General features: G+C 43.0%; 1 protein-coding gene across 1 annotated transcript; it reads left to right on the plus strand.

The window, feature by feature from the left end:
- Positions 1 to 892: 892 nt before the first annotated feature.
- On the plus strand, positions 893 to 48,840 carry LOC126176848 (beta-1,3-glucan-binding protein 2-like). Its single transcript, XM_049924036.1, has 4 exons — positions 893 to 1,050; positions 33,407 to 33,634; positions 38,420 to 38,481; positions 48,451 to 48,840. The coding sequence occupies exons 1-4, from the start codon at positions 906 to 908 to the stop codon at positions 48,688 to 48,690; spliced, it is 675 nt and encodes a 224-aa protein (XP_049779993.1). The 5' UTR covers positions 893 to 905; the 3' UTR covers positions 48,691 to 48,840.
- Positions 48,841 to 72,089: the final 23,249 nt, after the last annotated feature.

Consider the following 72,089-nt stretch of genomic DNA (forward strand, 5'->3'; position numbering starts at 1 on the left):
GCCAGTCCACAGTGACGGGTAACCGAAAGGCACGCGTACACACACGCCGACTGGCGTGAAGTCTGGAACAGGATACGTTATTAATGCACTAAAGAAAAGTACGTAGCGTCTGTTTACTTAACTTTAATTCATCCTTGTGGTACATCGCTCTTGACTATACAAATGAGACTCTCTCCAGATATGGTTAATGGCGCCTTGCTAGGTCGTAGCCATGGTCTTAGCTGAAGGCTATTCTAACTGTCTCTCGGCAAATGAGAGAAAGGCTTCGTCAGTGTAGTCGCTAGCAACGTCGTCGTACAACTGGGGCGAGTGCTAGTACGTCTCTCTAGACCTGCCATGTGGTGGCGCTAGGTCTGCAATTACTGACAGTGGGGACACGCGGGTCCGACATGTACTAATGGACCGCGGCCGATTTAAAGCTACCACCTAGCAAGTGTGGTGTCTGGCGGTGACACCACACATTCATTTTTCCAATTGGACTTAAAGCTTTCCATTTCCAGAAATGTAACATTGTAGAACGGGAAATAAATTTTCATGGCGCTTCAAAGTGTGTATACATTTTTTTGACGCACCCTGTATGTATTCGTTTGTTTGTTGTGTTGGTGAATGTGGATGAGAGACGTGTTTCAGTAAAGCAATTTGCGTTTTTTTTTGTTTTTGTTTTTTTTTGTTGTATATTATTCTAGTCAGTAGTTCACAAGTTTGAATCAACAGCCTAATAGTCAGATAGTTTCCGCATTTGCACGGCGTATGCAATGTGTTTTTTGCAGGCGCTGGTGACGCAGAGTGTGGTGGCTGTAACCGCAGTGGGGCCCGCCTGCCGTGTTTACGCTGCCTGGAGGTGGGGGTCTGCAGATATAGGCGGCCGAGCAGCCGGCGCCACGGCAGTCAGCAGTGGGTGAGCCATGGCGCTGCTACGAGTTCTGGCGTCTGTGCTGGCGGCCGTCGCGCTGGGGCAGCGCGCCGCGCTTGCAGAGGGACCCGCCTACTCCGTGCCGGAGCCCCACATACAGGCGCTCAGGCCCAAGGGGGTCCGCTTCTCCATACCAGGTACACCACGCTACCTGCCAGACTCACTGCTATCGTGCTCTAGACCATTTACACTCTGAAATTTCAAGGGTACCAGTGATCAACTGTTTGGAGAAAAAGGTCCTCCACAACTTGTACATAAGAGTAGAAGGATGTGCAAGACAGACGTAGCTGGCAAGGGACGGAGACAGAATTGTAGGCTATCTGCCACATTGTTCAATTTGTATGCCGACCATGTAGTACATGAAACTAAAGACAAAGGTAGAAAGGAAATTAAAGTTCATGGAAACTTCAGGGGCGTAAGTTTCCGTCAGAAGATCGTACAGTCCAATCGTGCAAAATCGCCGTGAGCATTGAGGCAATGATCCCACCGATGCACCAGGTTGAAGCTATCCGTTTGGTCCTTTTGCACGAAGAAGTCCGTAACTGCCTGCTACACATCATCGTCCGACAGGTATGTCGAACTTTCACTGCCTTTTCTAAGGGACCGAAGGCATGAGAGATAAGGACTATTGAGCGAATATGGGGACGTGTATTATCAAGTCACGGTTGATTTTCGACAAACATGCTGACCCGTACACATTCTTCATTCTTCGATGGGTGTCTATCGGTATTTGTCCTTCGACAGCCAAGAAGAGGACAACAGCACGTTGGTCCTGTTTCGACACATTTGATAATAACCTCGCCACTCTACACGTTACCGCATTTACAGCACCCACGTCGAAAGACACAAATGCCGCACTAATCCCTCGAACACGTGTCAGCGCATTTCTACGCGCATCGGAGTCGCACTACGTTTAGCCATCGTATTCAGACGGAAACTTTTCGATCGCCCCTTATAATTAAAAACTTCGACTATAATTTCTTAGACTTTCCCAGCGATTCGTTGTTGTCTAGTAGAATAGGGTGTACTCCGGTGGTCCGCGTCTTCCCAACATGATATTTCGACGTCGTAACTCGGCATCTTCATCAGGTGTTTCTAGAGACTGACGAAGACGACGGGTCATGACGTCTAAATATCGTGTTCGGAGGTCGCAGACCACCGGCAGTACACCCGATTCTACGAGATGACAAAAACTCTGAGCTTTGTTGATGACATTGTAATCTGGGGACACACGGGGAAGGAGTTGGAACATCGGTTGAACGGAATGGACAGTGTCTTGAAGAGCGTTATAAGATGAGCACCAACAAAAGTTAAATGGAACGAATTAAATGAGGCGTTTCCGAGGGAATTGGATTAGAAAATGAGACACTAAAAGTAGTAGATAAGTTTTGCTAGTTTGGTAGCTAAATAGCTCACTTTGACAAAAGTAGAGAGGATATAAATGCAGACTTGCAACAGCAAGAAAAGTTTTTCTGAAAAAGAGAAATTTGTTAACATCTGAGCCTTTTTTGAAAACACGTGACTTGTGTGTAGCTTTATGTGGAAGTGAAATGTCAACGATGAACAGCAAAGACAATAGCTTTCGTAACATAGTGCTACAGATGAATGCTGAAGATGTGGTGGCTACATTGGAAAGCTAATGAAGAGGTACTGAATCTAATAGGAGAAACAGAAATTTACGGCAGAACTTAACTAAAAGAAGAGATTAGTGGACAGGAGACACCCTGTGGCAATATCGTAATGGCAGGATTCCGAGCGTGCGGAACAAGAAGGGCGGGGGAGAGGGGGCTGAGTAAATTTTTGAGGGAGATCAAGGCTTAACGATAGAGTCGAACTCAATGTAAGTTGCTATAGTTGCGGAGCGAAGGAGACACCTGCACAGCATCGGCTAGCATGAGCTGTGCGTCACACCAGTCCTCAGACTGAAGGCCAACTGGTTTATTAGAAAATAAATGCCGGAGGAGAAACTAGAAGGAAGAGGGAAGAGTACAGTTTAACGTGCCGCCGACATCGACGTGATTGGAGCAGAAGCTCGGAACGTTTATAGGATGGTTAAACAAATCGATCGTGCCCTTTCAGAAGAACCATCCCGGCATTTGCCTGAAGCGATTTAGGGAAATCATTGAAAACATAAACCGGGATGACCGGACGCGTATTTGAACCGGCGTCCTCTCGAAAGCGAGTCCAGTGTGCTGATCACTGCGACACCCCTATAGGTGTGGAGTTAAAGACGAGATAAATGTTGACTGGCAATAGCCACAAAAGTTTTTCCTGGAAATGTTAAATGTGTTATCATTGAATATAAATTTGTCAGGAAGTATTTTCTGAAAGTATTTCTGTTGAGTGTATCCTTATAAGAAAGCAGGCAGTGGACGATTACAGAAGTTTTTTTTTAAGGTGATGCTACAGAAGAATCCTGAAGATTTGATGAGTAGATCAGATAACTATTGAAGAGGAACAGAAACGAATCTAGGCGAAAGGTGCTTTGTGAAGCAACTTGAAAAAGCACGAGTAACGTTGTAGAACAGTTACTGTGCAATCAAGAATAGGTGATTTGTAATGGAGGAGAGTAAATAAAGATCTAGAATTGAATATATATACAGTTTCCAATCGATGAGGTAACAGCAGATAGGGATGATGTTACCTAGCAACCAGTCTTCGGACGAACACCACAACTACTTCAGTATTGTAATACTAGCTTCAGGCTTGGTTCCACTATGAGGTATGGTCAGATAAAAACGTAATGCTTTCCCCAGCCCAAAAGCAGTTTTAACATTGCAGTGTTTTATTAGGCATGGGGTGCTGCGTCTTTTTCTTTCTCCATCCAGGCCAGTTACAGAGGTACCCACAGTATAACGTGCACTCAGAACCTGGCATTTCTCACACTTGCAAATCAGTGCCAGAGATAGGAGAAGCGGTAAGCAACAGAAAAAATCCTAGTGTCAACTGGGAGTAGAATCCCCACACCACTGGGTATTTAGTCTGACACCTGACAGTTACCGAGCCCACATTTACCAATTTGCGACTTAACACTTTTTTTCCATCGAATGTTTCGCATCTGTAGCAGTGCCGCTTCATTTATTGGTAAACCACAAGATAACAATTCTTTCATTTAAAGTTTGAGACAAGACGAATGCCCTGGAAAGAACGCGAAATTCGTTGCGCCGTATACTGCTTGAAACTGTCCTGCCAGTAGCCTCCGTTCACACAGCTGTGCACAAATTCAAACTGAAGTCTTACAAGGTAACTACAGTGCTTCATCTGAACAGATAACGTCGTTCGACGTCAGTACTGCAAATGGCTATTGCAGTCTGAGCGTAATGTGGGAGCTGATCTTGAAATGCTCATTTTGTATGAGGTATGGCTGCATTTATCGAGGCGCGTGCAATCGCAGGCCAATAGATGTTGCAGTACCGAAAAACTTCAGCAGTTACATCAAGAGCATCTGCATGATCTGGCAACGGGAGTGTGGTGCGCAGTTAGTGCAACACAAGCTACTGGACTCATCTTCTTCCACCAAGTCGTAACTTCTGATAGGTTTGTGAACAATATATTGCAAGCTTTTTTCAGCGAACTAACTGCTAATAAAAAGACTTACAGTTATTTTCTGCAGGACAGTGCCATAGGCCACACCTCCAACGTGTCTATGATAGTATTACGAGGATAGTCCCTATAAATAGAATCAACATTTAGTATTGTCAAACTCGTATTGCCCCACGAACCCTTCCTTTAATTTCTAGTAATGGTCTTCCATATAATTCTTTCGTCACCTTTATCTGCCAACTTAAATTTTTATGTTCTTTTCTATACTGTGTTCCAAACGTACGCTTTCAGAAACATCTGAGTTCCGTACCAATATCAGATATCAGCAGAGCTTTCTTTGTCTGCACTTATTTGATTCTGATATATTCCTTGCTTCTTCTGTTGTTTATAATCTTTCTTTCTCGTTAGCAGAATTGTTTCACTTCTTCCATTACCATGTTGATCCCGACTTTGATGTTAAGCAAGTTATTCTCCTTCCAGCTACTCTTCACCATCTTCGTCTTTGTTTATCAGTAGTAATATTCTGCGCTAAATATTCTATCGGCATCTTACAACAGATCATCAAAGTATTTCTTAAATCTAACCAAACTAAAAAGATTCTTTGATAAAGTAATCCAAACGATGTTGAAAATTATGTTTCCATATTGATAAGCATTCAGAAAATGTGACACATATTGAAAATAGCTTCTTCGTTGTTAATCTATATCTGTGTAACATAAAAACGAATGCATGTTTGTATGTATGTTCTACCTCTCCTCCTAAACCACTGGATCGATTTCATCCAAATTAGGAACATATACTACTTATTGTCTGGAAAGAAATGGTAAAAACCACCGAAGTTCCATAGAGGCAGGGGTGGGAGTGAAAAGGGATGGTAGCCACTGACATCTAGATTGCTTCGCAGGTAGTAACAGAATGCGTTACAGAGGATATACATGCGGACGGGCATGGCTGGGATGAGAGAATGGGAGGATGAGATGCACAGAGAAAGAGAGAGAACGAGACGGATTGCTGGAGGGAATAGGGTATGGAATGAGAGGGGGTGTAGGAGATGGACCGACGGATAGGGGAGAGCAGGAGATGGACAGATGGCGGGAGGATGAGATAGAGAGAGGCGAAGGAGGAGATAGAGAGAGAGGGGGGAGGGGGGAGGAGGAGGTAGACAGAGAGAGGCGAGGAGAGATGGACAGAGAGAGGGGAAGAAGGTGGACAGAGAGAAAGAAAGAGAAGATGGATAGAGAGAAGGGGTAATGGACAGACGGAGAGGGGCGAACAGTGAGAGGATTATTAGAAGATGGAAGAGGGACAGGTTGGGAGGATGCAGATGGAAAAGGGGCAGATGTGAAGAGGCAGATGGACAGATGTGAGGAAGCAGATGGAAGAGGATCATATTGTGAGGAAGCAGAGAGAAGATGTACAAGGTGCGATGAAGCAGGTGGAAGAGGGGGGAGAGAAATGGCAGGGGCAAGCTAGGATAGGGGAGACATTTAAATTTTTCCTGATTATTTTTATGGAACAACAGCAAAGATCTACCATCATGTAGGCAGCCGGCGTGGCTACTGTCCTCTGTAAGTCTGTGTGTTGAGAGGCAGTTGGGTTGCAAAGACAATGACATATCAATCAGACCATCTCTGCAATGCCTGAAGCAGTCTTTCCCAAACTTGGTACACATATTGTAACCTCCCCACAAAAAATGTATGACAATTACTAAATATAAATGGAGCCAAGTGTTACCTCCCCGTGAAAATTTCTAAAGACAATACTAATGAAAACGTGTGCCAAATGTTGACTTCCAACAAAATTAACGCTAAAATGAACCTGATAAATTTTATAAGGGCAGCTGCGCTGTCCCTCGGCCCTGTGCGATTATAAAATGTGAACAAAAAAAACCAAAATTCTTACATCAGTAAACTCCCTCAATACCTGCTCTTGTTTTGCGGCACAGCTCCGTGCAATGCTGGCGTATATTTAATTCTGATTCTTGGAGGAAATGCATAGGAAAAATTCTTTAAATGGAAATGATTGCCTTTCTTTAGAAGATTTACTTTATAAAAAAATTATTATTGGGGGAATTCTTCAACAAATTAATTACAATTACCATACATTATTAGCTGAGCGCAATGCTGCTTCATTACCTTATTTAACAATATACCTCGTCCTGAATCGTGACCAGAGACCCATGTCGACCCCCGCCGACTCCTCACACGCTACTGCAGACAGAGAGCCACTTGCAACTGAACTACATGCTCTCGCGACTCGCTACGTACCACAACTGCGTCCAACTCGGAACTGAACTCTCGCGCGGTCAAGCGCAGACTAGCAACGATAAATAACTCTCTGGTCAGAGATTCTCTCATGGCTCGCCATCGCTGTACTGAATACACTGAACACATATGTGTTTCAATATCACTTGCAACCTGGAAAAAATTACTCTTACAGTTAGATATCCATGGCACCCCTGCGACTGAGGTAAAGGTGAAAAGGAGTGACATAAAGGCATAACTCAGGGGCGCCAGAAGCAATTTCAACCAACTTTAGTATATAAATGACTCCTTTATTTGTATATAAACAGTGTGGTAAAGATACCCCTATAGCCCCTAGGGGTGGGGATGGGAAGTGAGTGAAAATTGCTCTAAAGCAACCGGTTTTGGTATTTCTCTCCTCTATTTAGCTGACATAGAAAACTTTAGAAGTATGAAGTGCAATTTGTCTCTTACTTTTGCTGTTCAATGTGTCAATCAGGTTGCGAGAATGAGGCGAGCCAATACTTTTGTCAATGTGTTTTTGGACCAAAGATAATGCCACACAGCTGAATACCACAGATAAATTCAACATCCTCCCTGAGGTCGTATGTAAAACAGCAGAGATTGAGACATATATGTGTGAATTATATATATGACACACACTTAGTAGGTGAAGCAGCGGGTAAAAAGCCAATTGTCAATATAAACTGCACGATACCGGTACTGTTTGATCTGATGTACTTATGACGTCAATTATTTCATATTCCTTTCACCGCTGATCATTCCATACCATACGCCAAGGAAAGCAAGTTCACGTTTTAACCTTAGCAATACCAACGCAGCACCCCCAGAAAAAATTAAAGAGAAACAAAATTCGTTAATTGTTGTTACCTTTGAACAACATACTTTTTAAAGAGGTACTGATGTCTTAGTAGGGGCCAGAACATGAAAATATCTTTTAGCGCACCCTTAGCAACATCAACGCACTTTCCAAAATCAACGCTCTTTCAGTAACGTGTACTAGCAGAGGGTGGGGGAGGGGGGGGGGGGGCGACGCGAGTACCTTATCCCCACCCTGAAATCAAGTTTAAAATATGCAGATTTCGTTAACTCGTTGATTTTTGCTCACAACATGCTTTTTAGAGATATATTGATGTGTAAGTAAGATCTGAGCCGAAAATATTTCATACGACATTCATTGTGGAAAGTGATCGCTACTACTAGGACTTAAATTTGTGGTTAAGTTTAATTCAAAATTTAAGACATTCATGGAATCAGAAGAATTCACCAAAAATAATGATTTTTAAAAATTTTAAAATACAAACTAACTCGATTACAATATTTCCAAATGGTGGGCGTGAAGAACACTCCCCTCCCCCTTGGCAATGCGAGCGTTAATGCTGTTGCTTTATTCTTAACTGTGGGAAATGGAGTCTCGGAGTGCTTATAAACCTTCCGCAGTCTTGCCTTGAGAATGACAGGGTGTGCGCCAGTTGAAATATAGGCGTTTGTCGACGACGTGCCCGGCTTCATTTCCGTACATTGTGTCAACAGATGTAAAGTTTGTTTCTGAAATGCCACAGAGGGTGTTATAACGCCGTTAGTGTTTACAATGCAAGGCTTTCATAAATTAGTTGTGTAGTAATCATTAATTGTGAAAAGATTAAATAATTCATATCAGCGGCCACACGGGTAGGGGGAGCTGTGTGGCGTGGAGTCGGCGGTTTTTTAGGTTAGAGGGTCTCAGAAAAACACAAAAAGGGCTTCAGTCCCAAAGGGTGCAGGTTGAACACAGGAAATACGTAGATCTAAGAACAATCGGGGTAACAGTTGTAAACTGTCGTAGCTGTGTTGGAAAAGTATCATAGCTCCAAGCGCTAATACAAACTACTGATGCTCAAATGGTTATAGGCACTGAAAATGTGCTTAAGACGGAGATAAGTTCAACCGAAATTTTTGTGAAGGACCTAACAGTGTTCAGAAAGGATAGGCTACATACAGTTGGCGGTAGGGCGTTTGTTGCTGTGAGAAGTAGTTGATCTTGTAGCGAATTTGTAGTAGATAGTTCCTGTGAGTTAGTATGATTGGAAGTTATTCTAGCCAACTGGAATAAAATAATAGCTTGAGCCTTTTACCGACTTTCCAGTTCAGATGATTCAATTGCTGAAAGGCAATTCACACATCTACCGACTTAAAAAAATAATGGTTCAAATGGCTCTCAGCACTATGGGACTTAACATCTGAGGTCATCAGTGCCCTAGAACTTAGAACTACTTAAACCTAACTAACCTAAGGACATCACACACATCCATGCCCGAGGCAGGATTCGAACCTGCGACCGTAGCGGTCGCGCGATTCCAGACTGAAGCGCCTAGAACCACTCGGCCACACTGGCCGGCGCCGATTTCAATTTACCAAATTTTCAAATGTATGTGAATTCCTAAGGGACCAAACTGCTGAGCTGAAAATTATTTCAAGCAGTTAGTTCATGAACCCACACCAATAGTAAACTGTTGTGAAAACGCACGTGACCTCTGAGCAACCAATAATCGTGAGCTAATAACGAGCATCAAAACGAATACAGGGATTAGTGAACACAAGGTTTTCGTAGCGAGACTGCATATTGTAACTTACAAATTCTCCAAAAATAAATGAAAAATATATCTATTCAAAAAAGCAGATAAAAATTTGCTTAACACCTTCCTGAGAGACAATCTCTCCACTCAGTCCAAACTAACAATGTGAGTGTACACCAGATGCAGCTTGAGTTCAAAGAAATAGTATAGACAGCTATTGAGAGATTACACCAAATAAGTTAACAAACGACGAAGCTTATCCCCCATGACAGAGAAAATAGGTCAGAACACTGTTGCAGAAACAAAGAAAAAAGCTTCTCAAATTTAAGCGAATGCAAGACCCCCAATATAGGCAATCCTTCATATGAGCTCGAAATTTAGCACGAACTTCAATGCGAGATGCTTATAATAGTTTTCACAATGAAACTTTGTCTCGAAACCTGGCAGAAAATCCAACGAGATCCTGGTCGTATGTAAAATATGCTAGCTGCAAGGGGCAGTCAATGCCTTCTCTGCGCGACAGCAATGGAAATTCTATCGATCCCAATGCTGCTAAAGCAGAGTTACTAAATACAGCCGTCCGAAGTTCCTTCACCAAAGAAGACGAAGTAAATATTCCAGAATTCTAATCAAGAACAGCTGCCAACATGAGTAACTCGGAAGTAGGTATCCTTGGTGTACTGAGACAGCTTAAATCACTTAAGGAAGGTAGGTCTCCGGTATGGACTGTATACCAATTTTGTTCTTTACAGAGTATGCTCATGCACTACCTCTATGCTTTACAATTACACACAATCGCTCGCTCGACGAAAGAAAGGTTCAAATGGCTTTAAACACTATGGGACTTAACATCTGAGATCATCAGTCCCCTAGACTTAGAACTACTTAAACCTAAGTAACCTAAGAACATCACACATATCCATGCCCAATGCAGGACTCGAACCTGCAACTGTAGCAGCCGCGTGGTTCCTGACTGAAGTGTCTAGAACCGCTCGGCCACAGCGGCCGGCTCGACGAAAGATCCGTACCCAAACACTGGAAAGTTGCACAGGTCACACCGATATTCAAGAAAGGCAATAGGAGAAATCCACTAAATTACAGGACCATATCATTAACGTTGCTATGCAACACGATTCTGGAACATACAGTATACTGTGACCGCACATTACGAATTACGTCGACGAGAACTGTCTATTGACACACACTCAACACGGATTTAAAAAACATCGTTCTTGTGAAACACAATTAGCTCTTTACTCTCACGAAGTGTTGAGTGATATTGACAAGGGACTTCAAATTGATTCCGTATTTCTCGATTACCAGAAGGCTTTTGACACGGTATTTCCAAGCGGCTTGTAATCAGATTGCGTGCTTATGGAATAGCGTCTCAGTTATACGACCGGATTCGTGATTTCCTGTCAGAGAGTTCACAGAGTTGGCAGAAAGTCATCGAGTAATACAGAAGTGATATCTGGAGTTCCCCAGAGTAGTGTTATAGGCCTTCTGCTGTTCCTTATCTAGTCGTATACAAACTATTTAGAGAAGCAGTCTTAGGTTGTTTGCAGATGACACTGTCGTTTACCGCGAAGTAAAGCATCAGAAGATTAAAACAAATTGCAAAAGATTTCGAAAATGTATCTGTATGGTGGCAGTTGACCCTAAATAATGAAAAGCGAGAGGTCATCCACATGAGTGCTAGAAGGAATCCGTTAAACTTCGGTTACACGTTAAATCAGTCATATCAAAACGACATAAATTCAGCTAAATACTTAGGAACTACAACTGCGAACAGCTTAAAATTGTAAAGAACACATAGGAAATGTTGTGAGGAGGGCGAACTAAACACTGCCTTTTATTGGCAGAACACTTAGAGGATGCAACAGATCTACTAAAGATACTGCCTACACTACTTCAAAGAAGGGCAACACGTTTTTTATTATCGGGAAATAGGGTTGAGAGTGTCACGGACTTGACATAGGATTGGGGTGGACATCATTAAAACAAAGGCGTTTCTTGCTGCGGCGGGATCTTCTCACGAAATTTCAACCACCAGCTTTCTCCTCCGAATGCGAAAACATTGTTTTAACGCTGATCTGTGTGACTTGTAGAGTAGACTTGGCCACTGTTTCTATGTTTCGATACAGTGTATCGATACGTGGAACTGTTTCAGTGTTTCGGAACGGCTGTGGTTCACTGTTTCGAAACAGTGGTGTTTCATTCCGCTCCTGTTTCGGATAACCGCACCAGATTCGATCTCGAGCCAGACACAGAAACTGTATCGTTGTTTCAAAATAAGGCTTTTTCAGTCCACCTGCGCTTGGAACGGACTAATTGTATCGAAACAGTGATGTTTCATTCCGCTCTGTGTCGTACGAGATTCGGGCTCGGCACAGATACTGAAACACAACATAACACTTCATGAAACACTTTCAAGAGTGTCGAATTATTTTTGACAAGCAATAGAATGAAGCTTAAGATATCCGAAAATAAAGCTTCGTTTCTAGCTGACTGTCCTATTACGAAATGGCGTAACATCTGCTTTATAAACACTAACCAAACAATGAAACAATGCATACTATTCCCATTCAAAATAATAAATATGTGAAAATCATTCGATTAAATTACACTTTTTTTATAACATACGCTTCTCTTTTCATGTACAGTAATCGTATTAAGAAACGCAAGTAAGCCTACAACATTTTAAATAAAAAAAGGCTTAGAGTGACAGTTATTAGACATATACATAAATTTGATCTACGTATAGTTACAAGCAATCTGTTTGACATATCACTGATAGTGTAATGGTGAACGGGAAGGGCTGGGAAGCATGGTGACTTTATAGTAAAGGTTCGAAACACCTTGAAAGACAAAATTTTTTTCTGTTATATTTTGTTATTTATTCGAATTATTTGGCGTTATTTGTGAGTCTATAGTCACTGTGCCTATTATCCACAATGATTCCCTTTGTGTGCATGGAAATTAGCAGGATGGGTATATTACCCATACTAACGGAATGTGGGAATCCAAGTAGCATATCCGTTGTTTCTGCAGTTTGCTCCTACCTCCATTTCCGTTCGTGGTGGTTCTTCTGTCTTCAGTTATGGCTGTCCTCAGCCAATTGAAAAGTATGAAAGTCACACAATACGAAAGCAGCGCATTTGCTGCAGGAAATACGAAACTGTCAAGACGCCCAGGTGATAGTTTCATACGTTCTGCGAAATAATTAGCGCTCTCGCTCCTCATTTGTGTTTATATGTACATACTTATACAGTAGACATTCAAGATGATTAAATGTGTACGTTTATTAGATTACAAAACACAAACAGTTTCACTGTTTCGAAACAGTGTATCGAAACATTACATTGTACTGTTTCATTTGTTTCGAAACAACGTATCGAAACATTACATTGTACTGTTTCATTTGTTTCGAAACAGTTACGTGTTTCAGTTTGCCCATCTCTATTGTAGAGTATCCATGTAGATCAGATGTAGATGTAGATACAGTACTGAATGCAATGTTTCTTTACGTTCTATTCCCGCCTAACACTATTAGTTCCCGATGTTCCCACTAGGTGGCATGCGCGAAAGAGTTGTTCCAACATGAACAGACACCATGGAGTCGTATAACGGTACAGAGCGTGGCGAGTGTTGTTTATGGTTTCATAAATACAAATCCGCTTCAATTCAGGACAAAATGTCGCAAGCCACCACCTCAAAGGCAAACTGTTATTAGTTGGTACAATCGTTTGACAAAAACGGGCTGTGTATCACGTAGGATGCGAGGTCAGGGTCGGCTAGCAGTCTCTGATGAAGCAGTTGATCCAATTCAGCAGTCCTACATTCGTAGTCCGGATAAATCAACGAGACATGCCGGATAAGAATTGAATATCTCTAGAGTTGCAGTGGGGAAGATATTACAGAAACGCCTGTCACTCAAACCCTACAAAGTGGAGCTGTTGCAAGCTATAAGTGAAAGTGACAAAGAAAAACGAGCTGAGTTTGTGTAGAAATTATTAACAAAACGCGGACTGCAGATAATTTTCTTTGTGAAATTGTGTTCAGTAATGAACTACCTTCCATATCTGTGGTAAAGTGAATCTGCATAATATTTGGATATGGGGTGAGCAGGAACCACCTTACGCAATCGATCATGGATAATACTCGCCTAAGTAAATTGTTTGTTTGTTTTTATTTTCTTTTTTTGTGTGTTGTAAGCTGGTATAATAACATTTACGGTCATTTCTTTTTTGCTGAGTCAACCGTAACTGACATAACGTACCTGGATATGCCAGAACATCACCTAATGTCTTAATTACAACAGGATACGGGCACAGAATTTATTTTTCATCTAGATGGTGTGCCACCACGTTATCATCGTGATGTTGTCGCGTATCTCCGTAAGAATGTCCCGACTTGGATTGGACGTGGCGGAACAATATCCTGGACTCCACGATCACCTGAGTTACTCCCAATGGACTTCTGTGTATGGGGTCACATTAAAGACAGAATGTTCGTTCCTCCGCTTCCTGGAAACGTCGACGACCTGCGACGAGGAATATTACGACGGTGGTTTGAGAAGTTCTCGGGCTCGCCACGAGAGGTCAGCGCTAGCGCAACGAATTGTTCAAATGATATTCATTGGAGTGTTTCCAGTAAACATGTGCCACGTCAGTGCTCTTGGAAGAGAGCTGTGGCGATGTGTGGCTCTGTTGTTGTTCCGGCGTAGTGATTTGCGAAGACGAAAAAAGTCGAGATTCGAGCAGTGATTAAGTACTTCGTAAAGGAAGGTATGAAAGCAAAGGACATTCATGCCGATTTCCTGAATACACTGGGGAACTCTGCTCCTTCATATTCAACTATTGCCAAGTGGACAAATGAATTTAAATTTTGTGCGGTAGCGTTCTCCCTTCCCTCGCTCGGGTTCCCGGGTTCGATTCCCGGCGGGGTCAGGGATTTTCTCTGCCTCGTGATGACTGGGTGTTGTGTGATGTCCTTAGGTTAGTTAGGTTTAAGTAGTTCTAAGTTCTAGGGGACTGATGACAATAGATGTTAAGTCCCATACTGCTCAGAGCCATTTGAACCATTTTTTTTATTTAAATTTGGTTGGGAAAGCTTAGGTGATGATCCGAGCAATGGTAGGCCAAGATGTGTCACTACTCTAGAAGTCATTGCAAAGGTGCACAAAACGGTCATTGAGGATCGCCGATTGGAAGTGCGTGAATTTGCTCACGCTTGCCAGATGTCATCTGAAAGGGTATATCACATTTTAACTGAAGAATTAGAAATGAAAAAATTATCTGCAAGATGGGTGGCGCGACTCTTGATAGTGCATCAAAAGCGCATGAGAATCGAGAATCGGAACAATGTTTGGCCCGTTTTAGGAGAAACGAACAAGACTTTTTGCGCCAGTTTGTAACCAAAAATGAAACTTGGATGCACTACTATACCCCAGAGACAAACAACAGTCAAAGCAGTGGAAACATGCTGATTCTCCGCCACCAAAGAAAGCAAAGATAATTCCTTCTGCGGGGAAGGTCACGGCATCAGTGTTCTGGGATGCGAAGGGGATTCTGTTTGTAGATTATCTTTTCGTAATGGTTCACATGGCTCTGAGCACTGTGGGACTTAACATCTGAGGTCATTAGTCCCCTAGAATTTAGATCTACTTAAACCTAACTAACCTAAGAACATCACACACATCCATGCACGAGGCAGGATTCGAACCTGCCACCGTAGCGGTCGCGCGGTTCCAGACTGAAGCGCATAGAACCGCTCGGCCACACCAGCCGGCAGGTTATCTCCCCACTGGGCAAACAATTACTGGTGAATGCTATGCTAACCTCCTGAACAAATTCAACAAAATACAGGTGAAAAAGGCCAAGTTTAGCAAACAAGAAAGTCATCTTCCATCAAGACAATGCGCACCCGCACACATGTGCCGTCGCCGCGGAAAAATTACACGAACTAAGGTATGAATTGTTGCCACACCCGCCTTATTCATCTGATATGGCTCCATCAGACTTCCATTTCTTCCTAAAACTGAAAATTTTTCTTAGTGGACGAAGGTTTACTTCAAACGAAGAATTGGTAGCAGGAGTTGACAAGTATTTTGCATGCCTACAGGAAACTCATTTTTGAGATGGGATTAAGGCACTGGAACATCGTTGGAGCAAGTGCATTAATCTACAAGGAGACTGCATTGAAAAATAAAAAAAGTTTCAGTGATTTAAGTACTTTTTCTCTATGCCGTTCCGAAAACTTTCCAAACCGCGCTAGTACAAGCAGCTGCCACCATAAATCAAGACCTGTTCCATACAATTCGGCAGCTGACAACAGTATTTGTGGTGTTACAAAAAGTAGGTGCATTGAACATTTGTAAATAAAACTTAAAGATATACTGCATTCAATGTTGTGTCAAACATTTCTGACAATTATTTACCTTTTCCACAATTAAAGGTTACTATTGTATAACTACGAGGGTTCGAACTTTAGTAGTGGCAACTATTTATTTACAACTCGTACAAAATAGATACGTGTCTCAAAGTTTTACTAACCTTTAAAGTAGTCACCAGCATTGTGTATAACTCGTAGCCAGCGATGTGGAAGTTATAGGATGCTCTTAGCAGTGCCAGTTGTGTTGACAGTTCGAGCGGCGCGGTCTATTGCCCAACGAATGAAATGATGACACTTTCTGCAAGTCCTGACCATCATTTTGCAGGACAATGCTCAAGCACGTACAGTGCAAGCAGTTACTGATTTCTTTGACTGATGGGGCTGCTAAGTGCTATACTACCTACTGCACTCCCCTGACTTAAGCCCTCGTATGTTCAACTCGATTTCTAAACTGAAGGAAACACTTCACAGAATTCGCTTCAGAACTGCTACAAATTCGTCGGGCAATAGACCGCGCCGCTCAAACTGTCAACACAACTGGCACTGCTAAAAGTATCCTATGACTTCGACATCACTGGCAACGGGTTATACACAATGCTGGTGACTACTTTGAAGGTCAGTAAAACTTTGAATCACGTATCTATTTTGTATGAGCTGTAAAGAAATAGTTGCCACAATTAAAGTTCCAACCCTCGTAATGAATAAACACCCTGTATATATATGAAGTTGGTTTGATAAGTCTGGCAAAGAATAGTAAGAAAAAATGTTCGTTTCATAAGCAACTCACCTTACTTCTCAATATAGTCGCCTCTGAGGGATATAAGCTTGGTACAGCGATCGTCCAGCTTTTTCGTTCCGTCGAAAAAATAGGTTCTGCAAAACTCTGTAAAATACTCGTTGACTGCAGCTATCACTTCCTCATTTGATGATAATTTCTTCCCAGCAAGCCAAATTTTCAATTTGGGCAAGAGGAAGAAGTCACTGGGGGCTAAGTTTACTGAATAGGGTAGATAAGCAACTAGTTCAAAGCCCAGTTCATGCTCTTTCGCCATTGTTATCCCTACTGTGTGGGATTGTGCATTATCCTAGCGAAGGAATAATTTTTTGCGTGCCAATTTTGGACCCGTTTCAGCCAACGCAAGTTTCATACGATACTAGCATGGTAGGATCCAGTTACGGTTCTGCTTTTTCCAAGTATCTACGAGGATTATTCCATAGGAATCCCAAAAAACAGTGACCATCCCCTTATCAACTGAGGAAATGATCTTCGCCTTCTTTGGTGCACTTTCACCGCATTCTGTCCATTGTTCTGAACATGGTTTTGTCTCTGGTGTGTAATGATTGATTCAGGCTTCATCAACAGTCACAAATCGGAGCAAAAAGTCTTGCGGACAACGATTAAAGATCGTCAGACATTGATTTGAAATGGGCTGGATGCGCTTTTGGTCGACTGTGAGCAATCACGGCATCCACCTTGCACGCAGCTACTTCATGGACAATTCTCCATGCAAGATATTATGCACTCGCTCAGTTGAAATGCCTACAGTCTCAGCACTCACGAAATTTTATTCGGCGGTCTTGCATTATCATATTATGGATTTTGTCAGTGGTTTCCTTTGTGGTCGGCTGGAGCGTGATCGTCTTCGGTACCTGACCAACCGCGTTTATATTCATTAATCCAAATGTAAATCACCTTCAAAGATGGTGTAGAGTCCGCATGAACTGCTTCCAGTTATTTTTTGATTTGTGTAGTAATCCAACCCTTCGATTGAAAATGTTTAATAACTGCACAAAACTCCATTTTCAGTCACAGTCGACACACTGGCAATTCCGACGGCTGCCAATAATGAACTGTGCAGTGTACATTGTTGAAAGTCCTTGGAATAATCAAGCTTACCCAACCATGAAAGTGCAACAAAAAAGTTCCATTCTTCTATGAAAATTTACCAGACTTATCAAAACACCTTCGTAAGTGATCTGGCAGATAACGTCGGGCAGTTGCAACTCCAGAAGGCAGCAGCGAAAAGACGATTGATGCAGGGACAGGCAGCTGGTTCTCAACGTAAATAAATGTGACGCATTGTGCATAAATAGGCGAAGAGCTCGACTATTGTCCCGTTACACTTTCGTGATAAAGCACTGGAATCAGCAACTACCATAAAATAGCTACGAGTAAGCTTCTGGAGCGAGTGAAACGACAACACAAAGCTAGCAGCAAGAAAAGTAGGTGCCAAGCTGAGACTCAGTAGAAGAGTCTTAAGGAAATGTGATAAGAGGCGTTGTGCATTAGAAAAGGAAACATACACTCGGCTTCTTAATCTCCTGCCTGTCGGGTTCCGTTATTGAGAAGGCTACTATATCTCCGACAGGAAACACCTGTGTCAGTACGAAAGAGATGTTAGTTAAGCTAATAGGCATCATCCAACTGGTAATTAACAACATGTGGCGTCTCACGAGGTTTCATCTAAGGGCCTTTACTTTTTATAGTGTACGTGAATGTCCTTTCATCAGTAACATAGCCAGATGCCAAGTTTGTTTTGTTTACAGATGAGACAAACATTTGCAAAAAAAATATCAAGTCAAGTGTAGCCTTAGAAAGATCGATTAATGCAACTGTCATGGACATTAATAAATGGCTCACAGCCATTTCTTTGTCACTAAACTTTGAAAAAACACACTATATGCAGTGCAGACTCGTAACAAGTTTCCCGTCAGTACTTACATATGACTAACATACGACGCGAGCAGATACAAAAAGATGACAGTGTTAGATTCTTGGGATTACAGCTTGATAATAAATTCAAATGAAAGGAGCATACCACAGAACTTCTGAAACCCGTAAACAGATCACTATTTGCAGTGCGAATGTTGTCAGACAAGGTGATAAAAAAATTAAAAAGGTAGCATGCTTTGGTTAATTTCATTCCATGATGTCATACAGGATTTTTTTTTTTTTGGGTAACTCAAGAAGCCAAGCCAACGTTTTCCGAGTCCAGGAACGTGGCATGTAAAAAGGATTATTTGCAGTGTGAAACCAAGGACGTCCTACAGAGGCCTGTTTGTGGAACGAGGGATACTAAGGTAGCGGTCGGGGTTCAGGGACACTATAGATATTGAGCGTCAGTGACAGAGGGGAGCAAAGGTCATTATTTTGTCAGGAATGGTGGGAAGGAAGCGGCACTTTGTGCGCGGTGGAGTGGACTCTTTCCTCGGCTCAGTAGGGGAGGTGTGAGTGAAACATTGGTGGTTTCACTATCAGTCATGTACTGAAACATAAGACCCTTTAAACAAACAGATTAATACATTGTGCTTTAACTCGCTCAATTCCTCGCGGCGGCAGATCGGCGGAGTCGCAGCGTGCAGACTCCGGTGACAGCTGATGCAGCGACGGCCCGTGTTGCAGCGGCGCGCTGGTGGCTTATTCTTCCATTCAGTACTGTGCCCGTGACTCGGCAGCGGCAGCGGCGTGGTCTTTGCTCGTTGCGTTATTAACAAGCGGCTACGGCGTGACGAGGACCGATCCGTCCCGGAATCGAACCAGCGACCCTCAGGTTGGGCGTCTTTTGGCGAAGTTCATCAACCTCTGGGCTCACAGGTCACCAATATGGTGAGGCCGCAGCCCCTTCGTCGTCATCAGCCACCTGGGTAAGTACCACTCGAACTTCTTTCTAGTAACATCTGGGATGGCATCTTTTGCGTTGTCCTATTGGCGCGGTACCGACTTCTGCTTCTGTCGAGCAGCGTAGCGGCTAAGTCGTCGTAGCGAAGTATGACGTCCGCTGACTAACCATCGGTCTGTCCATCCGGACGACGTTTCTTCGTGTCTTCTAGCACCCCTTTAAGGACCTCCTCAAAGGACCACCTTACACCCGTTTGTCGGAGGTATTTATTCGGTGTTTTTGCCAATGTCGCAAAGTTTCTAGGGCGGCGACTGACTCTTCTGCCGTTGATCTATGCTTCTCACGTTGGGCGCAAACGTGACTCATGTGTCGGCCTTCCATTGTTTTACCTCTATGCTGGTGTGGTCGGGCATTGCCCTGTCGTCTCCTCTGCATCGCCAGATACGTCACGTACTTGAGTTCAGTATGCTGACAGTTCCTGGAGCATTGACCACTGATGTGCGAACAGCGCTGGTCTCTGTTTTCCTTCGAAGCGTTGCCCGTTTGCTCGGTCGTCGATCTGTCGAAGTACTGCTGCTGCGCAAACTCCGCTAATCATCGGCCTTCTCACGTTGAGCAGAAACGTGACCAATGTCACACACGTGACGGTTTTCCTTGTTCGACTGCTGCCGCTTGCGAATATTGTGGCTTAACGTGTCAAAGTCTCTAAAATGTTCACTTAACCTATAATAAGTCTTTCTGATTCGAACAAACATAAACAACACATAATTATTATATATAATTATTATACACTCTATAGTAACTACTGCTTCCCAATATATTTATTCCTTAATGAAATTGTCATTAAAATATATCTCTTTTTCTAAACCAATATTAGAAATAAGAATAAATTTGACAAAGATTATAAGTCACATACTTTGTTCCTGAAAGGCGTCCATTATCCACGAACACAAATTTTCAATGATTTGGCAAAGCTTTTACTACTTACAAAGTTCAGTTTAAGAAAAGTCTAAAGGCTTTAGTTTTGGTCAACGCCTTCTACTCTGCTGATGTATTTCTTAGCAAAAGCGTTTGATGTGTACATGTTACGAATATTTTCAGTTAATGCGAGTAGTGCGTACAATCTGAATTCGGAACAAATTCAGTGCCGTAATGCGATCATCGTAATGTGTAAAAGGTGCTGGGTTGGAATCACTAACTCAGATCTGCATTTTTAATAATGGTAATATAAAAAGGATAAAAACTTGTAAACGATCAGCACGTAGCCATGTGGACAAATTAATTTGTGATGTGAATACAAAACGACTCCTTCCATGTCATTACGATTTATCGTGCAAATGATCCATGAAACATGAAGCAAACTAACCAACTAAGCGTTGTAGAGTGATTCCTCTATTCGGTGACGCATGGTTGCAATAGCCTAAGAATTATCATATGAATATATTTTGTGATAAGTTTATTATTACCTTCGAAATGAAATATAACATTTATTTGTCTAGATCTCGAGTTTAAAAAATATGACCAGTTTAGATCGTGCTAGAAATCATCTTCACATCGTAAGGCGTCATTGCAGAATGTGTGTTACATGTTGTGAATCAAGTACAGTGTCATTAAGACTTTTTAAATGAAAAAAATGGTTGAAATGGCTCTGAGCACTATGGGACTTAATTGCTGAGGTCATCAGTCCCCTAGAACTTAGAACTACTTAAACCTAACTAACCGAAGGACATCACACACATCCATGCCTGAGGCAGGATTCGAACCTGCGACCGTAGCATAAATGAAAACATGTTAAAAATTTCTTAACATTGCACATGCAGGAGGATAAGTACACTTAGGATCTGTGGAAGAGACGGCCGCTGTGGTCGAGCGGTTCTAGGCGCTTCAGTCGGGAACCACGCGGCTGCTAAGGTCGCAGGTTCGAATCCTGCCTCGGTCATGGCTGTGTGTGATGTCCTTAGGTTAGTTAGGTTTAAGTAGTTCTAAGTCTAGGGGACTGACGACCTTAGATGTTAAGTCCCATAGTGCTTAGAGCCATCTGTGCAAGGTACATTAGAATATGTTTTTTCTTTGGAAAAATGTACTGTGTATTCTCTGACATATTCTACTGCCTGGTGGATCTCCTCAATATGGATCTTTGGGAACGAAAAGCACATTTGATTTAATCATCACAAAGAAGTTTACTGTCGAAATTCTGAGAGGGTACTTTCAAAGGATAGTTGAGCAACATACCATTTCTTCCTATATACATCTCACAAAACGAAATGATGAGAAAATTTGAGTAGTTGTAAGCCATACGGTGGCTTACCGTCTGTAATTATTCCCAGCTCACAACTGTCAAATGGACTGATAGGTTTACGAAAGTGTTCTCCGCTACACACCGTACGTTGGTTTGTGGAGAATAGATAGCGATGAACTACCTGTCATAACAGAAGAGGGACGCGTTGTATTGCAAGAGCAAGTGATTTCTCAAAGCCGACTCCCGATGCTACCGGTCATTATCATGATGGATACGTTGAGAAATATGCTGAAGTGGGAGAGGAAATGGAGAGTGCCAGGGAGACGCACAGGTACACAGAGTGGGCGCCGGCTGTGGCCCTGACCTTTGGCGCGGTGGGCGGAATTCCCCGCGGCTGGCGGGAGACGCGTCCATCTCGCCTAGCCCGTCACCGCGCGCTGCCTCTTCTGCCTCGGGCTGGCTGCAGGCTCGGCGTTAGGTAACGCCGCTACGGGGCACCCAAAACCGGCAGGCTGGGCTCCCTGCGGTTTCGCCGCTTCCTCTGCGTGAAACTGTGCCGGAAGCTTGTGCTTACGAAAGGGCCCACTGCTTTTCTGGTAGCTCGCATCTGGTGCGATATGGAAGTTGGGAAATACCATCTTCACAATACTGCCGTGGAAACAAAACAGTTTGTTATCACAACGTAACACCAGAGCAGTTGGAGAGGACAACAACGTTTATCTTACAACTGAGGCACAACGCTACCGATCATTGATGAAATTTCCCCCGGATAGCATCGTACCAAAGTCTCCGACAAAAACCGAGCGAGGTGGCGCAGTGGTTAGACACTGAACTCTCATTCTGGAGGACGACGGTTCAATCCCGCGTCCGGCTATCCTGATTTAGGTTTTCCGTGATTTCCCTAAATCACTCTAGGCAAATGCCGGGATGGTTCCTCTGAAAGGGCACGGCCGACTTCCTTCCCCATCCTTCCCTAATCCGATGAGACCGATGACCACGATGTCTGGTCTCCTTCCCCAAACCAACCAACCAATCTCCGACAAAATGGGTATACGGACGTCCTTGGAAAGAGAGGAATGCACAACAGGCACGGAGTTACCCTGGTTTCAATACAAGCCATACATACCTAAACTTAAGGCGAGTGCGTATAAAATTGGATGGATGATTAGACTTTAGCGTCCTGTCGGCGGGGGCGTTAACTCGGACTGTGGAAATTGTAGAAGGCGACCCATCCTCCTCTTTCGTCCCAGTATTCGCCTTAAGAGATCTAGGTAAACCACAGGAAAGATGGCTGGACGGGAATTTCAATCGCCATCCTCCCAGATACGAGTCTAGTGTCTCATATCGCTGATTTATGCTTATAGATGGCGGCAGGGGTGGGGGGGGGGGGGGGGGCGAGCGCTCCGCCTCCCAGAAAGAACAAAGAAATTTTGTGGTTTATGGATTGGGCACGGGGTGGACACCACAGAGAGGTGCCACTGTCACGGCAGCTTCCTACTCGGCCTCCACGGAATAGGCGTCAGAGGCTCTTCACCTGTTTGCGAGACTCAAGTTCAGGTGTTGTAAGTCACGTTTTCAAAAAAATGGTTCAAATGGCTCTGAGCACTATGGGACTTAACTTCTGAGGTCCCCTAGAACGTAAAACTACTTAAACCTAACTAACCTAAGGACATCACACACATCCATGCCCGAGGCAAGATTCGAACACGCGACCGTAGCAGTCGCGTCACGTTTTCCTTGCGGCCAAGTGGCAAGCCTGTCAGCAAGTGACTTCTGCAAAAGACTGTGCAAATTGAAACACTAATTTCCCACCTGTATCATCACTCTTATCACATTAGGGAAAGAAACAACTTACGTAATCATCCGTGTATTGCTTAATTCTGACGTAATGAAAGCCATCGTATAACCAGAACAAATTACTATATTTGAATTGTTCTTTATCTTTTTTCCCTCAGTAATCTGAAAGATATTTATTGTTTTGTTCGCCTGTTACCATAACAGAAAATGGCAGCTGTGTTGAGAAAGTAAGACGTAGAATATCTATGCGTAAAAGAGCTTTCGAAAAGTTGAAAGGTTTGTTGACGGCAACGATAATTCCAACAGACTAAGAAACAGAGTCACCAAGTGTTTCGTCTCGACAATAGCATTATACGGCTGTGGGTCATGGACAGTCAAGAAAGGGAGGAAAAGTACTTGGATGATTTTGAAATGCGTTTGTGGGGCCTACAGTTTAACGTATACTCGGAACCACGGGGCGGCTGATAATTATTATTTCTATTATTATGTATGTATACCCTGGCTGATGAAAAATAGCAGAAGATTAATATTGCCTGTTCAGACTGTCTTATTCCTCTCAGGAGCCCAGCCGGTAATGGGTTGGTACATGACTGATCATGCCTGGGTTTCTGAGCTGAAACCTCTTCAGGACCATAAGTCTTCTGTTAACATAAACTCTGGGCTAGCTAGAGCGACAATCCTGGGGCGTGAAGGTGAAACGTTACGTGTCTCAAAGAGCAGATGGTCTTGACTTCACTGCCAGGATAGCGAGAATGGTAAAGCTCCGCCGTTCTGGCCTCAGAAGGACCAATTAGGACAGACCGACTCCCTTATCAACATCAGCCAATGCGTCACCTGGATGCGGTATGGAGAAGTGTGGGCTCAGCATACCGCCCTCTAAGCCGTTACGGGATTTGCAGACCTTGGAGCCGCTTTTTCTCATTGAAGTAGCTCTTCAGTTGACATCGTGAGGCTCAGTGAACCCCGTTCCAGTCCTTCCATCAAGGAAAAATGTCTGGCAATACCGGGAACTGAAACCGGTACCTCCACACGGCAAACCACCATGCAGACCACTCAGCTAAAGGGGTGGACGAGAATGGTAAACATCTCTATAAGAATCTATCAGTCTCCAGGAACGAGACTTCTTGACAGATTGAAACTGATTTCTGGGCAGGAATACGAACTGGGAACTGCCCTGAAAACTTTACTTCTACTTCAGATATTTCACATAAGCTCCCCTACATACCTTGCTGGACTAACACTCCTGGAAGAAAGGATGCTATGGAAATATGTCTTAGCAACAATGTAGGGGATTGTTTTCACAATGAAAACTTTCAAAGCAGTGCACACAACTTTGCAGAGTGAATACTTTGATTCTTTGAGGATCCAACACATTGCTCTGTAAAAGATTGCAGAGATTGCCGTTTTTGTACAGTGTTATCGTTGAGTCAATATTGCAATTGCGCCGCTTAAACTGTAGTTGTTATTGTGGTCTTCAGTCCAGAGACTAGTTTGGTGCAGCTCTTCATACTACTCTAGCCTGTGCAAGCTTCTTCATTTCCAAGTAACTACTGCACCCTACACCTTCTGAATCCGCTTTGTGTACTCATCTCTTGGTCTCTCTCTACGATTTTTACCCTCCACGCAGCCCTCCAATACTAAACTGGTGATCCCTTGATGCCTCAGAACGTGTCCTACAGCTTAAACTAGAGAACGATTTAATTTTGGAGTCAATGTCATGGGAAGTGTCTAAAGTCAAGGAATTTTTAAAAAACTCACATCTTCGCTATGTGCCTCCTATTAAGTATTTTCTCCTGTCATCTGCTTCCCTGTAGTTTTATGTATCCACACAGGGCGATTCTTATTAACGTTTAAAAACACCGAAGCGATGTAGATGACGCTGAGACATGTAATTTAATATAAGACACAAATGATCACAAATATCGGAAAACACCCAAAAATGGATGAGAAATGTTGAACATGTGACGTCACCAGATGAGGTACCTCGCCGCACGTGCAGCCGTTGGGCATGGAACTGAAGGTATGACTGAGCGATGCAGAACTTGCATTCGATCAAACGGTGCAAATTTCGAACACCTTCTGTAAAAGGTGCAATATGATCCGTTGTAAACGTAGACGTTACAAAATTATTGTCCTCACGATAACCAAGTAAAAGCTTTTCTTACATTGCATTTCTTTGAAAGTAAAGAAAACATTGGTCATTTACTGGTAACGACGCAATTCGGAAGCTTACGTTCATTTATTTGTGACTCAGTGTGGTTGGTTTTTGTTGTACTGTACTTTGCAATAACCCGGAGGAGACCGCGAGACCGGCAAATAAAATAATATATCTTATGTCAATGTAAATATAGAATTGTCTAAGGCAGGGGCGGGCAAACGTTGCACGCGGCTCATGAGCGCACAGCGCTGCACGTGTGCTGCTCGCGTGCAGGCGTCGAATGGGGCAGTGGCGACAGCCGGCAGGCTAAGCCGCGGACGTTGATGCGAAGCGAGCACTATGTAGTGAACGTTGTATTTCAAGAAACGGAAAAGTGGAGATTTGCTATCTTTTAAAAAGTAATGGGAGAATCATTTTTTCTTTGTGCAAAAACGAGAAAATTCGAAATGTTTAATATGTGGCAGTATTCTCGCTGGTCAACGGAAATTTAGTATTGAAGACCATTATAATAAATTTCACAAGGACGAGTACAATTTATTGTCGGATTCTGAGCGGATGGGGAATTGACTGAGCTTAAGAAGAGCGATCTGACGATACCAGATGAATCTGTTGTAGTTGGCCGGCCGGAGTGGCCGAGCGGTTCTAGGCACTACAGTCTGGAACCGCGCGACCGCTATGGTCGCAGGTTCGAATCCTGCCTCGGGCATGGATGTGTGTGATGTCCTTAGGTTAGTTAGGTTTAAGCAGTTCTAAGTTCTAGGGGATTGATGACCACAGCAGTTAAGTCCAATAGTGCTCAGAGCCATTTGAATTTGTCGTAGTTGTTGTGACTTGGCAAGACAGCCAAGCCACTATGACAGGAAGCCGAAAGGCACGCGTTTAAGCTCACGCAGGCTGGCGTGAGGTCTGGACAGTTAAAGGGATTGAGACTAGCAAATAAAGTACGTAGCTGATTGAATACTTAACTTTAATTCATAATTGGTGAACATCGGTCTGACGGTACATGCATCACAAGATAAATAGCAAATGATAAAGGCGTCTTGCTAGGTCGTAGCAATGACGTAGCTGAAGGCTATGCTAATTATCGTCTCGGCAAATGAGAGCGTAATTTGTCAGTGAACCATCTCTAGCAAAGTCGGCTGTACAACTGGGGCGAGTCCTAGAAAGTCTCTCTAGACCTGCCGTGTGGCGGCGCTCGGTCTGCAATCACTGACAGTCGCGACACGCGGGTCCGTCGTATACTAGCGGACCGCGGCCGATTTAAAGGCCACCACCTAGCAAGTGTGGTGTCTGGCGGTGACACCACAGTAGTTGCTGTTGTCACGAGAGATCTGCGACTTTCTCTCGTCATGTCTCTCATCTAACTGATTTAACATTTTATGGAGCAATGTTTTCAAGTTTTCAGGACGACAACAATAATAGCCCAGCGGTATGTGCAAGTTATAAGACTGCGCTTAATATAGCGAGAGCTGGAAAACCGTTTGCTGAATTAATAAGTCTCGGTTAAGAGCAAACATCAGTGATGAAAATTTACGTAACTGTTTGTGTTTGTCTGTATTTAGAAATTTTGTTCCATATATTAACCGTATTGTAAACTCCACCTGTGATAATTAAATAAAACGTATCGTAGGTAATAGGTACTCTTTCAAACGATGATTTCTTGCAAGCACTCCTACTAACCTTATTTATTCACTCAATAAAGCAAGCTAGGAAACAAAAACGCATTACAGAGGAAGGAGCGGACAGAAGGTATGGTGGGGATGGGAGATAAGCGGGTGGCCAGCTTGCCCCTGTGTGCACGCGGAACACCTGTTAACTGCACGCGTGCAAGTGCACCGCACATGTGCAGGATTCCTGCCCGCCCCTGGTCTAAGGCAATGAAGAAAATATTGCCTGCTAGACGTAAGACTCGAACCTGACCTCCACGCTCTAAAATAGCGCACCTGAGCCGAGCGCCACACCGACATGAATACTTCATTGGCGTTGGAATGATCAGGTGCGACAGGCGATAGGCTCAACAGCCGCACGTTTGACGCGGTATGTCATTTGGTGGTGTCACGTTTCCAACATTTATCATCCACTTTTGGGATATTTCCCGACTTTCCAACCCCATGTGCCTTGTATTAAACGACATGTCTCAGCGTTATTTACATCGGTTCGGAGGTTTTTAAACGTTAATAAGAATCAGCCCCTATAACTGAAAATTTTATGCTTCTCTTATTAAATGCAGTTCTCGGACTCGGTTTTGTAAATCTGTCATAAAAGTTGAATGACAAATTTAAAAAAAATTTAAAAAAAAAACAGGAAATTGCACCTACCAAGTAATGATCCTAGCTCCTATCGAAGTAGTTTCCTTGACTATTTACACACAGTTGCCAACGTTTCTGGAGGTCATGGAAGCAAGGAGGGAAATTTTCAACTACGATGCTGGGAAACTACTTTGTCTCAGCCCATTGGATTCTCCGATATCTTTATGAAGCTTTCCTTTCAGTAGCCTTTTCACTCGCGGATACAGGAAAAATTCGCAAGGGTAAAAATGGCGGATGTGGGATGGCAACAACAGAATGTCTAGCCAGATATTCGGTAACAGATAAAGCAGTATGGGGTCTTGCATCGTCGAGCAGTAAGAAGTAGTCCTGAGAATGCCACAAATCAGGGCGGCGACGTCGCGTTGCTTGTCACAAACGTTTCAGTACTTCGATGTAAAGATTTTGGTTCGCTGTTTGACCTGGAGGAAAATACTCATGGTGAACTAAGCCCTTACTTTCAAAGAATGCGGTCAACATCCTTTGTTCTCGAAAGTTGTTGTCTGACTTTTTTCAGCTCTGGTGAGGGTCATACTACTGACTCCAACTTTCATTCTGAGCAATAATCTTTGGCAGAAATGAGGGATCACGTCTGGCTCCACACAGTTGTTCAACAGAAATTCTTCATCTTTCCTCATTCTGTTCGTCTATTACTGCGGGAGGGACGAGTTTTGCATGAAGTTTCCGTTTCCCTAAATCTTCACGTAAAATCTTATGACACACATCACGATTCAAATTGAGTTCTTCTGATATCGCGCGCACAGTTACATGACGCTCTTCTTCCAATAGCTGCCTTAGACACTCCACGTTTGGATCAGTATGTGCTGTAGACGAATGATCAGCTCTGGGATCGTGCTGCACTGAATCTCTGCCTTCACGAAACCTTTTGCGCCACTCGAAAACACGAATTATTGAAAGTTCCTCGCCTGCGTATGCTTGCTTAATCATTTTCCATGTTTCACTGAGGGTTTTCCCGATGTTAACGCAGAACGCAATGTTCACTCTTTGCTTACAATCAGACTTTACTGTGTCGCCGCAACTAATGCGCCAAGAACCCAACCAGCCTTGCCACCTGGTGAGTTTGTGCAGAAATGCGACCAAGGCCATTTCAAGGACGTCCACTTACTAGTTAACATAAAAATAGCATTTGTTCCTTTTTAGTATTGCAAAGTCAGAAAAAAAACCTGTCTTGGAATTTTTCTGACAACTTGTCCACCTCTGTAACCGAGTGGTAAGCACATCTGACGGCCGTGTGGAGGACCCAGGTTCAGTCTCGGTACTGTTGAAGAGGTGTCCGTGGTAGGAGGACTGTAACGGGGTGAGTTCAGCACTGTGATGCCAGGTGAGTAGCTACTTGAAAGAGAAGAAGCTGTTCCCAGGTCTGGAAAGCCGACGGCGACTAGGAGAGCGGTTTGCTAACTCTATGCTCCTTTGTACCACAGGCGAATTATGCCATATGGCAGAGGATAACAGCAGGTCGGCATTGCATGGTCCTCTGGGTTTGAGTGTACAGTTTAGTTTCTTTCTCTGGTTATAATTGCTTCGCCATTTGCAAACAGTTGCAAGTTGATGTTTGGTAGCACGTTATTATCTTGGGTTGGTGCATAAGTTCGTAGCGTTTTACCATAAGTTTAATAAACAGAACAGACACTCACAACAGATGTAAGTAGGCTGTTTATGTTTTCTTATTGGCAACGTTACGTAGCGCTCTGTACGAAAATCACTGGCTGTGCTCTGTGCAGCCTGTGGCTAGTTTGCATTGTTGTCTGCCATTGTAGTGTTAGGCAGCGGCAGCTGGATGTGAACAGCGCGTAGCGTTGCGCAGTTGGAGGTGAGCCGCCAGCAGTGGTGGATGTGGGGAGAGAGATGGCGGAAGTTTTGAAATTGAACTGCTATATATATTATGATTATTAAGGTAAATACAGTGTTTGTTCTCTATTAAAATCTTTCATTTGCTAACTATCCCTATCAGTAGTTACTGACTTCCGTAGTTTGAATCGTTTATTTAGCTGGCAGTAGTGGCACTCGCTGTATTGCAGTAGTTCGAGTAATGAAGATTTTTGTGAGGTAAGTTATTTGTGAAAGGTATAGTTTAATGTTACTCAGGGCCATTCTTTTGCAGGGATCTTTGATAGTCAGATTGCGTTGCGCTAAAAATATTGTGTGTCAGGTTAGGCACAGTCATGTATAAATTGTTCTAAGGGGACGTTTCATACAGAGACTTTAGTTATCAATAATAGGAAAAGTAAAGGCACGAGAGAGGCAATTCTGATGTTGCGGTTAATAATGCAAGCAAGACTAAAGAAAAATCAAGACATGTTCATAGGATTTGTGGACCTGGAAAAAGCGTCGACAATGTAAAATGGTTCAAGATGTTCGAAATTCTGAGAAAAACAGGGGTAAGCTGTAGGGAGAGACGGGTCATATTCAATAAGTACAACAGCCAAGAGGGAATAATAAGAGTGGACGACTAAGAACGAAGTGCTCGTATTAAAAATGGGTGTAAGACGAGGATGTAGCCTTTCGCCCCCACTGTTCAATCCGTATATCGAGGAAGCAATGATGGAAAAAAAGAAACGCTCAGGAGTCGAATTAAAATTCAAGGTGAAAGGATATCAATGAAACGATTCGCTGATGACATTGCTATCCTGAGTGAAAGTCAAGAAGAGTTACATGATCTGAACGGAATGAACAGTCTAATGAGTACAGAGTATGGGTTGAGAGTAAATCGAAGAAAGACGAAGGAAATGAGAAGTAGTAGAAATGAGAACAGCGAGGAACTTAACATCAGAATTGATGGTCACGAAGTCAATGAAGTTAAGGAATTCTGCTACGTAGGCAGTAAAATAACCAATGACGGACGGAGCAAGGAGGACATCACAAGCAGGCTAGCAATGGCAAAAAGGGCGTTCCTGGCCAAGAGAGGTCTATTAATATCAAACATCGGTCTTAATTTGAGGAAGAAATTTCTGAGAGTGTAAGTCTTGAGTAAAGCATTGTATGGTAATGAAACACGGACTGTGGGGAAACCGGAACAGAAGAGAATCGAAGCATTAGCGATATGGTGCTACAGACGAATGTTGAAATTAGGTGGACTGATAAGGTAAGGAATGAGGAGGTTCTCCGCAGAATCGGAGAGGAAAGGAATATGTGGAAAACACTGACAAGGAGAAGGGATAGGACATCTGTTAAGACATGAGGGAATGTTTTTCATGGTACTAGAGGGAGCTGTAAAGGGAAAAAACTGTAGAGGAAGACAGAGATTGGACTACATCCAGCAAATAATTGAGGACGTAGGTTGCAGGTGCTACTTTGAGAGTAAGAGGTTGGCACAGGAGAGGAATTCGGGGCGGGCCGCATCAAACCAGTCAGAAGTCTGATGCCCAGAAAAAAAAATCTCACCTTCACTGTTTGTCTGTCAATGCTGGGGTAACTTTCCGACTCTGCGACTGCAGAAGTCACATGGTTTTGAGGCGAAGAACTCGTCGAGCTAGGTTCAGAGAACGTTTTCATCCGACAAGGAAGTTCCTAGTAGAGTGTTCACCACCAGTAACGATACAGGATAGGAATGGTTGTTGTTGTTCACGAGCCCGTTGATAACGTGCAAGCAGAGACAGACATATGTCCAGCCGCTGATTTTTGGCACGCGGTACCCATACACCCGATTTTTTAACCTTTCCCATTGCATACAAATGTCAGACGATTTATCATATTCGCCAGTTCTCGGATAAACTGCCGTGGATTAATGCGTTTTAACGATCTTCATCAAACCCGGAAGGACTTCCTGAACGTGGAGAGTTACTAATGTCAAAACGATTTTCCTCAAAACCAGAAAACCATTTTCTTGCGGTGCTCTGTACACTGACATTGTCCCCATACATGGCCGCCTACCCTGCCGTCTCCCCGCTATTGAACTCAAACAGAAGAATATGTCGGGAATGTTACGATTTCTCCATTTGGCACTCCATTTTCCAGCGTCCACAGCTCCACTCACTATCTCCAAATGACAATGTGTAAGCTCAAACAGCAACAGTGAACTACAAATAATAAAATGACGTGACGAAATGACAGAATGTAATATTAGACAGCAACAGTGAACCACAAATAAAAAAATGACAATCGATAAATAAACATAGCAGCCGGGACACCAACATGCAAAACTAAAACACTACGAACGTATGCACCAAGCTAATATTTCACAGTAAAGTACGAGTTAGTAGCATCTTTGGAAAGAACGCACACCAGGTTTCAGCCCTACTGGTCTATTTCTTTGTGTTTGGTATTCTTGTGAATCAAGGAAGTCGAGTGATTGTCAAAAAATGACGAAGAAGAATTTCGTGTGGTGATTAAACAATACTTTATGGAAGGCAAACCACATCAGGACTCTGCATCTTCGATTAGAACAGTTTATAAGTGATTTCAAAATTTTCGGAGTGGCCATATGGGCGCAAGTGATACTGAACGTTCTGGACGCCCTGTGGAGGTTACGACTGCCGAGATCATTGATAAAATCCATGATATGGTGATGGATGACAGAAGAGTTAAGCTGCGTGAGATTGCTAGTGCTATGGGCATCTCGAATGAACGGGTACATAATATTTTGCATAAACATTTGGATATGAGAATGCTATCCGCAAAATGAGTTCCGCGATTGCTCACGCTTGACCAAAAACGGAATCGTTTGAAGTGTTGCAAGGATGGTTTGCAACTGTTCATGAAGAATCCGCAGGACTGTAAGCATCGTTTCGTCACTGTGGATGAAACATGGATACATTACTATACTCCTGAGACGAAACAACAACCTAAACATTGGGTTACCAGAGGAGAATCTGCACCAAAAAAGGCGAAGACCAGTCCTTCGGCCGGAAAGGTTATGACGACTGTCTTTTGGGATTCACAAGGGATAATCCTCATCGACTATCTGGAAAAGGGCTGAAAATATTACAAGTGCATATTATTCATCGTTATTGGACCGTTTGAAAACCGTGCTGCAAGAAAAACGCCGGCGATTGGACCGCAGAAAAGTCCTTTTCCATCATGACAGTGCACCACCACACACCTCAGCAGTTGTGGTCGCAAAATTAATGGAAATAGGATTCCAACTCGTTTCACATCCCCCCTGTTCTCCAGAATTGGCTCCCTCGGACTACTATTTGTTCCCCAATTTGAAGAAATGGCTGGCGGGACAAAGATTTTATTCAAACGAGGAGGTGATTGCAGCAACTAATAGCTATTTTGCAGACAGTTCCTATTATTCCGAAGGGATCAACACATTAGAACAGCGTTGGACGAAGCGTATAAGTTTAAAAGGAGACTATGTCGAAAAATAAAGAAAGGTTTACTCCAAACATGTAGTAGTTTTAATTTTTGCACGGACTTTTCAAACGCCCTTGTATACCTTTTAAATCACTAGAAGCGCATTGTTTTTAAATATTCAGTACTAATTGTAAAAATAAATTGTGCGCGATGCAGTTTGTTTGTTTAGCATATTAGAATTCATCAGAGGAGAAAGCCACAAGAAGAAGCCATTATCGTCAACAAAAGTGTTTCAACCGTCGGTGTATGCTGTCAGCCGTGTGGCTTTACTGCTGACTGAGGCGGGGCCCTTTCTCTTGCAGACGAGCCGGGCGTGGAGCTGTTCGCGGTGCACGCCAACATCAACACGGAGATGCACGACCTGGAAGCTGGACAGCTGTCCGCCGACGTGTTGCGACCGCGCGACGGCCGCTGGGTCTTCGAGGACCACAAGACGGCGCTGCGACCCGGCGACCGCATCAACTACTGGCTCTACGTTAAGCGCGACGGCCTGGGGTTCCGCAGGGACGGCGGCACCTTCACGGTCACAGGTTGGTACCACTGCTACTTCCACATGCCCTTCGGGTGGTCGAGTACGTTTCACGCTGCTTTTTACAGGAACTGACGTAATCGTGTCGTAGTGGCGCTGTCAGGGCAACCAGAAACGAAGCTTTAGATTTCTCGATCGCTGTAGCATCGAGCTGGCATTCTTGCATGTGTTAGTGGCAGGAGAAAATGTAGTGGACTGACAAGACAGCCAGTCCACAGTGACGGGTAACCGAAAGGCACGCGATTACACACGCCGTGTGGCGTGACGTCTGGAACAGGATACGTAATGAATGGTATAAAGAAAAGTACGTAGCTGCTGGAATACTTAACTTTAATCCATCATTTGAATACAGCATTCTGGATGATACAAGTGAGATTCTCTCTTGAAATGGTTAATGGCGCCTTGCAAAGGTCGTAGCCATGGACTTAGCTGAAGGCTATTCTAACTGTCTCTCGGCAAATGAGAGAAAGGCTTCGTCAGTGTAGTCGCTAGCAAAGTCGTCGTACAACTGGGGCGAGTGCTAGTACGTCTCTCTAGACCTGCAGTGTGGTGGCGCTCGGTCTGCAATTACTGACAGTGGCGACACGCGGGTCCGACGTGTACTAATGGACCGCGGCCGATTTAAAGCTACCACCTAGCAAGTGTGGTGTCTGGCGGTGACACCACAGAAAACCAGAGTCGTAGCGAGAACTCTTTAAGGGATGTGTTTGTGGTTGCGCAACGTGTGAAACATTTGTGACAAGGAAGATTATGAGTTTTACTGCTCATCGTTTCACTCGCAGCAATTTAAACGGCCCTCTCAGGTTCCTCTCTAACCACACATTCCGAAATCGTCACATATACGGAAATAAACAGCTAAGCATTTATGGCAAGGAAGAATACGAATTATATTGCCTGTCGTTTCACTGGCACCACTGTAAGCCTGCCATCTTAGATTCCTGCCTAACCACACACACCACATAATCAGAAATAAACACCCGAATATTTATTTCAGCCTTGGTTGTCTAATCAGACGGAAATGTTAAAAAACATCAAACACTGCAGAAGACACTCGTACTACACTCATAACGAAGTTCCAGATTGTGTTAACAACAGATGAAAAAAAAATTTGCGCGGAATAGGATGCGAACCCATATCCTTCCACTTCATAAACCACGACAGTACCCACTATGCAACAGCTTATTCGCGCGACCGATATGTCATGTTTTTGCTATCCTAATATTTCTTCAATTCTGATACCGTTACTGCAAGTTTGTGATACATTTTTATTGCGTCATTGATTTGAAATGACACACTGTGGCACACACATTACAAAGGAAATGAGTAATCAAAATGCACACAGCTTACACATAAGTCGTCCACACACGCTCGCAAAACGCGATAATCGAAAACCCATTAGTGACGTCACGACAGCGAAGAGTAGTGTGAATTCTACTCGACCCCCCCCCCCCCCCCCCCGCCCCGCTTCCCTTCAGGAGAGGCTTGTGTTGTGTGTTGTCTTGAGCGGGCGGAGCTTATTAGCTGACGTTGATTATCTCATAAGGAAGGCAGGTTAGTGGTTAAGCACAGAGCGATTCTTTACAGCCCGCATCTCGTGGTCGTGCGGTAGCGTTCTCGTTTCCCACGCGCGGGTTCCCGGGTTCGATTCCCGGCGGGGTCAGGGATTTTCTCTGCCTCTTGATGGCTGGGTGTTGTGTGCTGTCCTTAGGTTAGTTAGGTTTCAGTAGTTCTAAGTTCTAGGGGACTGATGACCATAGATGTTAAGTCCCATAGTGCTCAGAGCCATTTGAACCATTTTTGATTCTTTACAGTTCGCTCGCAGTACTGCGGCCTTACGTAGCGGTAATATTCAAAATGTTGAAAGAGTTTGACAAGTTTTCGAACATGTGCCTCGCAAATTAAGTATCATTCACGAAACTTCTCGTTGCGACAACTTGCGGAAGCGTTTAAGAAAAGGAAAAAACATCGTGTAGTCAGGTGTTTTTCTTTCAAGAAAATGATTTAAAAATCGTTATCACCCAGATTTTCAACAGGATTGCAAATGTAACCTTTTTATTGGTACTTACAAGTCGTCTTCCAAAATGTCAGAAATACTCCATATCACCAGGTCTTCCTTCCCCCCCCCCCCCCCCCCCTAACAGTACGTCATACAATGGGAAGTAGCGTGTGCATACAGCTCACTGTAGTTAGACACTTCGTCAATAGAGCTTCTAGGCGCAACACACAATTTAGTACCTCTGCACTCTTTGCACAATGCAGGTTTGTAATCGGGAATGGTTTGCCATTCTGAAGCAGTTAATCCAAATAGTAAGTATCGAACTTATGTCAGCACAGCTTCTACGCAACTTCCTCGGTTGCCCTTTCTTTTCCCGTGGGAGTGAGACGTGTGCTTCACTCAGTTATTACACGTGTCAGATAATCCACTTTCCATCATTGTTACCGCCACACGCTGTTTTTTTATTGCAAATTTAATATTATGATACGTCAGCGTACCTTTACTGATTGTGTAAGTAAGTATGGCGGGGCTGGGAATCTCGGGCTTCACCCACATATTGTAGTTACGTTTGTCACAAGCCCATACCTGTGTAATTACCAGTTAGCCAATGAGGCGCCGGGTAACGGCCTCTCCTGCCGGAGGTTCGAGTGCTCCCTCGGGCATGGGTGTGTGTGCCGTTTTTAGCTTAACTTAGTTTATGTAGTGTGTAAGTCTAGGGACCGATGACCTCAGCAGTTTGGTCCTAGGAACTCACACACAATTGAACAATCTGAGGAAACACACCCTATGGTGGATATCGTCCAGAGGATAGTCTTTTGCGTTTTACAGCAGAATCATTATTCTATCAGCAACTTCAGTGTTTCGGAGCCTTATGGCACTATTGCGAGATTTGTATGATAAGTGCTGGTAGTTTCCCTAATGTGGCAGCTCCCGTACGCAGGTTATTTATGCCATGTAAAAAATAACAAGACCTACTAATTACCGATTATACGTGTCAGTGTAGTGCCAAGCTGTCAATACAAGCCAGTGATATTGATTACAAAATGATGTATTACTTTTAATAGGTGTTCACTTCTGTATATTATAAATAAAAATGTTTATATGCATGAAATGCATTTTTACATTAGCTACTTTAATTTTCTTAAAAATATATGTGTTAAACTTGTCAGAGAATGCTAGATTTAACTTAGACCTATATTTTTGTACCAGTATGTATGAATATGGCAGAAAACTGCACGTCATTACTACAACACAAGATTTTTGTTTAAATTTTCAAAATGGTTTGACACAATTTAATGGTGCCCTGTCAGATTTCGTATCTTAGCAGTTTAAATTTCGGAACTCAAAATCCGTCAAATATTCAAGCGTACATCTTTGAGGACAGTACGTGAAATTACACATTGCTGGGACTCAGATACGTGGGCAGTATGTCATATGTTTTTAACATTTGACTAACACTACGTACGATGTGTTAAAGCAGCATGACAATGGCAGCCGGGAACCTTCGGGTGGAATACATCAGTATTGGCATGCGTTAGTAATCTTAGTTACGGAGGCGTGCATAGCAGAGGGCTAAATAAAAGGAAGCAATTTCGCAATCACTCTACAGAAAATTTACGGTGCCAACAAATTGCTTATCCGCACTCTGCCTGGGACGTCAATGGACTGTATGAAGTCGACGCATCTCAAATAACGCTAAAAAACATTTTCTTGTTACTAAATGTCAGGCTACTTTTGGAAAGCTCTCAGCCTACATAGCCTGATGTAAAAGTCTGATCAGTCGACGCACTGACTACGTTTTATTGTCAGGAAACTTAGAAAATGTAAACAGACCTACTAAGGAGACTGCCTACACTACTCTTGTCCGTCCTATTTTAGAATACTGCTGCGCGGTGTGGGATCCTTACCAGGTAGGACTGACGGAGTCCATCGAAAAAGTTCAAAGAAAGGCAGCACGTTTTGTATTATCGGAAAATATGAGAGAGAGTGTCACAGAAATGATAAAGGATTTGGTCTGGACATCATTAAAAGAAAGGCGGTTTCGATGCGACGGAATCTTCTCACAAAATTCCAATCACCAATTTTCTCCACCGAATGCGAAAATATTTTGTTGACACCGACCTACATAGGGAGGAACGATCACCACGACAAAATAAGGGAAATCAGAGCTCTTACGGAAAGATATAGGTGTTCATTCTTTCCGCGCGCTATACGAGATTGGAATAATAGAGAATTGTGAAGGTAGTTCGATGAACCCTCTGCCAGGCACTTAAATGTGATTTGCAGAGTATCCATGTAGATTTAGATGGATTGCAGTTTCTCCTAAGCCGCCATCAACTTCAAAAGAATAACTCAAACGACTCCGTTTGCAATAACCAGAGATTTTGACTGACTTGCTTCCGCAAAATGCTCCCCGCTTGAGACTATCAATAACGTTTCAACACAATGTGGTTTGCCCGGTTATCAAATCGCAACGACTCTCTCTAAATAGAGCTTCCATTCTGCAACGAAGTGTGTGTTCGATGAGGCTTACAGTAATTATAACCCGACTATTTGGCCTTTTACTTTAAAGAAAGTCATACAATAGTGCCAGGATTTTACTGAAAACATTAAACTCTTTTAGGTATTAACATACAGATAAAATTTGGGATTTAAACCTTACCATTTATTGTTTTGTGACCGACAGGTTGTGAAACGTAGTAACATAATAGAACGAGTAAGTTATTTGTATTTAAACTTGCAATGCGCCTGAGTCTGCAACGCCGTAATGGGTACATCTTTTGTACACAGAGCTGGTGGACAAAAACGCGCCAGCACTTCCTCCGTTGGGCTCATCCCAGCACTGCCCCCAGGTATGTACCCTGTCTGCTGAGCAACTAAACTACACTATGCTATACACTACACTATATTCTACACACTCTATGAGGTTTGGCCAAAAATATGGAAGCGTCTTGAGATGTTGTTGTTGTTGTTGTTGTTGTTGTTGTGGTCTTCAGTCCTGAGACTGGTTTGATGCAACTCTCCATGCTACTCTATCCTGTGCAAGCTTCTTCATCTCCCAGTACCTACTGCAACCTACATCCTTCAGAATCTGCTTAGTGTATTCATCTCTTGGTCTCCCCTACGATTTTTACCCTCCACGCTGCCCTCCAATACTAAATTGGTGATCCCTTGATGCCTCAGAACATGTCCTACCAACCGATCCCTTCTTCTGGTCAAGTTGTGCCACAAACTTCTCTTCTCCCCAATCCTATTCAATACTTCCTCATTAGTTATGTGATCTATCCATCTAATCTTCAGCATTCTTCTGTAGCACCACATTTCGAAAGCTTCTATTCTCTTCTTGTCCAAACTATTTACCGTCCATGTTTCACTTCCATACGTGGCTACACTCCATACAAATACTTTCAGAAATGACTTCCTGATACTTAAATCCATACTCGATGTTAACAAATTTTTCTTCTTCAGAAACGCTTTCCTTGCCATTGCCAGTCTAGATTTTATATCCTCTCTACTTCGACCATCATCAGTTATTTTGCTCCCCAAATAGCAAAACTCCTTTACTACTTTAAGTGTCTCATTTCCTAATCTAATTCCCTCAGCATCACCCGACTTAATTAGACTACATTCCATTATCATCGTTTTGTTTTTGTTGATGTTCATCTTATATCCTCCCTTCAAGACACTGTCCATTCCGTTCAACTGCTCTTCCAAGTCCTTTGCTGTCTCTGACAGAATTACAATGTCATCGGCGAACCTCAAAGTTTTTATCTCTTCTCCATGGATTGTAATACCTACTCCGAATTTTTCTTTTGTTTCCTTTACTGCTTGCTCAATATACAGATTGAATAACATCGGGGAGAGGCTACAACCCTGTCTTTCTCCCTTCCCCACCGCTGCTTCCCTTTCATGTCCCTCGACTCTTATAACTGCCATCTAGTTTCTGTACAAATTGTAAATAGCCTCTCGCTCCCTGTATTTTACCCCTGCCACCTTTAGAATTTGAAAGAGAGTATTCCAGTCAACATTGTCAAAAGCTTTCTCAAAGTCTACAAATGCTAGAAACGTATGTTTGCCTTTCCTTAATCTTTCTTCTAAGATAAGTCGTAAGGTCAGTATTGCCTCACGTGTTCCAGTATTTCTACGGAATCCAAACTGATCTTCCCCAAGGTCTTGAGATATGAATGCTCAAACATGAATGCCAACTAAGTCTGCAGGTTGCAGTGTTGTATCTGACCACGAACGGCACCTCTGCGACGTCCTCAATACGTTGTCAGTGGCAGTCGTGCTCAGAACGGTATTCTTTGTCGGAGGGAATGCGAACGTCGGAAAGTTATTGATGCTCGAGCAGTGGGTGCGTCCATAACCAAGGGAGTCTAAGTGTTTGGTGTTCCAAGAGGCACCACATCAAAGACTTACGACGCATACAGGAAAAGCGGAAAAACATTATCCGCTAACTCAGAACGCGGACGGAAGTGTGTGTTGACTAATCGTGACAGACGATCATTGACGAGCACTGTGACGAGAAATAAGAGAACGACAGCTACAAAAGTCTCTCCACAGCTGAATTTCACACACGTGAAGCCGTCAGCTATGAAACAAGAGCAAGGGGGCTCCATAAGCAGGTAATTCCAGGGCGAGTTGGAATGCCAAAACCGCTCATCAGTGATACAAACAACCATAACAGGAAAACTTAGTGCCAGCGCCATAAAACCTGGACTATGGATCAACGGAAGAAAGTCATTTGGAAGGCTGAGTCTTGTTTCACACTGTTTCCAACTTCTGGCGAATTTTATGTCCCAAAAGTGTAGCATGGCGGGGGTTCAGTGATGATTTGGGGAGCCACATCGAGGCGTTCCATGAGCTTCTTTGCCACTCTACAAGGTCGCATTACTGCCAACAATTATGTGACCATTTTGGCTGATGAGGTCCATCCCGTGGTACTACTTTTGTTTGCAGTGGTGGCGCTGTGCTACAAGAGGGCAGGGCCCCTGTTGAAACAGCTGGTATCGCCTGGGACCGCCTTTGTGAGCGCGAGGATGCCCTGACTACCACAGTCATCAGATCTTAACGCAATTGAGCTTTCGGTTCTACTTTGGAGAGAAGGGTGCTCGATCGCTATCCACTTTCGCCGTCGTTAACTTCTATTATTTTGGAGCAACAATGGAATAAGATTCCTTCGAAAAGGGCCCGTGTTTATCCATTCCGACATGACTGGAATCTACACTCCTGGAAATTAAAATAAGAACACCGTGAACACATTGTCCCAGGAAGGGGAAACTTTATTGACACGTTCCTAGGGTCAGATACATCACATGATCACACTGACAGAACCACAGGCACACAGACACAGGCAACAGAGCATGCACAATGTCGGCACTAGTACAGTGTATATCCACCTTTCGCAGCAATGCAGCCTGCTATTCACCCATGGAGACGATCGTAGAGATGCTGGATGTAGTCCTGTGGAACGGCTTGCCATGCCATTTCCACCTGGCGCCTCAATTGGACCAGAGTTCGTACTGGACGTGCAGACCGCGTGAGACGACGCTTCATCCAGTCCCAAACATGCTCAATGGGGGACAGATCCGGAGATCTTGCTGGCCAGGGTAGTTGACTTACACCTTCTAGAGCACGTTGGGTGGCACGGGATACATGCGGACGTGCATTGTCCTGTTGGAACAGCAAGTTCCCTTGCCGGTCTAGGAATGGTAGAACGATGGGTTCGATGGCGGTTTGGATGTACCGTGCACTATTCAGTGTCCCCTCGACGATCACCAGTGGTGTACGGCCAGTGTAGGAGATCGCTCCCCACACCATGATGCCGGATGTTGGCCCTGTGTGCCTCGGTCGTATGCAGTCCTGATTGTGGCGCTCACCTGCACGGCGCCAAACACGCATACGACCATCATTGGCACCAAGGCAGAAGCGACTCTCATCGCTGAAGACGACACGTCTCCATTCGTCCCTCCATTCACGCCTGTCGCGACACCACTGGAGGCGGGCTGCACGATGTTGGGGCGTGAGCGGAAGACGGCCTAACGGTGTGCGGGACCGTAGCCCAGCTTCATGGAGACGGTTGCGAATGGTCCTCGCCGATACCCCAGGAGCAACAGTGTCCCTAATTTGCTGGGAAGTGGCGGTGCGGTCCCCTACGGCATTGCGAAGGATTCTACGGTCTTGGCGTGCATCCGTGCGTCGCTGCGGTCCGGTCCCAGGTCGACGGGCACGTGCACCTTCCGCCGACCACTGGCGACAACATCGATGTACTGTGGAGACCTCACGCCCCACGTGTTGAGCAATTTGGCGGTACGTCCACCCGGCCTCCCGCATGCCCACTATACGCCCTCGCTCAAAGTCCGTCAACTGCACATACGGTTGACGTCCACGCTGTCGCGGCATGCTACCAGTGTTAAAGACTGCGATGGAGCTCCGTATGCCATGGCAAACTGGCTGACACTGACGGCGGCGGTGCACAAATGCTGCGCAGCTAGCGCCATTCGACGGCCAAGACCGCGGTTCCTGGTTGTGTCCGCTGTGCCGTGCGTGTGATCATTGCTTGTACAGCCCTCTCGCAGTGTCCGGAGCAAGTATGGTGGGTCTGACACACCGGTGTCAATGTGTTCTTTTTTCCATTTCCAGGAGTGTATTTTAAATGTCAACTGCTCTCCTACACCATATTACGCATGGTAATATGTTGGTTTTTGATGTTTCCATTTTGTTGTCTAGCCTCTGTGTATGCAACACACTGAATGCATTGAAAAGCGCTTGCTTGCTCTATAAAGGTCCTTGAGTGTCACCGAGGATGTTAATGAACTGGGAGGTCTTAGAGGGGCCCGTTGCTGTTTTATTCATGCATGTGCTAATATCGCAACTCTCCATGATCAAGCCACAAGCGATCGCGGAATAGGACAGCTGAAAAAGTATAAACACCCTTTGCTGCTTCCTATCGCGTTCAACTTTCTTAACCGAGCGAGGTGGCGCAGTGGTTAGACACTGGACTCGCATTCGGGAGGACGACAGTTCAATCCCGCTTCCGGCCATCCTGATTTGGGTTTTCCGTGATTTCCCTAAATCGCTCTAGACAAAAGCCGGGATGGTTCCCTTCAAAGGGCACGGCCGACATCCTTCCCCGTCCTTCCCTAATCCGATGAGACCGATGACCTCGCTGTCTGGTCTCATTCCCCAAAACAACCAACCAACCAACCAATCAACTTTCTTTTTCTACTGCGCGAAGTCTGGGAGTCATCGCCCCAAGGGAAAGGGTGGTTTCAATGACTTCATTTATGCCACCCCTCCACGCCTTTTCGTGTCGATACTGAGCGACGCTCCCCCCCCCCCCCCTACCCCCATGAACCATAGACCATGCCGTTGGTGGCGAGGCTTGCGTGCCTCAGCGATACAGATAGCCGTACCGTAGGTGCAACCACAACGGAGGGGTATCTGTTGAGAGGCCAGACAAACGTATGGTTCCTGAAGAGGGGCAGCAGCCTTTTCAGTAGTTGCAGGGGCAACAGTCGGGATGGTTGACTGATCTGGCCTTGTAACACTAACCAAAACGGCCTTGCAGTGCTGGTACTGCGAACGGCTGAAAGCAAGGGGAAACTACAGCCGTAATTTTTCCCGAGGGCATGCAGCTTTACTGTATGGATAAATGATGATGGCGTCCTGTTGGGTAAAATATTCCGGAGGTAAAATAGTCCCCCATTCGGATCTCCGGGCGGGGACTACTCAGGAGGACGTCATTATCAGGAGAAAGAAAACTGGCGTTCTACGGATCAGAGCGTGGAATGTCAGATCCCTTAATCGGGCAGGTAGATTAGAAAATTTAAAAAGGTAAATGGATAGGTTAAAGTTAGATATAGTGAGAATTAGCGAAGTTCGGTGGCAGAAGGAACAAGACTTTTGGTCAGGTGAATACAGGGTTATAAATACAAAATCAAATAGGGGTCATGCAGGAGTAGGTTTAATAATGAATAAAAAAATAGGGGTACGGGTAAGCTACTACAAATAACATAGCAAAAGGAAGATAAGGAAATGTAGTAGGTGAATATGGATTGGGGGAAGAAATGAAAGAGGAAGCCGCCTGGTAGAATTTTGCACACAGCACAACTTAACCATAGCTAACACTTGGATCAAGAGTCGTAAAAGGAGGTTGTATACATGGAAGAAGCCTGGAGATACTGACAGGTTTCTGATAGATTATATAATGGTAAGACAGAGATTTAGGAATCAGGTTTTAAATTGTAAGACATTTCCAGGAGCAGATGTGGACTCTGACCACAATCTATTGGTTATGAGCTGCAGATTAAAACTGAAGACACTGCAAAAAGGTGGGAATTTAAGGAGATGGGACCTGGATAAACTGACTAAACCAGAGGTTGTACAGAGTTTCAGGGAGAGCATAAGGGTACAATTGACAAGAATGGGGGAAAGAAATACAGTAGAAAAAGAATGGGTAGCTTTGAGGGATGAAATAGTGACGGCAGCAGAGGATCAAGTAGGTAAAAAGACGAGGGCTAGTAAATATCCTTGGGTAACAGAAGAAATACTGAATTTAATTGATGAAAGGAGAAAATATAAAAATGCAGTAAAGGAAGCAGGCAAAAAGGAATACAAACGTCTCAAAAATGAGATCGACAGGAAGTGCAAAATGGCTAAGCAGGCATGGCTAGAGGACAAATGTAAAGATGTAGAGGCTTATCTCACCAGGGGTAAGATAGATACTGCCTACAGAAAAATTAAAGAGACCTTTGGAGAAAAGAGAACCACTTGTATGAATATCAAGAGCTCAGATGGAAACCCAGTTCTAAGCAAAGAAGGGAAAGCAGAAAGGTGGAAGGAGTATATAGAGGGACTATACAAGGGCGATGTACTTGAGGCAGTGTTATAGAAAGGGAAGAGGATGTAGATGAAGATGAAATGGGAGATATGATACTGCGTAAAAAATTTGATAGAGCACTGAAACACCTAAGTCGGAACAAGGCCCCAGGAGTATACAATATTCCATTAGAACTACTGACAGCCTTGGGAGAGCCAGTCCTGACAAAACTCTACCATCTGGTGAGCAAAATGTATGAGACAGGCGAAATACCCTCGGACTTCAAGAAGAATATAATAATTCCAATTCCAAAGAAAGCAGGCGTTGACGGATGTGAAAATTACCGAACTATCAGTTTAATAAGTCACAGCTGCAAAATACTAACGCGAATTCTTTACAGACGAATGGAAAAACTAGTAGAAGAGGACCTCGGGGAAGATCAGTTTGGATTCCGTAGAAATACTGGAACACGTGAGGCAATACTGACCTTACGACTTATCTTTGAAGAAAGATTAAGGAAAGGCAAACCTAAGTTTCTAGCATTTGTAGACTTGGAGAAAGCTTTTGACAATGTTGCCTGGAATACTCTGTTTCAAATTCTGAAGGTGGCAGGGGTAAAATACAGGGAGCGAGAGGCTATTTACAATTTGTACAGAAACTAGATGGCAGTTATAAGAGTCGAGGGACATGAAAGGGAAGCAGCGGTGGGGAAGGGAGAAAGACAGGGTTGTAGCCTCTCCCCGATGTTATTCAATCTGTATATTGAGCAAGCAGTAAAGGAAACAAAAGAAAAATTCGGAGTAGGTATTACAATCCATGGAGAAGAGATAAAAACTTTGAGGTTCGCCGATGACATTGTAATTCTGTCAGAGACAGCAAAGGACTTGGAAGAGCAGTTGAACGGAATGGACAGTGTCTTGAAGGGAGGATATAAGATGAACATCAACAAAAACAAAACGATGATAATGGAATGTAGTCTAATTAAGTCGGGTGATGCTGAGGGAATTAGATTAGGAAATGAGACACTTAAAGTAGTAAAGGAGTTTTACTGTTTGGGGAGAAAAATAACTGATGATGGTCGAAGTAGAGAGGATATCAAATGTAGACTGGCAATGGCAAGGAAAGCGTTTCTGAAGAAGAGAAATTTGTTAACATCGAGTATAGATTTAAGTGTCAGGAAGTCGTTTCTGAAAGTATTTCTATGGAGTGTAGCCATGTATGGAAGTGAAACATGGACGATAAATAGTTTGGACAAGAAGAGAGTAGAAGCTTTCGAAATGTGGTGCTACAGAAGAATGCTGAAGATTACATGGGTAGATCACATAACTAATGAGGAGGTATTGAATAGGATTGGGGAGAAGAGGAGTTTGTGGCACAACTTGACAAGAAGAAGGGACCTGTTGGTAGGACATGTTCTGAGGCATCAAGGGATCACCAATTTAGTATTGGAGGGCAGCGTGGAGGGTAAAAAGCGTAGAGGGAGACAAAGAGATGAATACACAAAACAGATTCAGAAGGATGTAGGCTGCAGTACGTATTGGGAGATGAAGAAGCTTGCACAGGATAGAGTAGCGTGGAGATCTGCATCAAACCAGTCTCAGGACTGAAGACCACAACAACAACTGAACGATGGTGGCGTTGGGCAGAATTGTGGTGAATCTTGGTGCAACTGTGACACCTTGCACCTCACAAGAACTTCTGGCCGAATTTTCGCATTTGTCGAAGCCCAGCAGCCAAAAGCATCACGAGCCCGAGGGTGACTTTGCAGGGTGCCACGCTTTTGCACCATTACAAAGAAACGTTTTAGTCATCTTTGAGTCCATTTTCAAACTTTTGCATTACTGCGGGAGACAATTAAGGGGTCTCGAAAATGTAACCTAATAACTGTGTTGCGCATTGTGCATATTATTACATTGTATGACACAAATATAGTAGGACATTTTTCTTTTCGTGCTTATACGACAGTTTTGTTTCAATAAATACATTCACATAAAAACTTACCTAATATTTTATATACATTCAATAGCAAATAGTCGACAGCAGTAGCTAGCTGTTGGTTAGAATTTACCAAATGGATCAATAATTCTCTTCGATGACTGTCGTACTGCCTGCAAGAGAGAAGCACGTGATTCAAATCTCCAATGGACGTTCCATCGCCCGCACAGAATAGTCACTCAATAATTTTAATTCGATATGACTAACTAGAAAATACAGGATGTTTATAAATGAATATCGAGGTTTTAACGCTTCATTACATTTATTGTATTAAACTTACAGTTATAAATGATGTTGTTGTTGTGGTCTTCAGTCCTGAGACTGGTTTGATGCAGCTCTCCATGCTAATCTATTCTGTGCAAGCTCCTTCATCTCCCAGTACCTACTGCAACCTACATCCTTCTGAATGTGCTTAGTGTATTATAAATGATATGTCAAATGAAAGAGCAACTCAAACAGTTTTACCAAGAACCTTATAAATGTTCAATGTGAGCACCTTTGTCACGCGGCACACATCAAGTCTATAGCCGCGTTCTTTCCAAACGTTGATAAGTGTGTCTTCAGTGATTATGGCAACAGCTGCTTCAATCCGGTTTCTTAATTCAGAGAGGTCTGCTGGTAGTAGAGGCACGTACGCACGATCATTGATGAAGCCCCAAAGGAAAAAATCGCATGTGTTAGGTCGATTGAACGTGGAGACCATGCAAACAAGCCCTGTCATTGGGCCCCTTGCGGCCTTTCAAGCGATTGTGTACAGTGAAGTTCAACCACCGTGTGACAAATGGTGCTCCCATTGAATATTTATAAGGTTCTTGGTAAAACTGTTTTGAGTTGCTCTTTCATTTGACATATCATTTATAACTGTAGGTTTAGTGTAATAACTATCATAAAGCGTTAAAACCCCGATATTCATTTATAAACATCCTGTATATTGATGAGATGTGTTTGGCTCTCATGCTTATTGGCGATGTTATTTCTCTTCTGTTTCCTTTGAACGAAAGAAACCAAAGTTTAAGGAGAATATCTGCCTGTACTTCTACATAAGTTTTGCCTCTCATAATTTTAGATGGATTCCTCCTGCTTTCCCATCCTTCAAAGCTCGATTTTAACGATACTATTAATTTCAGTTCTTGATAATTTGAAATCGTGTGTTCGTAGCGTGTTCGGTGAAATGAAATGATCGTATCGCACGGACTGGAAGATCCCGTCTAAGGGTTGTTTGGCCGTCTGGTGCAAGTCTTTCTATTTGATCCCACTTCAACAAATTGTGCCTCGTTGTGATAAAGATAAGATGAAACGGTGACAGCATAAACATTGAGCCCCGAGTGAAGAAAATCGTCGACCCGACCGGGAATCAAACCAGCGACTTTACGATCTAGATCCAGCGACGTTAATCTTGAGACCACGAGGCATATTAAAACTGTGTACCGGACCGAGAATCGAACTCGGGACCTTTACCTTTCGCGGGAAAGTGCTCGACCATCTGAGCTACCCAAGCACGACTCACGCCCCGTCCTCACAGCTTTACCTCTGCCAGTATCTCGTCTCCTACCTTCCAAACTTTACAGAAGCTCAGATGGTAGAGCACTTGCCCGCGAAAGGCAAATGTCCCGAGTTCGAGTCTCGGTCCGGCACACAGTTTTAATCTGCCAGGAAGTTTCATATCAGCGCACACTCCGCTGCAGAGTGAAAACTCATTCTGGATGAGACCAGGAGTTGCAGATAACATGTTCAGCGCCTGTTTTGCTAGTTTATCCACATGCTCATCGAATATTACTTCTCACAAATTGTACCTGCTGGCAAATTACTTTTTTCGGTTTTTTCTTGACAGCCAGAATAAGTTTATGAGGGATTTACATCCCACTGCCTCTCGAGTGGTATGTGAAGCCACTGATAAGACAGACATTTGTTTGAAGGGATGAATTTTGCTACGGGAGTAAAAATTTCGTAAAAGTCTCGGTCTTTTTGCACGCAGTTTGTGTCAGCACTGCCATCTGTTGCGCAGGGCTGCCCCCATGAGGGCGTCGGCGGCGGTGCGGTCGACCCGCTGACGGAGCAGCGGCTGCGCCACGCAGAGGAACTGCACCAGCAGCGCATGCGGCACGCCGAGGAGCTGCACAGAGAGCGGCTGCACCAGCTGCAGAAGCAGCAGCAGCAGCAGCAGCAGCAGCGCCCTGACGGCGTCGGCCCCGGCGCGGACGTGCAGGACGTGTCGGCCTTCAAGCGCATCGGCAGCAGGCGCTGATCCCTGCCCGCTGTCCGCCAACTGTCCCAACACAGCCGGTTCACAGTACTGATCCAAAATGGGCGAGGACTGGTGGTCTTTATTTCTCTCAAAAAGGGCTTGAAGTACCTTACAATAACGTTTTAATAAAACATGAGGATAAAACTTGAACTTCGATATAGAGATTGATTTTTTATTTTTTGGAGCTCCTAGGGTAACCAATCCTACTCCCCGTCTGTCAAGGAGGCTCTGATTTAATCTTATTATTTTAATAACTGATATTCAGAAAGCAGGGTTTGAGTTTGATGTAGCTCGCAGAAGCAGTCAATTCAGTTAGTTGTTCACTATTTAGTTTAACTTATTTTGAACAGCAGAACATACATAACAAAATATTCGTTCTTGCATACTGGGTGCCACCACAATTCATTAACAACTGTATTAATAAAATACATGGGTCACACTGATTTTATGTACACACAAGTAACTAAATTTTAATCATTTCAGTGCAAGAGTCTATACAACTGTAATATGTGCAGGATCACAGGATGATGAAACTTCTGTTTATAATCAGCTCATATGAGATTACCAGTATTTGCTGTTCATATCGTTGAGATGCTGCACTGCCAGGTCAAGCTGTTTGGCGCTGCAACCCACCCTCTCCCCTCTAATTTCCTGCCCATCCCTAATATAACTGCTGTAACTTGAAATATTGTATTACTTAACTGGACAATACAGGAACTCTCTACCATATCCTGCCAGATGTTGGCTTAGTGCAGTTTTTTAGGGTTAGAAAAGTAAGAGAAAAGTGATTCCAAATTAATTAAAGCAAAGTTCCTCGTTTTGGCCTTGATGGGTTGATCAGGACCAACCGACTGCCGTATCACCCTCTGTCAATGGCATCACTGAATGCGGTATGGAGGGGCGTAGAGCCAGCACATTGCTTTGGTCTTTCGTCGGTTTTCTTCATCCTGGAGCCGTTACCTCTCACTGAAGTACTCACAGATTTTCAGTTAGCACCAGGAAGCTGAGCCCGCCCTGTTCCAGTCCCCTAGCCAAATAAAAATCCCTGACAGTACCGAGAATCAAACCCAGGTCTACGCATGGTATCCAAGCTCACGAGCGACTGCGCTATATAGGGAGTCAGTTCAAAATTAAGGAAATGCCAGATTTGAGGAAAGCCAGGAAAGCCATTGTAATAATATTGACTTGCCCGTGACTAACGTTTAAAACTATAGGTGTCGCACTGTCATCACTTTTGATATTGCCAGAAAAACAAATTATATTAGAAATCCCTGGTGAATTTTGCTGAGGCTAAATAAGAGGGACACCAAGGCTTGTTTAGAAGCTGTCTGTTCATATCATGATGTGATGCGGCAGCCTACTAATCCAAAAGTTTTGTGTTAGAACCTCTTTCATCTTTGGCTATGATATGTTTTAGTGACAAATACCAAATTGTGGGAGTCCACATTAAACTTATAACCTCCCCCTCACTTATCGACCTTAATGCCAGTGAAAAATGAAACCGCATGTATCTAATGGGAATTTTGGAAAAGCAATCGTCACCGAAGTTAATTTGTCGGTAAAGAGGGAGGAAAGGGTTACATCTAAATGAAAGGAAAAATGCAAATGAAACTGGTGGAAATTAATTTTGAAAAGGGGTAAAGTTAATAAAGAAAGTAAATGTGCAGTCGTCACGCTAACAATTAATTGGCGCTAATTAGATATTTGAGATTTGGGGGAAATTACGGTCGCCAGTCCTAAGGACAATTACTATAGTAACTGAAAAGAGAAAGGTTATTACACATATAATTAGCACTAGAAGCGTGGCAACTGAAGGTTGACACGTGTAGTGTGAAAACTGAAAGTTTGTCAAAAGTAATAAATTTCGCTACACTCTGACTTAATTTAGCAAAAGAATTAATAAAACCGGAAAATCGAAAATTAATTTAGTGACTCAAGATAATAGTGAGCTTTCTTTCTGAAGCACATCGAAATTCAGTAAAATACGGTTAGTCTTGGACTACCTCAACAATCATTTCAAAAGCTACTTGAATCTACGCAATTTAGAAAGAAGAGATTTAACTTTGAACTTAAATTAAATGATTCTGAACAATTAACAGTAGTAAAATTCAGTATGTACCAAGCTGAGCTGCAGTCACAGGTAAGCTAAAATACGGTAACAAAACTCGCACTCTTAATTCGTGCTTGTGTAATCTAAATATTGTAGCTAGCTATGAATACTTCAACTGAACTTTGAAATTAAAGCAGTGAAATGCTATATTATTATTTTAATGCTGGCGTTTGAATTTCAACGACACTCGGGTTCATTCCGGAAAAGGAAGGGACCCTGCTTGGTAATGCAATTGGGACAATGAGCAACAAATGTTCATGCTACATTGCTGTAATTATAGTTATGAAAATGGTACAGTTTGAAAAGCTGAGGTCTGCCATACAGTTCTAAAACTTTACGTGCTTCCAGTCTTCCTTGTTGGTTGATTGAAGGTTCGATGCCGTCGATCGAGGAGGTGGCGACAGTCACTCACTGTCGGCCGTCGCTGTTGCAGAAGCTGGATGTTGGCGCGCCTTCTTCTCGACACGGTCACCAGACGAAACAGGCTCTTGATATGCGCCAGCTAATGCTTCCCGTCCGCGACACCATGTCAGAAACTACCATCGCAAGTCGAGCGCATTTACATGCTGCCAAACCCCGAAAGCGCGGCAACTCACGGGAGCGTCACACAACACACCTGCTCCACCCGCTACTCAAGCCAGACTCCCTCTCTCAGCCCGCGCTCCACGCGGCAGAGTTAACACCACCAAAGATCCTACACACTTTGATTCTTCACACGACCTATCGATGTAATCGTTCGATAGCAGTTTTCCCTAGGCAAGACCCAGCGTAAAAATACAAATAATATTTACGAAACAAACCAATTATACATCGACATAAATGCATAAATATATATATATATATATATATATATATATATATATATATATATATATATATATACAAATAGTAAAACAATTACAATATATAAAGAGACAGAAATGTCATATCTTGAGGTAACAAAACAAGGAAAAAATTTATAGTACAATAGATGGAAATAGGAGGATATGCATTTCTGGCGTTACAAACTACAGGTTCCTCTACAACTGGCTGTGTGGGTCCCTTCAGTGGTCAGAGGAACGCTGTAGCACACAGCCTCCAATAAGACCATGCCTATAGTCCGTACAGCGAAAGAAGAGGCGTGGCAGTTACAGTGGTTTGGCGCGACTGATTCGTGCTCCTACTGCAACCAATCACGTAACACGATTTTGTATATGTCTCTATGACAAATCCCACCGTTGACACAGCTTTATGTAGTGCTGCTATGTCTTAGGGCTCTTCTTTCGCCGTATAAGGTAGACGAAAGCACTACGGTGTCCAACATTTGGGTAGGTAACATGTTCACTTCTAACACCCAGTTATGCAACCTCCACAAGTACTGATCAAACAGCAACCAGTCGCGAGGTCTATGGCTGATGCAACTCTACTCAAGGTCGCATTGGACAGAGAATTGCGTGCGGCAGTGGGCATTCCCCACGTCGTCATAGGAGAAAATCTTACTGAAGAAAGAGTTACAAGGGATGAACTGCAGACTGTGCACTTAGAAGAGTACATTCCATGCATCCTCTAAGAGTGTCTTACGGCAGCAGTCAGATACTTAGAGACAACATGAAAGCTACACTGCTACAGTATTAGAGGAAAGGCCATAGGACCTTGTAAGCGTGCCACATCCGCTAGGATCAAGTTCTATGGTAACCTAGCAGACAGCTGTTGGACACTGTGATGTTGACCCCACGTGTGGTCTCATGGGACCACTGAGTCGTTAGCATAGGGTGGCAGACAGAATTTTGGATTGATCAGAATGACGTTACATGAAACAGCGATGAACATGAAACAGAAGATTAAAGAGCCAGGTTATCAAAGTAGGAGAAACGCTAGGTAAGGAAGAACATCAATTAATAATACAAGTGAAAAGATAGCGATAAGGAATTATTTAAGAAGTAATGTCCTGATTGAGAGTGACTCAAATGATCAAAATTAACAACTCTGTACAAGCAATTATTAACATAATAAGAAATGATAATTGCCATACGCAGTTTCAACTAAGTTTTCATGGTTCTCTTGGGGAACAGTTTAGAATGACACTAATCACAGAGAGAATAGAATTGTAGCAACATTGAGGAGTGGGAAGGCGAATTGGAAGTAACAAGGTTGAAATGCTAGTAGTATGACAATGATGATTCTGGTGCTCTTTCACCTTTGCCCTTCCGGTTGCCTATACACTGGGTGTCAGGTCATACCTTCTTTTTTTTCCTTAGGTCCCTTGTATAGAGTAAAATATTGCGGCCAGTCGAAGTAGGCACGATCTCTGAGCGCCACAGTGGTGCAGAGTATAGAAACAGTTATTAAATTAATCCGCAGAGGGAACCACAGTAGCCATAGACAATAGATACGAACTACATAAAGAAGAATTCAGTGGAGTAGCAAAGAGTGGACACTCTGAATTAAAGACACAGAAGAAATGAATTTTTTAAGAAGATAACTATATAAAAAAAGATAGACAACTGTTCTTTGGAAATCAGAGAGAAACAGACTTTGTGATTATTTAAGAATATCATTCTAAAAAAGTGGCACAGAAAGTGAGAAGAACTTTCATAGTCTTACGTGAAAAATATAATAATGGTAAGGGGAGCAGTGTCAACAGAAGTAATTATCAAAAATTAAGCGACAAATTTTGTATCTTAGGTTTGGTTATGTGAATAGTATTTCAGTTTATTTGATCAATTAACTAAATGTTTAATTTTCTGCTTCAGTTCCAAGCAAACTGAATTTTCCTCATACAGTGTCATCTACAAGACTTTGTGCTCAAGGCACTGGTTTCAAAACACAGATATATTAGCCACAGCCCAGCCAAATGTGATACGATGATCTGGGCTGCTAGAGGAAGAATAATGGAAGTATTTGCATGGCTTTTGCAGGTCTACAATAACCAGTTTCACAGTTGGCTTTCTAATGAATATGTAGCTGTGAGAAACAAATTACATAACAGCAACACAAGGTGGTCAACAGCTGATAAAGCTACCATATGCGGCAGGTCCACAAATAAATAAAATTAAAGAAAAGTCTGCAATCACTTATCACACCAATGATGAGCTAGGGACAGAGGTTTGCCTACACACACAGCGGCAATGGCGTCCTTAAAATGGTGGGAAACTCAGAAATTCAAGGTAGCTCCAACAGGAAATTTAAAAAAATGGAGAGACTTGTTAAGAGTAACTTTCTTGGAAGGAAAGGAGGGAGAATACGAAGTTCAGTCTCTGCCTATTGTCGAAGAGCAAATGAATGAGGAAACTGTAAATGTGTTAACTGATTCAGGATCTGATTTGCATCAGATTAATAAAACTAGATGGAGTGGAGTAACAGACAGGAGGGAGGCAAAGTCTTTTGCAATTAAAGGAATACATTTACAAGGAATAGTGGGAAGTCAAAGCATAAAGGTGGACAAAGTGGTTAGAATGTTTCCATAGGTGGTACGGAGTTTCTGCCTCCTCTCTATTGTGGTGTCAGACCTAAGGGGTCCTGTTTTATTGGGACTAGACTGGTTAAAGAAGTGCGAAGCCAATATATTATTTGGCAGTCAAAACATAAGACGTGAAAGTAAGAGAGATACATTTAACAGCGTAGATACTAATGTTGCTGTTGAAGAGGTGGAGAATGCATGGGGAGCTGTGCTGGCAAATTGCAGTTCGAAACAATAGGTTATAGAGCAACTAGACGGAAGAGAAAAAAATAAAATATGATTTCTGGGAAATGTGTAAAATGGTAAAGAAAGAAATTCAGGCAAACTTGAGTCGTTATAGACATGTGTTTTGAGACCCAGCATCATTACTGGATAGGGTTGTAAACTGAAGATGAAAGTGGGAACTCAGTTTTATAAAATACCTTATCTGACCCCTCTGAGTTCGAAGGTAAAGTTTTGGGCTGAGATTAATCGAAAGATAGCATAGGGTGTTATTGAAAGATCACAGAACCCTTTTCAAAATCCTAATGTAAATCGTAATATCAGATTATTTCTGGATGTGGAAACACTCAGTCAGTGTGTAGAAGTTGAAAGAGAGCTAACTATAAGCATAGGAGAAAGGTTAACCAAATTTTCAGGAATAAAATATTATAGTTCACCAGATTTGATGGATGGGTACTGACAGGTATCTATGGCCTAAGATTCCAGAAAATACAAATCATTCTTGTTTGATGGTAAGAGTTAACAGTTCAGGGTCTTGTCCTTTTGGCTCGACGTCAGTGTGTCGAAAATGATAAGAGTGATGGACCAAGTTTTAGAGGAGAAGATACCAGAGATAATAATAATTTATGTGAAAATCATTATAATTGCCACTAAAACAAGGGAGACGGACGTACAAACAATTCAAAAAGTGTTGGAACGACTTGACAGAACAAACATTATAGTCAAACTGGAGACAGTTAATATTGATTGTGCTGAAATAATTTTAGGACACATTATTAGTTGTAAGGGAATTAAGCTGGATTCAATCAAGATAGAGGATGTCATGAAATGCCCCACAACCAATACACAGAAACAGTTGACATTTTTCCTTGGATTTATTGGATTTTACTGGAGATTCGCGCCAAATCAGGTATTAAACCGAACCAATTTGACTAATTTACTGAAAAAAGGAGTGGACTGGAGATGGATGGCAGAGTGTCAAAAGGAGTTTGAGGAGATAAAAAGAGTTTTACAAAGCAATATAGTGCTAAGCCATCCTGGGAGTTGTCATGCAACAACTGATGTATGAGGATACAGAATATCATGAGAGATTTATCAAGTAAAAGAGGTGGAAGGGCAAAGAGTGTGAAGGACTACTGTTTTTGCCAGTAAATTTCTTACACAGTGTGAATATAATTATTCTACCATGGAAAGGGGGGCACTGTCAGTAGTTTGGAGTTCCAAAACACCTTGTTATTTGTTTGCAGGAATAAGGTTACTATTCACTCAGATCATGGAGCTTATGTTTTCCTAATGCACAGTAAATTATTGAACAGTAGGTGGACTATTCTTACAAGAATTTGATTTTTAGGTAATGTATATAAAAGAAGAAATGAACCAGGTGGCAGATGCTCTATCAAAGAGCATATTGATGACTATAAAGTCAAAAACGATGTCTGAGTTTATTTTCTTTCAGAAAATACAACAAGGAGATGAAGGAATTAATAACTAAGATTAGTCTAAAACAGAGGATAGATTCATGGATTAGTAAAATGCTGGATAAACCTGAAACAGAAGATGTTTATCATAGATTAAGAGAGATTTTTGTTGTAAAAGCTGAAGCACTTTACGTAAAGAGGTTTGGATTCCCTGTTTGAGACTTGTATTCCGCAAAGTTGTGCAGTATCACTGGTCAAATATATGCAAACTGAATACAGTCATTTTAGGCCAAAAATGTATTAATCAGATGAACAAATTTTACTCTTTCAAAGGGATGAATAGCAAAGTCAGGAATATTATGAAAATGTGCAAGATATCTCAAAACATGAAGTGGAAGACAAAATGAATTAATTATCAAATGGTTCAAATGGCTCTGAGCACTATGGGACTTAACGTCTGAGGTCATCAGTCCCCTAGAACTTAGAACTACTTAAACCTAACTAATCTAATGACATCACACACATCCATGCCCGAGGCAGGATTCGAACCTGCGATCGTAGTAGTCGCGCGGTTCCAGACTGTGCGCCTAGAACCGCTCGGCCACCACGGCCGGCAATTAATTATCCTTGGTATGCAATTGTACCAAGAAATTTATGGGAACAAGTAGTGGTAGATCTTTATAGGCCACTGCCAGCAGGTAAGGGAGAAGTGCAATATATTTCTGTGACCTTGGAAGTTTGGTCGAAATCGGTGAAACTTTACTCAATAGTAAAGATGATGAGAAAAAGGCTTCTACGGATTCTCAGAGATGAGGATTTCAGCAAATTGCATAGACTGAAAACACATCTGTCATAAAACGAACCTCAGTTTACAGCCCAGAATTTTAGCAACTTTGTAAGAGAACAAGGCAAGAAACATATACTTAACTCTTAAGTTTCATCCACACGGAAATCCAGCAGGGAGTGTGGTGTGGGAAATCGAAGAATTGTTTAGGACATATTGTGAAAAAAGACAAACTCAATGGGCACAATATATGTGATACTTGGAAATCATTTTAAATGATTTGTCCCATGCTGTTACAAAGGTATCACCTACAGATGCTATTGGGGGATGTAAGCAAGGGAACCAATTTTGAAACTAACTGAGTAGCCAGAGGTAGATAAGGAATGACAAGAAGATACCACAACCTTAGTAGATAAAAATCTTAAGCAGAAAGTTACGGATTATGAAGAAAAAGTCAAGCTAATGGCTCAAGAATCAAATTACCAGATAGGAGAGAAGGTTTTAGTGAAAGTACATAAAGCTTGGGAACAATGTAGAAATGTTCTTTCCTGTGTACCAAAGACCCTTAGAATTTATTGAAGTTATGCATGCTAAAGCATATTTGCCTAAAGATCCAGCATGTGACAAACCATGGGCTTATATAGAGTGTCCCACCTAACTCTACAACCTCATATATTTCTGAAAAGGAACGAAATGTGAAAAATGCAATTGGCCAGCGATGCTCCAATGTCATGGGCTACCACAATGGGTGGGAAAGTATAAGCCATAAAGGTCAGCTAACACCACATTCAACATAAAGTAAGGTTTATAAAATGGCATGTATGTTTTCTTCTATGGAAATGATAACTAGAGGTACAATTAGTGAGGGCACGCTTTGTTTCACTGTTATAAACCTCATACATTCTGAAACATGAGACTTTCAGGGATCAGAATGGCACCAGTTTCTGCCATATTGCACAGGGTAACGGTTACCTGCACTGTGCTGCAGCCTGCTGTCAGTGGCTCACACACTGGACAGAAATGCGCAATTCATAAAAGTAAATAAACATCACTTTCAACACAAAGTTATGTTTATTTAAATGATACATGTATCTTTTTTTCTACAGAAATGAAAAGCTGAGGTACAGTTTAGTGATAAGATGTGGTTCTAGTCTCATAAACACAATTGTTAGTAGGATACAGTTTCAAGGTTGTGCATGAAATCCAGCACGAAAAACACACTCACAAATAACAGGTAACAGCCCGTCCAATGACCTTTTTCACTTCAACAGAAGTACGAAGTAACACACCATTTACATCAATACACTCCTGAAGACAAGAAACAAGTGAGCAATGCACCCACATTGGTAACACATTGTTGCATATCCTCTGATATCATGAGGATTTCGTAGTACACACACTCTTTCACTGTGCCCTAGAGAGAGAAGTCTAACGGCGTCATGTCGTAGGACCAGGCTGGCGCGCTCACAGAGGCTCCCCATTTGATCCAGCTATCTGGAAACATTGCCTCCACAACTGCCCTGGAAACATGTGTGTAGTGTGCGGTGCGTCCGTCATGCTTAAACAACATTGATAGCCGCTTTTCCAATCTCACATCCTCCATGAGAAGGGGTAGATTATCTTGCAGGACTGATGCATATCACCATCTGGTTAAGGGGCTCCGAAACGCCCTATACTTGCAATGTTAAAATAACGCTTATAAATTACATCTTTCCTCACAAAGTATTTGAGGTAGGAAGTTGAACTTTTTACAGATTATTTATTGGAATATGGGCTACAACTTAACACAGGGATTTTACAAAATTTTAGTTCAGTTATTAAAGATGATTTTTTTTTCAATTGTAATGAAAATTCACAACATTTTTTTGCAATTTTTTATTTTTATATTCAAAAATATACAGTTTTTTGGAAAAAAAGGCTGTGTTAAATTATGCAGAAGGTACTGTGTAACATTTACCGAAAGTTTGAAACAAATATGTTTGGGAGATCCTTAGAAAACATGTAGTTAGTATGAGAAAATAAAAGTTTTGGGAATCGAGCGACAAAGATTGGATGAACTTTTTAGTGCATTCCAGGTCCATAGGATGGATTATCTTCATCCTCTGCAAACTCCTCCTCCAGCTTCCTCTTGTTCCTCCTCCTGTTTACTCTTGCTTGTATTTCTAGACTCTTTACAGCCCTGTCTGCAGCCCGAAGGCGTTCCTTGTCTAAAGCAAGCATCGCTCGTACCATGTTAGAACCTATCTTCATTCCCATATTTCTAAACACCTTTGCTTTCCAACATTTCTCCTTTTCTTAAAAGCCTTCAGAGGATTTCTAATTACTTTACTTTTACTCATTATTATACTTCAACAAAACAGAGACTCAAGAAACAGAATTAATTACGAATATTTTCGAGATAACGACAGAGTAATAAACATGAAACAATCGACAATCACACCAGCGATATATATTGAACCATCACAGGTTAGCCACAACACATACTTTCTCACATCACTAAAATGTACCTGATGAACACGGACGTTAATAATAACACCATTTGACAGCAGTTTAACAGCGCCACAGTGGGTCACGCCCATGTAGAACACATTTCCAAAAAAAATTTAAAAATAGTTGTAGTCTTCGGAATTGAATAAATTATATATCTATTAAAAGGTAATAGTCTGCAGATTCAGAAAACGCAAAAAAGTAAAAATTGAGCTCTTCATGATTTTGAGCTTTTCCGGAGCCCCTTAACACTTTCGCTGCAGCATCGGTGCAGGCGCGCAACTCCAGTGCGGCCCGGCAAATTGCGAGTGCGGGCCGGCAACACTCTGAACCGGCAGGTACTGTCATGAAACAGATTCGAAAGCTGTGCTTCCACGCTATCATCACTCTGCAATTCTTCTGCAGCCTCTAAATAATAATCTCCGTGGTATGCCTCGTCCTCACTACACAGAAAATCACTATCGTCTAGTACACTAAATAACTGTTCCTCTGTCAATTTAACTCTTTTCCTGCTCCTTTTCAGATTGAAAGGTCCAGGTGTTTGTTCATTAGTCTCCATTACGAACAATATATGTTCGATAAGTGACCACACAAAGGTGTACACGCTTTTTGCTAGCTTAAGCCGTCGGCACACGGACCGTGCATCCGAACGTTCAGCGTTGAGCGTGCCCAGTTTCTGACGTCATAGCGTGGAATAGCACGTTCGGGAGTCTTCCCGAACGTGCAGGGCAATATCTAGCAGGTCAGATATTCTGAGCGTGCGGCTGAGCGTTTACCAATGAGATGGCATAACGCCACCTACGTCACACGCACGCCGTCTCCCTTCAGCACAGAGTTGTGATGCGCCATATTGGCACTCATTTCAAGCCTATGTGTATATTTGCCGTTTGTGAGCATCAGGAAATTGAGAATTACTCGAAAAACCGTTGTTAACTGTGTGTTTCGTTGCAAAAAACATAACGAGAAACATCTTACTCGTGGCAAAAGTATTATTGTAACTTGCGCGTGATGAGAGTATGCCATTTGAATGCAACGACACAAGAAGGATCCAACGTTGTCAGTGTACCGTAGTGAGTAGCATTACCAACTTCTACTTGCCAGCACGGTAGCTCAGCGTGTTCGGTCAGAGGGTTAGCTGCCCTCTGTAATAAAAAAACTGAGTTCACCGATCAACAACGAACCAAAACAGGTGTCTTACGACGTCCGCCCCGAGCAGATACAACGAACGAAAGGGAACAAAATGAGATAAAAAAAAAAAACTTCTACCTAGCTGCAAGAAATAACTTTGGTTCGCGTCTCGCGCTGTCTAATTTTTCCCGCCTTTCGTGTAATAGGTTCTGATGCATTATTATTAGTTTAATATAAGTTTATACTATAGTATGTAAATATAAGTGCACCTTCTTTTGAGGTGTGAGTTTGTTCGATCGGCTTAATCTACAGGACAGCTTGCGCTACTTGTATAACGATATTTTGCTCCTTTTTCTTTTACGTCTTGTAATTCACATGTTGTAAAAATTCTGCTCCTGGATACGAACAGTGATCAAGTAAGAATGACCTTAGGGTTTTGCTAAAATGTGGGAATGCTGAAATAATGCTTATCTTATGTGGAGAACTATTGCAAATTTGTATCACACTGTTTGTAATAGAAAGTTTATAAGTCTGTGTTCTTACTTATTAGACATGGTACTTTCCTTTTCGTCTTAAAACATTTACATGGATATTGAAGTTTTTATTTGTGTATATTACATATAGAACAACGCGACTGGCCTATGGGTAATGGAGGAAATGTGCGTTTTGATAGAGTTAATGCGGGAATTTTACGCGCACCCGTTTAAGTAAACAGTGTGATTTACGAGCTAGAAACATACCGCAACTGCCGCCGGAGTGCGTTGTGATCGCGTATAGCACGTTGGGGCCCACGTACCGTATGCACAAGTCGCATCGTTCCTGAGCGTTCAGCAGCACGTGGAACTTGGCACGCTCAACGTTAACGTTCGACAGCACGGTCCGTGTGCCGACGGCTTTAGCCGCTGCAACTAGACTGAGTAATCCGACACTGAGCGCGGACCTTGTCAGCGTCGGCCGCACTGGCTCGTGGCTTCTCGTGACGCTTATAAGCGCCAGCCGCAGCGAAAGTGTTAATGTTGCCTGATAAAAACGTGGACTTACAATACGATAGCAATGATGCCACCCCAAACACTGACACCCTACTGTCGCTGATGAGAAACTGCGTGAAGCTAGTGGGAACTTTGCACAGATCAGTAGTACACGGTTCTCAGATTCATATGAACATGCTTTGTGAACGAAGCTTCATCCGTAAACAAAGTATTACATAGGAAATTAGGATGACCTTGAAACCACTCAACTGCAAAAGGTCAGGATTCAAAGTCATTCCCATTCAGTGTAAGTAGGCTGTTTATGTTTTCTTATCGGCAACGTTACGTAGCGCTCGGTATGAAAATCACTGGCTGTGCTGTGTGCAGTCTGTGGCTAGTTTGCATTGTTGTCTGCCATTGTAGTGTTGGGCAGCGGCAGCTGGATGTGAACAGCGCATAGCGTTGCGCAGTTGGAGGTGAGCCGCCAGCGGTGGTGGATGTGGGGGGAGAGATGGCGGAGTTTTGAAATTTGTAATACTGGATGGCATGAACTGCTATATATATTATGATTATTAAGGTAAATACATTGTTTGTTCTCTATCAAAATCTTTCATTTGCTAACTATTCCTATCAGTAGTTAGTGCCTTCCGTAGTTTGAATCTTTTATTTAGCTGGCAGTAGTGGCGCTCGCTGTATTTGCAGTAGTTCGAGTAGCCAAGACTTTTGTGAGGTAAGTGATTTGTGAAAGGTATAGGTTAATGTTAGTCATAGCCATTCTTTTGTAGGGATTTTTGAAAGTCAGATTGCGTTGCGCTAAAAATATTGTGTGTCAGTTTAAGCACAGTCTTGTATAAAATTTTCATAAGGGGATGTTTCATCAGTACTTGGTGGCGTGAGACATGATATGGATGAAATGTATACCTACGAAAAATTCTCCACACACTGCTATGGCTTATTCCAGAGCAGCGTGCAATCTGTCATACACTCACCTCAGGCTTGTATGCTACAGCAGTCAGAACAACGCTTTTGTTGTCATTGTTACTTGCTGTGTTTGTATGTTGTCACTTCCTGGGTGCCAAAGTGCCTGTTCCCATGAGACTTGTGCAGATGTTGGAAATGGTGTGACATGACGGATACTATCAACGTGACTAGCGTTTAGCGTACCGTGCTACAGCTGTGATTGCATTTCTGCGACAGTCGCCGTAAATTAACATCATATCTACTTTTTCTTCGTTAATGAAGACAGTGTAGCTAGGACATATGTACTGATAGTGTTTGTTTGCAGCAGACTGCAGTTTAGTACAGGCAACTCTCGCCCCGCGCATTACAGCAGAAACCGTGTCGCAGTTGCCACGCTTTAAAGTCTAATATTTCAGAATGTATATCGCTTAGGACAGTGAAACCAAGTATGTCATCACAAATTCTATCTCCGGCTTTCATTCATGTAGAAAAAACATACATGTGCCATTTAAAATATCTAACTTTATTTTGAAAGTGGTGTTCGTTACCTGATGGATTATGCATTCCTGCCCATTGTCTGACCCCCTGACATAGGTGCATCCCTTTCCAATTGCATTTTTCACATTTTGTTTCTTTCCGGAAATATATATGGTGGCAGAGTTGGTGGGAAACCCTGTACACTACACACAGTTTGAGAAAATTTGTGGAGAGGCAGGACAATGTACTGAGTGAGGTGCCAGGAGTAGGTGTACAAGACAAGGGACAACAAACAGTTAACTTGATAATGAGGAAATGAGAACACAGGCAAAGAGGATGGGATTAGGTGAATGAAATTGGTCGTCCGAAAGGTGTTCATAGACAAGTGATGAGATGTTAGATACGCAAATAGAGAGAAGGCTGAGCAATGACATGGTGTCTGAAATACAGTCACTGCATGATCGAACTCAAAAAGTATTAACAGAAAAAAATTAGGAGAAGGTGTAAAGATTACGACCTACAATCAAGGGAATAGTGAATTCCATGGATTTCGACATTATACTTGATTCAGATAGTACTACTAGCCAAGTTAAAGGACAATTGTGGAACGAGCAGTAATATCAAGTGACAGGATAACGAATACGAGGAGTGAATAAAAGAAACAGAAGTTACCAAAGAATCATTCCTTAATTTTAATGTTAATGATATACATTTAAGTCAGTCAATGTTAGTGTTACGAAAGATGAGTGTTGTCGTGTCCCGACAGGTAGTAAGAAGGACAAGTTTTAATTACAAGGGCTTACTTCAATCGATGGCATCAAAGGGCGACTTTTGTATGGGCAGCTGGTAGAACTCCACCCTGCAAAGAATCTACAGGATAAGAGTGTGTTCAGAAACACAGAACTCGGTGTTAATCTCAGGGAATCTCATACTGAATTACATTCCAAATAACAAAGTTCAATGACTGTTCACTTACGGCACTACTGACTTAACACGTCTGTTCAATGTGCGCTACTACTGTATTCGGCTCACTCAGCTCTAACAATTAGCTTCTTCCTACCTCGGGTCCTAACACTATCTTCTCAGTACTGTCCCGTTCCTTACACGGCTCTAAAAATTCTAAGCACTCAGCCTGGCGACCTCCAGCACAGGCGTAGCGTTCCAGGCAACTATCTGCTGTGCTCTGCCTTTGGTTTAGGGCGAGTCCCCTCTTTATACCGCTCGCCAAGATGCTGGAACATTCCCTCTGATGCACAACGCCGGCAAGGGTGTGTTCACTACCATATTCGGGGCAACTCATGATGTACTTAGGTCACTGTGATGTACTGCTGTACAGGACTTGGATCACACGTTGGCTGACGGTAGTCCGTCTGCATATGTGTATAGTCTATGAATCGTCCGTTGCCAGCCAGTCACTGTTTGAATAATCTATTGCGCCAACGCTTCTGCTGCCTTCTTTGGACATCTCCTAGATGCAACTTGAATGTAATGCCTTATTTACTCCTTTAATTTTGGAATCCGTGACACTTCCCAACCCCCGAGCAAAATTTTCTAGATCCTGTCCTCAGGAATTATAAAATTTTCTGGTCGCATGATCAGTAGTGCCTTTGGCTCTCCAGTTCCTTTTATTGCATTCATTTTTTTTTACTTTCAGCAGAATTATGCAACAATACATACATTTTATAGCTGATCAAAAAGTAATACTGATCTTATTCTTCATTTACAATAAATAAGGCAACATCTTTTAAAGTATCATTTTCCAGTTCTTGCTGGGACTTTTCGTTCGTCAGTGCCTAATTGTGGGGAATTTGTTTTTGGGGAGAGGGATTCAGTCTCCTTGATTCTCCTTGGCAGAGGACTGGCAGCCCTCCCTATTCTGCTGATGGAGAATACCGAATTGACCTGGTGTCATAAGAGTCCAGCCGCTTCGCCTCATAGTCCACATTAGTATGGTGATCTGGGATATATCTCACATGTGAGATTGGGACACGTTCATTTATAATGGCATTTGCTACGCAAATTCTAGCACAATAATATATACTTGCTATTAGATATAGTTTCTTATGAAAATTTGAACAACGTCCACAATAACGACACAGGCAACACAAGATTATAAATACAATTAACATAACAGGTCCTGATGTTTGGTTTGTGGGGCGTTCAACTGCGCGATCATCAGCGCCCATATAAAGTCCCAGTGTTCACACAGTCCAATTTTTACCCAATCCAGTCTAGCCACTGTCACGGATGATGATATTGATCATGATAAAATGATGAGGATAACACAAACACCCAGTTCCCGGGCAGAGAAAATCCCCAACCCGGCCGGGAATCAAACCCGGAACCCGGTGATTCAGGGGCAGCAACGCTGGCCACTAGACCACGAGCAACGGACATAACATGTCCTGACTATCCCCAGGTGAAGTATTCACTTATGGACAATCCGTTGAAGGTCGTTCTTTGCTGATAATATATTTCGTCTTGTAACTCATCAATTTTATGTCCAGCGGCTTTCAAATCGTCCAGCTGGCGAACTAGGTGCTCTAAAGGTAACGTTACATATATTTCTTATATTTTCTGATTTTCATGTTCTGTAATACAACAGTCTATTTTTGTATTTAAGACAGGTGCTGTATCTACATAACTTATATTGGTAGGTATTGTACGCTCTGATTTTAGCATGATCTGGGCTCCTTAGCCCTTGCATTTTCCTAGAAATGTTATCTTGCCCGTACCGCTACTCCAACGTTGGCCATCTGTAATTCATCGTGTAGACCTGTCAGTCCTTCCTCTTTGGCAGCTACGAATAAGTATTTATTGTCTCGTATGTGCGTCCAGGAACTTTGGCCCAAAATTATATACTTAAGATTGCAATCTTTAGATACCTCTCGGACTGGCTGCAGCACTCGTGCTTAGCGTCTCTCGTGATCATAGGTAGACATGAGTACAAAACTTTGTTTACAGATCAATATACAGATTGAGTAACATCGGGGAGAGGCTACAACCCTGTCTCACTCCCTTCCCAATCACTGCTTCCCTTTCATGTCCTTTGACTCTTATAACTGCCATCTGGTTTCTGTACAAATTGTAAATAGCCTTTCGCTCCCTATATTTTACCCCTGCCACCTTCAGAATTTAAAAGAGAGTATTCCAGTCAACACTGTCAAAAGCTTTCTCTAAGTCTACAAATGCTAGAAACGTAGGTTTGCCTTTTCTTAATCTAGCTTCTAAGATACGTCGTAGGGTCAGTATTGCCTCACGTGTTCCAATATTTCTACGGAATCCAAACTGATCTGCGAGACAACTCATCTGCCACCTTATTTTGTTTGCCCTCTTCATACAAAACCTGGTAATCGTATTCCTCTAATTACTAATTTTACACAGACACACACACACACACACACACACACACACACACACACACACACACACACACACACTAGCAAGAGTCCAATTCAGAGACGAAGACGTAATCTTCAGCGGTCGAAGTACACAAGGTCGGCATCCGAGTGAACTGAACTTCGGGGCTGGTTCTAGCCCCTAAACAGCTGTCTCCAGCCAATCAGGTTCTGGCGAAGTGATACTTCCTGCAGGCCGTGGCTCGAGCTCCCCCTGCAGGAAGTAGTGCTCGGGATGTCTGTTTGCATTATCTTGTATGTAAATAGCCAGTGTTTAGCATGGTGCTTTTGGTACGCCTTGGACATAGACAAGCTCGTCCTCTGTGGTGTAATATGGTTTGACGGCCCTCAGGGGCTACCTTGGCTCCAGCATAACAGATTGGCCATCCCAGAAAGTCTCGTAATCATTGTAGTTGCCGACTTTGTTTGTAGAAGTCCCGGTAGATTGCATTTTCTGCCGAAGAAATATTTCAAATGGCGTATACCCTGTAGCACTAACGGTGGTTGTGTTGAAAACGGAAGTTTTGAGTGGCACGCACCCATATGTCCCAGTCTGTATGGTGTCTCTTTACGTAATGTCTGAGCGTCTCAGTTAACGTCCTGTGCTTTTGCTCCGGTGCACCGTTTGTTTGCGGGTGGTGGCTCGTAGTTTGCAGCTTCTCAATCCTTAACAATTTGCATACATGTTTCATCGTGTCGCCCACCAAATTACTACCCACATCACTCAGCAGGGCGGTTGGTATCCCGAAATTTAAGATAATGTTCTCTACCAAGTTCCTCGCAACGGTATCTATATCCTGTCTGTCCAGCGGCTCTGCTACAACGAATTTTGTAACTGAAATTTGTAGGTTAAAAGGCCTGCGACTATGGTAATGACCCTACTATGTCCACATTACATATTTCGAATATAAATTCAGCAGTAGGCGTTATCTCTAATGGCTGCTTAGTTTTAGCCTGGGTAATTTTATTTTCTGGCAACTTAGGAACTCACGAATATAGGTCTTTATGTCCGTCTTCATTCCTGGCCAGCTACAATGTTGCTTTACTCTCTCGTACGTTCTACCCATACCCTGATGACCTCCAATAGGAGACGTATGCATTAGCTTCATTATCGCTAACTTCCCCTCGTTACTGAATTTTATTTGCTTTAGCGGCTCTCCTGCCGGTGTTTCTGACGCTTGGAGCATACTGTTGTCACCTCGCGCTATCTGTAGGTAGTCACTGGTGGCCATGGCCACAGCCTCAGCTACGCTGACTGCATCTACAGCGTTACATTCTCCGCTCACTGCGCTTTCCACTGTACTAGTCGCTGGGTCACTTCCTCTATCGTGTGCATTCCGAATGCGAGACAACTCATCTGCCACCTTATTTTGTTTGCCCTCTTCGTAAAAAAACTGGTAATCGTATTCCTCTAATTTCAGTGAACTTCATGAGGTGGGATGACGGATCGGAAATACTACCTATCCACGTGAGTGGTTTGTGATCTGTCATTATCTTGAAATGTCTTCCGAACAGGTAAGGTTTAAAGTACTTCATGGCTCACGCTACTGCGCATAGCTTTTTCCTTGTGGTGCTATAATTTTGTGCAACCTTGTTGATGAGTACCTGAGCTACAAAGGCTACTGGTAGATCTTTGTCAAATAATTCTTGACCCAAAACCGAACCAATGGCATGCTGGCTAGAGTCCGTCGTCACTACAAACTCTTGTTCAAAGTCTGGGTAATGTAATATGAGCGGACTAATTACTTTCTGTTTTAACTACTGGAAAGCTTCTCCCGGTTGAGTCCCCTAGCTATACGGAATTCCCTTTTTCAATAAGCCATACATTGGTTTGGCTGTCTTACTGAAGTTTCTTAAAAACGCCTGTAGTATCCCAAGAGGCCTAAATACGTTTCTGCTGTGTTGTCGTTTGAAATTGCGGGTATTTCCTGATGACTTCCACTTTGAACGGATCTGGCTGAAGTCCCTTGGCCGTCAACATATGACCCCAAAAACTGACTTCTTTTCTCAAGAATTCGCACTTATCTATCTGAACTTTAAGGTGTTTTGTCTTAACCGTTCGAACGCTGCTTCTAATCGGGCGTTATTCTCCTTGAGCGAAGTTCCCACGATGACTAAATCATCTAGATATACGAAAACTTGGTTACGCTGTATTCCTGCCAACAACGCATTCACCAATCTTTGGAATGTGGTTGGCACTGTCTTCAACCTCATGGTCATCTTATTGTATTCAAAGTGACTGCGGGCGTGCTAAACGCAGTTTTCTCGTGATGTCTTTTATCTGTAATCACTTGGTACCATCCCTTTGTCAGGGCCAACGCTGAAATGTGTTTTACTTTTCCTAAGCTGCCTGTTATCTCGTCCACACGGGGAAAAGGATACACCATGTTGAGAGATATCTCATTTAACTTCCTGAAGTCGGCTACCACTCTTCACCTCTGTTGTCCGCTTTCATCTACTTTCTTAGGTAACATAATAATGGGAATTCAGTGCCTCTTCTGGGCATGCAGTGTTCTGTAAGGCCATTGACTGATAATCGTACCAGCTGCTTCTGGTGGTAGCGGTATCTGGTGCATCACGACTGTTGTATGAGTTAATCGATCGGCCAGTAAATGGAACACGTTTTTGTAGGCGACGCACAATTCTGAAATTAATTCTTTCTCTTCGTTGTTGAAATTGCCTTCTCGTATGTTCTCTAGCAGAAGACTCTCTCTAGACTTAACAATTCCGGGTGGATCTCTTCGTACTTTTCTGAGTTTGCAGGGGTTTGGTGGAGGAACAGAATCTGCAAATACCTCGGGTACTTGTATTTGGCCGGCCTCTGTGGCCGAGCAGTTCTAGGTGCTTCAGTCCGGAACCGCGCTGCTGCTGCGGTCTCAGGTTCGAATCCTGTCTCGGGCATGAATGTATGTGATGTCCTGAGGTTAGTTAGCTTTAAGTAGTTCTAACAAGGGAACCTCCCCATCGCACCCCCCTCAGATTTAGTTATAAGTTGGCACAGTGGATAGGCCTTGAAAAACTGAACACAGATCAATCGAGAAAACAGGAAGAAGTTGTGTGGAACTATGAAAAAAATTAGTAAAATATACAAACTGAGTAGTCCATGCGAAGATAGGCAACATCAAGGACAATGGGAGTCAAGGAGAGCCGTGGTCCTGTGGTTAGCGAGAGCAGTTACGGAACGAGAGGTCCTTGGTTCAAGTCTTCCCTCGAGTGAAAAGTTTAACTTTTTATTTTCAGTTTATGTGACAAACTCTTATGTTTTCATTACTTTTTTGCGAGTGATTATCACATCCACAAGAAAACCTAAATCGGGCAAGGTAGAAGAATCTTTTTTCACCTTCGCTAAGTGTACAAGTTAGGTGGGTCGACAACATATTCCTGTCATGTGACGCACATGCTGTCACCAGTGTCGTATAGAATATATCAGATGTGTTTTCCTGTGGAGAAATCGGTTGACCTATAACCTTGCGATCAAATGTTTTCGGTTCCCATTGGAGAAGCACGTCTTTTCGTCTACTAATCGCACGGTTTTGCGGTGCGGTCGCAAAACACAGACACTAAACTTATTACAGTGAACAGAGACGTCAATGAACGAACGGACAGATCATAACTTTGCGAAAATAAAGAAAGTAAAATTTTCAGTTGAGAGAATACTTGAACCAAGGACTTCTCGTTCCGCCGCTACTCACGCTAACCACGGGACCACGGCGCTCCTGAGCTCAAATTAACCTTGGTGTTGCCTGTCTTGCGCATGGACTACTCAGTTTGTATATTTTACTAATTTTTTTCATAGTTCCACACAACTTCTTCCTGTTTTCTCGATTGATCTGTGTTCAGTTTTTCAATGCCTATCCACTGTGCCAACTTATAACTAAATCTGAGGGGGGTGCGATGGGGAGGTTCCCTTGTAAGTCTAGGGGACTGATGACCTCAGATGCTAAGTCCCATAGTGCTTAGAGTCATTTGAACTTGTATTTGGACGTCTTCCTCGCCTAATGTTTATCGTGCTAGTAATACATGTTCGATCTTTCACGATCACGGGTGTCTCTGGGACGAACACACGTGGTCGTATCTCTTGTTTCATAATAAGAGCTTCAGCCCTTCATCTCGTGTTAGTCTTACTTGCAGAAAACGCTCTTCTCACGCTCCTATCCGCGTTTCCGTTTTAACCTCTTGTTGCCGTTGTTGCTAAATTCTTGCAGGTTGATTACTGTTTATCCTTTGCAGCCTGTCACTTCGTCGTTCTGGCGGAATTCTCTCCCGTGACTCATTTGGAAATTTGTGGTAAGGTTCTATGGGACCAAACTGCTGAGGTCATCGGTCCTCAGACTTACGCACTACTTAATCTAACTTAAACTAACTTACGCTAAGGACAACACACACACACCTATGCCAGACGGGGGACTCGAACCTCCGACGGGGGGAGCCGCGTGCGGACCGTGACAAGACGCCATTGACCGTGTGGAGTGACTCCTTTTTTCTGTGATGCTGACAGCCTCAGGTTGGTTAAGTGCAGCTTGTCCCTGCGTCCTGTTCGGCTGCCTCTGTCTAGGATCCTTATCTCTAGTTCCGCTTGTGTTTACTTGCCTGGGTAAACTTCTTATCCTTGAATGGGCGGCTGCTGCTTTCTGCGCTATCGCTTCCCTGTTTGCGCACCTCTGGTGCCTTTGTGCTAGATCTCGCTCCCTCGGCTCTCTCCTAGTGTGTTGCGTGTCCTGTGCCAGCACTTATTTTCGGCGCCATTCCCAGTTTGGCTACTGCTGCATATTCGTGTGCCTCTTGCAACTCGACCTACTCGTTCCATATCATAAGTCGCTGACCTGCATAGAAAATAACCAAACCGTGCTGGTCCATGAAGTCCCTTCCCACTAAACCATCAAAAGGTAAATCAATACTTGCTCCATTGACCTGGAAATTCTGTACACATCTTGTCCCCTGTGGAATGTACAAGACCAATTTTGCTCTCCCTTCCGTTCAGATCTCCTTATTTGTAATACTTCGTATGGTGACAGCTTTCTTTCCATCCCAGGATCTCCCGGGCTTCAATCTTTCCTCCTTTATTAAACTTACATGTGACGCATTCTCTGTTAACTTTGCCGGAGGGTTACATGAATTAAGCATTTCCATTGAATAAAATCATTCTTGCTGGTGGAGTCCGTGGCACGTATAAATGCCGTATGCAATATGATGTGACTGCTCTATTGTGCTCTGTGTTCGTTTCCATGTGCATTCTTCTTACGCATATTCATGCATCAGCTCTCTGTACAACCCCTGGTGTAGTGTCCCGAGCAATGACAGGTAAAACATGTTCCTGATTTTCCTCGTGTGCAGGGGGAGTGTGTCCTGTCAGGTTGCACTGAATGCACCTCTCTGGAGATGGGCGTTGCAGTCAGGATCCATTTCCTCTGAAGTGAAGAACGTCGACCTATGTGATCGTTGGTCTGTTCGGAGCTTGCCTGACTTGATACTGTTGTTTACAATTGCTCGCCAGGTGTCTCGCCGAACATAACGTAAACACTTTGTACTCATAGAGGCCCTGTATATACATAAATTGTCCGTCCGAGTTTTCCGATCAATGCGTTACTTCCGGAAACATCTTCTGCATTCATTACCTTCTTCACTGATTCCCTGAAATGATATTGCATCGCGTCGATTCTCACACCCCACCTAGCCACACTTTCATCCCGTGCTTGCCTGCAGCCAAATAATCTGCAAGAGTAATAGTCTAACGATCGCTTTTTCTCATAATTTTCAATTAAAATCTCACACACTGCAAACCAGGATTCCATGTGATCACAGGCTAATAATTTGGTACGAGCTGGTCCAGCGATTTGTCCTATGATAAAATATAAATATACTTTTTTAGAGCTAGGATCCACTAACTCGCATGTGTTGTCAAAATTTTTTATGAATGGAGACAATTGTTCATGATTACCGTCAAGTTTTCGTGGCACTAATTTGGTTGTCTCCCTGTAACTCAAAAACTGCCAGTCCGACTACCTGGG

Source organism: Schistocerca cancellata, chromosome 3 (assembly GCF_023864275.1).
Source record: "Schistocerca cancellata isolate TAMUIC-IGC-003103 chromosome 3, iqSchCanc2.1, whole genome shotgun sequence".
Classification (NCBI taxonomy): domain Eukaryota; kingdom Metazoa; phylum Arthropoda; class Insecta; order Orthoptera; family Acrididae; genus Schistocerca; species Schistocerca cancellata.

Excerpts from the sequence above, each read along its gene's own strand:
- LOC126176848 (XM_049924036.1), top strand. The coding sequence starts at position 906 with ATGGCGCTGCTACGAGTTCTGGCGTCTGTGCTGGCGGCCGTCGCGCTG. Across the intron at positions 1,051-33,406 it reads GGTCCGCTTCTCCATACCAG|ACGAGCCGGGCGTGGAGCTG; the intron begins GTACACCACGCT and ends TTTCTCTTGCAG. Across the intron at positions 38,482-48,450 it reads CATCCCAGCACTGCCCCCAG|GGCTGCCCCCATGAGGGCGT; the intron begins GTATGTACCCTG and ends TCTGTTGCGCAG.